Source organism: Magnolia sinica, chromosome 1 (assembly GCF_029962835.1).
Source record: "Magnolia sinica isolate HGM2019 chromosome 1, MsV1, whole genome shotgun sequence".
In the NCBI taxonomy this organism is placed as follows: domain Eukaryota; kingdom Viridiplantae; phylum Streptophyta; class Magnoliopsida; order Magnoliales; family Magnoliaceae; genus Magnolia; species Magnolia sinica.
In genome coordinates this window covers 64,959,894-65,031,982 of record NC_080573.1, presented here as the reverse complement: position 1 = coordinate 65,031,982, position 72,089 = coordinate 64,959,894, and the positions used below count along the sequence as shown (strand labels likewise).

The 72,089-nt window shown below is 40.8% G+C and overlaps 1 protein-coding gene across 1 annotated transcript; it reads right to left on the bottom strand.

The window, feature by feature from the left end:
• Positions 1-25,510: 25,510 nt before the first annotated feature.
• On the bottom strand, positions 25,511-58,732 carry LOC131246736 (receptor protein-tyrosine kinase CEPR1-like). The gene is made up of 4 exons (XM_058247113.1): positions 58,655-58,732; positions 58,484-58,570; positions 58,270-58,396; positions 25,511-25,827 (listed from the first exon to the last, which is right to left on the bottom strand). The coding sequence occupies exons 1-4, from the start codon at positions 58,730-58,732 to the stop codon at positions 25,511-25,513; spliced, it is 609 nt and encodes a 202-aa protein (XP_058103096.1).
• Positions 58,733-72,089: the final 13,357 nt, after the last annotated feature.

Genomic DNA, 72,089 nt, shown 5'->3' with positions numbered 1-72,089 from the left:
TGCACTGTCTAACTAAATTGCAATTACAATTCATATTTGTTGAGCCCATTCTAAAATTTAGAAGGCAAACACACACACACACACACACACACACACACACACACACACACAAAGAATAATAAAAAAAGACAATGAGAGAACAACATGGATCAAGAGATATTTGATATGGTTCATAACTGCATGACAGTGTGGAATATGTGTGGAAGTTCTAAATCATTCATTAGATGGGTCATGATGACATGTTTATGAGTTGTGTCATGGAGGTAGGTGTGTCTGACATCTTACATCTATTTTCGACACCTTACCTTCTTCTTCTTCTTTATTGGGATTAGCACATTTATCTATAAGTTGGCTATGATTGTTGTGGATTGGTTGGTTTAATCAAATATAGAAGTATTGATAAAATTTATGGACATCAAATGCCCTATCTTCGCTTAAAAACCTGCAGTTGGTATTGGATTATGACCCCACTAGATTTTTAAAGAACATCTTCCTAAAAAATACAACATCCAAGTCCATGCAAGTACAAAGATCAAACCATAGTTCTTCAAAAGCCATGATATTGGTGTCAAGACCATCATCTCATAAAGGCTTTATTCCCCTTATGAGATGAAATTATAGCATTCAAGGTATAGATTGATTGAGCAAAAGATGTTTGCTTTGATCTACAAAAGAAACAGAGTCTGATGTGAACTAGTGCAAGCATGTGAGTATTTATGCCTATGAATAGAACTCCACTGGGAAGGAAATACTTGACGCAACTAACTCCAATTACTGAAAAATAAAGAAAAAGGAATGACTTATGGAAAGGTTGGGCCACTCTTTCTATTATGATTACTGATACAAACTCACTACAAGGTGACCATCTTAGTCACCTATCACTAAGCTTAAACCCCTCTCTATAGATGTTAGTCATGTTGGAGCATATCCAAATGGTCAAGTACATCAATCCAAACAATTGATGGAGCATAGCTAACATTTAAACATAATAAATCCAAACAGTCTAGTACAGCCAATCCCAAACAGTCTAGTATATCAATCCAGACCATCAATATCATGGGCTTATTTTGCATGAAGTATAGCCAAAATTTATGCTGATCAGACGATCTAATTTGAAAGCTAAAACTAGATGTTTCTTAATTAGTGTGATTTTCTATGACATCTTGAATATTTTTGCCAACTTAAAGTTGGACGTTCTTAGGTAATGGGTCTATCATAACGCCTTATTAACTTAAGAGGGAGCGATCGAACCTAGCGATGTTAAAGGACCCTAGGACCAAGCCATCCGGTTAATCTAAACACTGAAGTCTTAGCCTAGGGTTCAGCTATAGAAGGAACCCCTCTTTGCTCTCATGAATCACATAGAAGCCCCAGGGGCTTCACCTAGGGCTATTTCTACTTCATTTATACCCCATTTCTAGTCCGTTATATCCTTTTCACTCTCAAGTCATCACCCCATTCTCTTCCCAAGCTCTCAAAACTCAATCCCTAAGTCTCAAATCGCCCTTTCAACTCATCTCCTTCAAAAATCTCACCTTCCACCACCTTATTCTTCAAATTTTTCTAAGTACTTTCATATTAGACACAAATCCTAAAGCTTAAAGGATGAAGAATTATAATTAAACTAAAATTTACTATAAATGGTAAAAATACAAATAAAATGAACTTTATACTATTAAACTGATGTAATATTGAGAAATAACTAGGTTATTTGGATAGATTAGCTTCTTCTACCCCAAAATCATATATTGCACATTGAATAACTCATTCCAGTTTACAAGATACAACAGTTTTAAATATCAAGTGGCAGAGCCACCACCAGACACCAAAGAGGATAGCGGCACACTGCCGCCCACTTTAGAGGAGTGTGGCAGAACCACCATTATAGCAGCGCACTGCTGGTGCACCATATTTCAGTAGACCACCGTTGGAATTCTCGACGTTTTTAGGTTGACTTCAAAAATTCATATCTCCCTTAATATAACTCTGATTGAGGTGATTCAAAAGTTAGATTGAAGCTTGATAAGTATAATTTCATATAAAAATAAATAGAAACTAAAATAAAAATTTAATATAGTTAAATCTAGGATGATGTGACAACTATCCAAAAAATATTAGTTTCAGACAACTGGTACTTCTAGAATTTTTAGAAATTTTCTAAAACAACAAATTTAATGAAATTTGGTAAAGATAAAGTAGAATTGATGATGAACTACTAAAAAAATAATTAAAATAATATACTAAACTAAAGTGCCAAAAAAATTATATGAAATAGAGTTATTGAAATTGAAAAATTTCTACAACTACATGTTGTTAATGGGCCACGCGTATCTTTTTCATCTTAGAATTTTAATACTTGGCGTCTTCTTAGAAATAGCTTCTAATCAGACTAGGAATCATCCTATATGATTAAATTTAAAATTTCTATTTTAGTATATTTTACTAAATCAGGTAGTTTCAAGTATAGTTGAATTAGGGTTCTCAATTTGGGTGATTACGACCGAATCATCATTCTCACTAGTTGCGAATAGTCTACAATATGAAATTAGCTAATCCAAATCCTAATAATTTCTCACAAGGAATCTCAATACCCAATTCATTCTAAAAAGGCCCTAATTGGCCTTAATTATCTAAACAAGCTCTAGACCACTTGTTAATGGGCCACTAAATCCGAGATTATAGAAAGACATGCGTCTTAGTGGGCGTGACGTCCATCGTGGGATATTAAACCGAGATCATGCCTCGAATCGCTCAACTTGGACTCATAAGGTGAGTACTTGGGTTGTGCGAATACCTTATATGAAAATCTGTAACTTAAGTGAAACTAGCCACTTTGTTCTTTTATGAAGTTGTAGCTTTTGGACCGTAGATTCATGGCCAAAGTCGGGATACTGACTAACGATATTTTTCCAAACATATCCATATAACTACGGCCCCGATCGACCATCGGTGACCGTTGAACAGACTTCTAATCATATCCGTCGATTGACGCATCCAAATTATGGGACGATTGTGTTTATGCATAAATCATCACTAGGGCCAACTATCCTATGGTGGGTGTCGACCCCTACACCCCGTAATGGACCCCAAAGAGTAGAAACACAATCCCCTAAGGCTAGTATAGTACGAACCCAACTCTTAAGGCCACTTGCACCAAATCTGGTGCTATAAATAGGTCATTTGGGGGCCTCATTTGCTCCCATACGAATTTGCAAAGCCAAGGAGAGAAAAGGGAGGAGAACAAGAGAGGAATGAGAAAGATGGTGGGGCCTAGTGTTAGATCACACCATCCAATCTCTGTGCTCACCGGATTCCAGATTTGTGCAAGATATCATCTTTATTCCTGATCTCATGTCTTCCATGGATGAAATCCAAAGATTTTGGGTTGGATTCTCCACTCACTTGCTAGGTAAGAGGTTTCCCTATATGTATTTCCATATTTTTCTTTCATTTCTTTCATTTTGAGCCATTAGGGTTAGAAACCCCCTTTTATTTCCGTAGATTCTTACAAACCCTAATGGCCCGTTTGGGAGCGTGGATTTGGAACCCCTGTATTCGGCACCCCTAGGATTGGAAACCCCCTGGATTGGCAATCTTCCCAGTGTTTTTGGCACCCTGGTGTGTGAATCAACTTTAATTCAAAAATACCAATGCATGGTACATTTCAGGGGTTTGAATTTAATTACTAAATCAACTTTAATATCCCTAATTAGTGAGATATATAATTTTTGACACTATGGTTGTGATAAGCCCGCTAAAATATATGCTTTGCCTGAAAATGATGAAATTCCAAGTCTCAGATGGACTGTAAGCACAAGATCATGTCTGAGTGACTAACCAACGATTTTTAATCGTTGATTAATATGGATAATGTTTAGACGTGCCAGACAATGTTTGGATGGTGCTGATTTACATGGACAATGTTTGGACGGTGCTGATCATCATTAGTGGGCCATATGCCTAATTGAATGATAGTGTACAGTGACATACATGTTAGACATGTAACTATTGAAATGATTTTAGGTGTAATCCAAGCTCTCATCGTGGATTTAGAAACCCCCTCCAATCCCCTCCAATCCATGGTGCCAAATGACCCCTAATATTAGGATTGAGTATATTAGGGCTTTAAGTCACAATTATCAATTGGAGTGGTCTATACTCTTGTGAGAGCCGTAATCGGGCCCCATTCCATTACGGTTTAGGTTGTGCGCCGATTTTGAGTCCCTATTCGTCAAACCGAGTTGATGGATCGATCAAATTAGTTAGTTAAGCCATAATTCATTGTTCAATATTTAATTATGAATAAATCCACATTATTAATGATAGTCTTATACTTTAATTTAGGTTTGAAGCATTTTCCCAAATTCCTGCCACTAGGGCTACATTTGAGTACTGGATTTTAACTCAAAGGTGAAGATCTACCCCCAAGCTTCTACTCAGCATTTTAGAATAATCAAATGCATTTATTTACTAATTGATTGATAACATGTTCAATGAAATGCTTGAATAATATGAAACTCTTAATATTATAAAATTCTTGGATGTTAAATGCTTAGAAATACTAGGATTATTGAATTGTATTGTAGTGGTGGACCGAGCTCTGCAAGTTATCTAAATACGTGGATAACCAGCTATAGGGAGGCTATCCCATGCTTATACGGCCGTCCGAAGTTGAACACGGATGATCGACAATAGTTGGAGCTGCACAGGATGCTTTGCACCCAATGTTGGTTCGCCCGATGTCCTCTGTAATCGTTCGCATCAGTCTAATGCAAGCTCGACCAATCTTGTGCTTGGTGATTGTATAACATTCAATAGAATCAGGGATACCACCGTTACCATTGATTTAGTCTACTCATAACCATACTGATACGATCCCAAGACTCATGAGCCAGGCATGGTGGTATGGGACACCATGTCCGAGCTGTCGGCCTACGCTTAGGTGACGAGCTTCCCCGTAGTGACCAGTGAGCAAGTAAGACTCATAAGCCAGGCATGGTGGTATGGAACATCGTGTCCGAGCTGTCGGCCTATGCTGGGGTGACGAGCCTCCCCATAGTGACTAGTGAACACTGATGGAGGTGATAGATCATAGTTTGAATAGCCCCTATCAAATTACCCGGTTGATGTTTGCATGCTAGAGTACCATTTGAACGACCCGGGCATGAATGAAATTGGGTGACGGGCCGTTTCCTTATGTGTTTTGGTTTTATGTGAAAAGCCGCACCTCGAAACTGAGTGATCATACTCGGTTTGGGTGACAACCCATATCGGGTTAATCCTCATACATTTAGGTATCATACCATACCTTTTGGAATTATTGATTTGTGAGAAAAATGGGTGAGACCTAAATTTAGATCAAGGGATACTGGTAAGGAGTCGCTACGTGCGGCAACGAACCATGTGATCCGGATAAGAACTCGTGATATGACTTGGTATCCTAGCTTCGCCAATATGTTAGATGAATTGAACGTAATAATTACTCGGCTAACAAGATCATTCACTGCATTGCATTAGTTTATAATGTGGCGAAACAGGCGTTGAAGTCACGTGTTGAAGAAGTGTTGTCATTTGCGAACCAAGTGGTTAGAGTCGTGTGTTGAGGGAGTGTTGAATGGTGAGAGCATGCATCATGTCATATCTTCATATGCACATTTAATAAGAGTATTTAGAAAATGTTTAATTTCTTATTTTATCATTACTTACGTTGATTGGGTTGATAACATGTGTAACTGCTTAGTATCTGTGCGTTAAATACAACATGTTTAAGTATATTACATATATGAATATGTATTTGTTATGAACCTGTTAATCCCTAAAATGTCCCAAGTAGCAATCTTGGGGATATTTCTTCACTATGTTGGTGTTTGACGTCTTCTATTTGACATATGTAGATAACTCAATAATAAGACCATTCGGTGGTGCACTCAGGGTGCCTAGTAGATCTCTAGCTTCTTCCTGCTTGGTAGTTGTTCTTTTATTCCTATTGCAATTATTGTGATTTGTATAATTCTCATTTGGGTGAACATCATATTTTAATCGTATCTTTACTATCGGCCCCATATTTATTTATTTTTATTATCTCTACCTCACTTTGGATCCCCTAATTTGAATTGCGCTACTCTGATTGCTCGTGTAAAATGAGTTAAAATATGAATGAGGCCACACGTGCATTTTTATTTGGTTAACACTTGAAAACTCGGGATCGGGGTCTCTGTACTCGAGTGCCGATTTTCGGGGCGTTACAAGATTGTATCAGAGTAGAGTAAGAGATAACTCGGACCTTGGGAATGAGAATTATACAAATTACAATGATTATCAAATGTTGGGACATTTAGAGTTTTGGACCTAGAATTGGTACTCCTAGATTTTTAAAAAATCAGGTAGTTTAGGAATTCCAATAAATTAATAACATGAACCAAAGGACCTCCATAGCTGGTATGGTCATGTGTGAAGTGCTCGATGCAGTTAAATTTAAGTTCGGGCAACTCAATTCCAATCAGACAACTTTTGATCCTAAGTGATAAAACAATTTCTTGTATTAGAAATGGTATGAAATCATCTAGCGTATGAGCGTAGACTTTAGATTACAACTATTAGATTACCGCTACTCCTAAGTTAAGACTAGGCTACTGGTTATACTGAGGAATGTAAAATACTGATTATGCTAAGTTAATTGAAAGATAAACTTAATTAGTTGGCTTAATTAGGTTGGAGTGAGACCCCATTCCTTTGTTGGATCTCCTTGATACTTATATGCTTCTTTAATAACTCTTAGGAAGGTTGTTTTAACTTAGAAACTATTCACGCTCAGAGAAAACTTATATATCCCTTAGATTAAATGTTAGGTCAAATCAACACACCCCTTAGAATTACCTTCTCAAGGATTTATTACAATCGGGAACATAGAGTAGAGAAACTATATATAAGCGAAGTATTCACAGTTTGAATCGAATTTTCAATCCTGCTAGTTACCAATGAACTCAATGCTCTAATCAAGCAGAAGATCGGGATCAACTAGGATTAAGAACTGATACGATGAATTTTCTGTCATGGATAGGCAGAAGATCTATGTATTCGGCTCAGACCTACTACACAACCTTGCTTCTGTGTTGGCCCGACCACTTACAACCAAAAGTTTATTACTTCGCCCTTGAGAAGTGTTAAGGATAGCCAATAGGAATTTTTTTTTGGGCCCAAGAAATTTCTCAAGTGGGTAATAGACAGTTAGGAATTAGGTCCCGAATCACAGACCATTCTTGTATACATATTGTGCTTATGAACTTAAAAAGATAGTTTGCCCGTTAACCTATTTTGTCCAAATTCCTTATGTACTAATAATGTATAGATTATCTTACAGTATTAAACTAGACATGATTAAAGAGGGTAAGTCGGGGCCATGGCAAAAGTTCTTCTTTTGTAGAATTAGGCATCTTGCCACAAACTCACACCCGTCCATGAAATCAATCACAACACCTATCATTTTTACCTCCTTTCTATAACCATAGGTACCAATGCCATAATACACAGCAACGATGAAAAGAAGACCAATGTATTTAGAGATCGCTTCCCATTTCATATCAAAGATAGGTCTCAAATTTCAACTCGTTTTGAAATACAAATTGATACACAAATTCTTGAGCCCTGAGAGTAGAAACAATTTTAAGGGGGGTAGAAAAGTTATGAACCCAGTCGGGTTAATTAGGTATACACGTCTACCCTCTCATAGGCATAGCGGAAGCTTGGTGGGCTAATAGTCTACTCGTACAGGATCGAAGGAAATTGATCCAGGTTATATGTAAGGTTAAGTCACCAAATAGGATCTGAATCTTCCTTAGAATGTCAATAATGAAGTCATTGAAGGAAAGCAATTAAGGTTCAAGTATTAGACCAATTCATATTTTAAAAAAATTGTATCACTGAAGAATAGGCCAAATAATGGGTAGGAGTTGAATTACAATAACTGAAGTCAGTGTATCCACAAACATGCTCGTTGAATATGAACCCAATAGAAGCCTTAGCCAATTTCGGGATGAAATTATTTTTTAAGGGGGGCATACTGTAATGTCTCGAATTTTTTTGCCAACTTGGAGTTGGATGTCCTTAAGCAATGGGTCTATCATAATGCCTTCTCGACTTAGGAGGGACCAATCGAACTTATTGACGTTAAAGGACCATTGGACCAAGCCATCCGGCTAATTTAAACATGTAACGCCCTGAAATTCGGGGGTCGAGCATAACTCAACTCCCGAGTACCAAAACATCACTTATGCAACATATTTAATGAAGGATGTATGTTGACTGTATTAGTGCATAAAACATGGAATAGATTTAGCCAAAACACAGATATGATTCAAGGATAAGTGAATAAAGCAAGCGGAAGACTTATAGTAAAATATGTGTACAAGTGTAAATCCTTGAAATACATATACAAGCCAGATTGTATGAAAGTGTTATTTAACAAAATTGTAAGTAACAAATTACATCATTTAAGTTCCCCAAAATAAACCTACAGATCCCGCGCATCAGACCAAGGCTCGGTAGAACCCGTCTGAAAACTGCATATAAGAGAAGGCAACCTCGTCATCATCCAGCTCCCGCTCTGCCTCAGAAGTCGCATCCACATCTGCAACATCAGAGCCTAAGATAGAGTCTGCTGGGTGTTTAACACCGCCCCGGAAACGTGGGAGTGAGTGATCAACTCAGTGGAACAATAAGGCACTGGTTAACATGTTATCAGTTCAATCAAACAGTAATGATAAAGCAGAACAATTAAATAAAACCTAAGAACTCTTGTTAATGCAAGGATGTATTCAATATGATGCGTGCCCTCACGCGTACACCCTCAGCGTCTTCATCTTACGTCACGCATGACATCGCCTCAAAGTGCGCCACATCTACAAAGCACATGCAAATGCGGTGCATGAATATGATTACCAAGTTGTTATTAGTCCATTTCACACAGCCAGATTGGGAAGCTAAGATACCTTCCTCATATCACCATCCAAACAGTGATCCATACTAGGGTCGTCAATCCTAGACATCTCATACGATCATATATTTGAGGTCGTAGCAAAGGGCTCGTCACCAATCAATGCACGCCTTTCATGCCCTTACTACTACAGATCGGTTCGTTACCTTCTTGCGGTATCCAGGTATGCTCGAGGTCACTACAAAGGGCTCGTCACCAATCAATGTAGGCCGACAGTACGAATATGGTGTCCCATACCACCATAATCGGCTCACGAGTTTAGTTGCTCACTGGTCACTACGGGGAGTCTCGTCACCCCAGCGTAGGCCGACAGCTCGACCACGGTGTCCCATACCACCATGTCCGGCTCATGAGTCTTAGCGGATCAAGTACCATAGTTAATAGGATGTCACTGGTGAGTTCGGTACCCTAGATTCAAACAGTAGCGTCCAATACATGGTGAACATACATCGGATAATCGGGTTACTTGACGAACTCGACTAGCACGAGCGCACGTTGAATTGAACGACATAGAGTGCGTAAACACTCCGCGTGGCCAAACCACTGCCGACGACTCTAATACGGCTCGGGTTCGTCTAATACGTCCTACGTGGCGAAAGCAATCTCAACCACGAATATAGGGTCAATTACCGATTTCCTGGACTAAGGCATAGTCCCAAACACATTACACTACTACAGGTACTCATGTGGAATGTAAAACAGTAATGGAACAACAACTCAAATCATGGTACATACTCATCTGAAGAATATCAACTTAACATAAATGTAAGCATAGGTAATGCTTGAATTTAAATAACATGGAATGTAACTTGCATAAAGGAAATCATGCGCATCAATAGGAGTATTGAGAATCACTTCTCAACGCCCACAATTAGTGTAATAAGTTACACTTTAGATCATTCATGCATTTCTACAAACACTTAGCATACATGGAACAATATACATGACGTATGTTGGAATACATGCACTTAGACAATTCCTTTTACCAAGGAGTCGTCATACATGCATCTAGCATACATACATGGCAAATAATCATGGCAAACATAAGTGCATATTTTATACGTATACGGTACTTTATAAATACACATAGAATACACAAATCTCAATATAACGCATGCATATCAGGAAAGTAATGTAAACGCAACATTTGGCATGTGAAATCTCATCCATAACAAGAATAAATCACTAACTGGCATTGAAAGCCTTGAAAACCATAACCTATACACTTAAAGTCCGCACCTTAAGCAAGGAAAGAACCACCGAACTGATTTAGATGAGTTGTCTTCGTCAACGGCGCTAGAATACCCTAAAACAAGGATAGAAATGAGATACAACAACTCCAAAACTAATCTAAGCTCTAACACAGGTTAGGGTTAGGTTAGCTTACCCCAAAAGGAACTCAGAACTGTCAGAAGAACGATTCAAAGTGAAGGTTCAAGATGAAGAAGAACAAGGAAGAAACCAAGATGATTCACCAACTTATCTCTCTCACTTTCTCTCTCTTTTCCACTCTCTTTCCAAGTTAGGGTTAGAGAAAATTCGTATGGAAAAGAGAGCTAGGGTTTAAGGACTATAAATAGGCCTATTCTTGATGAAAATAACTCTAGGGTCAAGGTATACTTAGGTTATAACCAAAGTAATCCTTTCTCGATCCAACGAAGCACTTCTGGTGGGCCTATAACCACGAAAGGTCGGACTTAAGCTCCTTGACCATGGATCTAGGTCAAGCTAAGTTTTCGTACCTACCGGCTCTTCAGATCAGCCGTGGCGGACCACACTCAATTCAACGGTCACTGAATCTCGATCAGGTCCACAAGCACTAGGATATGCCTGGGCCAACTATCTTGATCAGAGGGTGAAATTGGGTCAGAATCTAACGGTCAGATAGCTTAAAATCGTCGCGCAAGCGACACGACTCAGATTTCATAAAAAGCTTAATAAATTCCAACCGTTCTCACACTCTTCACTCTGAGCTCAATCAAATCGACCCAGAACATCACATGGACTTGATTTTCGAGGTGATGGTCAAGCGCAACTCGGTGACTGCAATAGCCTAAGATCATCGCCATCAGACTTTCGATGCGCGGTCCAGGTCCGATCCAGATCTTCCAAAAATTTCCTAGAACAACTGGATTTAGCGATAGATCCCAGGTTTCAGAGTAACGTAGCGCTAACTAATCTACAAGTTTAGAACCATGCAGATACAATTTAAAGTGATTGATGCGAATTTCACAAGCAATCGAGTATAGCGCTAATTACCCCAAAAACAACTACTTAAGGAAAGATTAACACAAAAATTCCAAGGTCGTTACAATCTACCCCCCTTAAAGAAAATTTCGTCCTCGAAATTTATACCTTCATATAAGCCTCAAGGATCAGAGGGTAGGTCTTTCTGACCTCAGCTTCAGATTCCCAAGTAGCCTCTTCCACACCATGATGCATCCATAGCACCTTCACAAGAGGGATAACCTTGTTACGCAATACCTGCTCCTTCCTATCCAGAATACGCGAAGGATCAGGAACGTACTTCTTCAGCATAAGTGGCATCCTCACTCAACTGCACTTGCTCCCAACTAATAATATGCGAAGGATCAGGAACGTACTTCTTCAGCATAGAAACATGAAATACGTTATGCACGCCCGCAAGAGGCGTGAACAAAGCAAGGCGGTATGCTACCGCTCCCACTCGATCCAGAACTTGAAATGGACCAACAAATCTCGGCGTCAGCTTTCCCTTCTTACCGAACCGTAGAACTCCCTTCATACGAGAGACCTTCAGAAACACATGGTCTCCCACTACAAACTCAAGCGGTCGACGCCTCGTATCAGTATAACTCTTCTGCCTGCTCTACGCTGTCAGAAGTCGACATCGAATGATGTCAACCTTCTCAGAAGTCACCTGCACCAACTCTGGGCCAAGCAAACTACGCTCACCAATTTCTGCCCAACAATGTGGTGCTCTGCAAGGGCGACCATACAACGCCTCATAGGGAGCCATGCCGATACTCGCCTGGAAACTATTATTATACGCGAACTCTGCATACTGAAGACAATCATCCCAACTGTCTTTGAAATCCAAAACACAAGCTCGCAACATATCTTCCAGGACTTGATTCATGCGCTCCGTCTGCCCATCTGTTTGCGGATGAAACGCGGTGCTGAACTTCAGTTTCACACCCATTGCTTCCTGGATACGAGTCCAGAAGATAGATGTAAAACGCGTATCTCTATCAGACACAATCTCCAGGGAAACTCCATGCAGACGCACTATCTCCTTGATATACAGCCTAGCCAACTCGTCTGCAGAGTAAGTGACTCTGATCGGTAAGAAATGTGCCGACTTCCTTAATCGATATACGATCACCCAAATAGAGTCAAATCCCTTCCTCGTCCTCGGCAACCTAGAAATAAAATCCATAGAGATGAAATCCCACTTCCATTCAGCTATGGGCATGGGCTGCAACAACCCAGGAGGTCGGCGATGCTCTGCCTTGACCTGCTGGCACGTGAGACAACGAGAAACAATTTCAGCAATCTGGACCTTCATATTGTCCCACCAATAAGACCTCTTCATATCCTGATACATCTTCGTGTTACCTGGATGCATCGCAAGTTTAGAACTATGGGCTAACTCGAGAACCTCACGTCTCAAGTCAGGGATGTCAGGAACACATAACCGGTCACGAAAACGTAGGCCCCCATCAGAACTAACACTCCAGTCGGAGTTCTCATCTGTACCAACCCGCTGCCTCATCTTCACAAAAAGCTCATCATCTGCCTGAGCTGTAACGATCCTCTCGTCGATAACGGGCTGTACACGAATGTGTGCGATAACCTCATACGGCTCAACCACCGTAAGCTTCTGCTCAAAATCACGCACGAACTCCAACATATCCCACTCTGCTATCATCAGCGGAGCCCCAAACTCTAAAGCCTTCTTGCGACTCAACGCATCTGCCACAAGGTTCGCCTTGCCCGGATGGTAAGAAACATCGAACTTGAAGTCCTTCAATGTTTCCATCTACCTGCGCTGCCTCATATTCAAATCACGCTGCGTGAAAATATACTTAAGGCTCTTGTGGTCGCAAAAGAGCTCGAACTCCTCACCATAGAGGTAATGTCTCCAAAGCTTTAATGCGAAGATGACAGCTGCCAATTCCAGGTCGTGCGTAGGGTAATTCTCTTCGTGTTTCCTCAACTGATGCGAAGCATAAGCAATCACCCTGTCCTTCTGCATAAGGACACAACCCAGACCAATGCGAGAGGCGTCAGTATATATAATATACTTAACCCCTTGCTCTGGCAATACTAGCACAGGGGCGGACGTCAACTTGTCCTTCAACTCCTGAAAAGCTAACTCCGCCTGCTCATTCCAAGCAAACTTCAAATCCTTCCGTGTCAGCTGCGACAACGGTCTGACAATCTTCGAGAAGTCCTGAATAAAGCGTTGATAGTAGCCTGCAAGACCCAGAAAACTCCTTACCTCAGATTCCAGTCCTGCACTGCAGCTACCTTGGCAAGGTCGACGGCTATTCCTTCCTTGGACACCACATGTCCCAGGAACTTGACTTCCTCTTTCCAGAAATCACACTTCTTGAACTGTGCGAAAAGCTGATGCTCCCTAAGAGTATCCAAAACTGCTCTTAAGTGCTCCTCGTGCTCTGCCCGGCTCGCCGAGTAAATCAAGATGTCATCGATAAAGACAATGACGAATCGAAACAGGAATGGCCGAAACACCCTGTTCATCAGATCCATGAACACGGCCGGTGCATTCGTCAGACCAAACGACATCACAAGGAACTCATAATGACCGGAGCTAGCGGTCTTCTGCACGTCCCCATCCTTGACGCGCAACTGATGATACCCTGACTGCAGATCAACCTTCGAGAAGTACCGTGCCCCCTTCAACTGATCAAACAGATCATCAATCCTGGGCAAAGGGTACTTATTCTTCATAGTTACCAGATTCAGCCTGCGATAATCAATACACAATCGCAAGGAACCATCCATCTTCTTCACAAACAAAACAGGTGCTCCCCAAGGAGACATACTGGGCCGAATAAAACCCAATTCCAGCAAACCATCTATCTGCTTCCTCAACTCCTCCATTTCACTCGGAGGCATACGATAGGTGGGTAAAGAAATGGGCGCCGCACCAGGCATAAGATCGATAACAAAATCAATCTCATGCTGAGGAGGTAATCCAGGAATCGACTCAAACACATCTTCAAACTCCTGAACTACCGGCGTACTAACCAACGCCGATTCGGCCGAACTCTCCAACAGAGAAGAATAAAAATCAATATGAAGAGGGTAACTGACCTGAACTGGGAAAGTAACAATCTCGCCCTCAGGTCCATAGATCGTCACTGATCTAGCTTCACAATCAATCTCAGCTCGCATCCTCGTGAGCCAATCCATACCCATAATAACATCGTAGTGATAAAGCGGTGCGACTAGCAAATCAACACGGATCGATCCACTTCCTAGATCGACCAAACAATCCATACAACACTTGCCCAAAGCAGAGGACATCCCCGTAGCGGTAGTAAGTGTCACTCCTTGCATAGGAACAGATCTCAAACCCAAACGCCTAACTGCCGCATAAGAAATAAGAGAAGTAGTGGACCCTGTATCCACTAGCATAGAAACGGGAATACCTTCAATATGCGCTGTCACCTCAAGGGACCTCGACACTAAGTCAGACATAAGCGCTTCAGCTGAAGGCACATGAACACGAGCCTACTACTGACGATTCAGCGGAGGAACCATGGGCCGCTGAGGTGGCCTGAAACCAGGAACTGCAGGTCTGAAGGATGGATGAGCTGGCGCTGATCGAAGAGGAGGAGGAGAAATAACCTGAGGCATCGGACGACTAACCCTCTACGGTGGAGTAAAACCACCTACTCGCATACGGGAGAAGCAAAAACGGTCCAAGTGCCCCACCTTCCCATAATAGGAACATCGAAGATCAGCTCTCATCTGCTGAGCGGGCAGCGCTGAACGCCTAGGAGGAGAATCAACTCGCGGCCTCTTGCCGAGGAAAGGTGCACCCTAAAAGTCCGGTCGCGGCCTAGGAACCATCGGTGCTCGCATGCGGGACGCTCTATCTCCGTCCTGCTCTGCTCGCAAGAACATGCTCACCAGCTCCGCATAAGAAGAAATGCTAGCACAGCAAATCTTCGATCGGATCTCAGGTCTCAGTCCCTCAGAGAAACGCCGCATCCTTATCGGCTGATCACCCAGTATCAAAGGAACATACCGCCCCAACTCAGTAAACTGGTTCTCATACTCCGTAACCGACAACCCTCCCTGGCGGAGGCGAAGGAACTCACTCTCCTTCTCATGTCGGTATGTCACCGGGAAATACTTCTCGTGGAAGCGCGCCTCAAACGCCTGCCACGACCACTCAAAGCCTTCCTCGGCAGTGCGAAGCACACTGTCCCACCACAGACTGGCCTCCTTCTCAAACATGAAGGTGGCAAGCTCAACATTTGGCATTTGAAATCTCATCCATAACAAGAATAAATCACTAACTGGCATTGAAAGCCTTGAAAACCATAACCTATACACTTAAAGTCCGCACCTTAAGCAAGGAAAGAACCACCAAACTGATTTAGATGAGTTGTCTTCGTCAACGGCGCTAGAATACCCTAAAACAAGGATAGAAATGAGATACAACAACTCCAAAACTAATCTAAGATCTAACACAGGTTAGGGTTAGGTTAACTTACCCCAAAAGGAACTCAGAACCGTCAGAAGAACGATTCAAAGTGAAGGTTCAAGATGAAGAAGAACAAGGAAGAAACCAAGATGATTCACCAACTTATCTCTCTCACTTTCTCTCTCTTTTCCACTCTCTTTCTAAGCTAGGGTTAGAGAAAATTCGTATGGAAAAGAGAGCTAGGGTTTAAGGACTATAAATAGGCCTATTCTTGATGAAAATAACCCCAGGGTCAAGGTATACTTAGGTTATAACCAAAGTAAGCCTTTCTCGATCCAACGAAGCACTTCTGGTGGGCCTATAACCACGAAAGGTTGGACTTAAGCTCCTTGACCATGGATCTAGGTCAAGCTGAGTTTTCGTACCGACCGGCTCTTCAGATCAGCCGTGGCGGACCACACTCAATTCAATGGTCACGGAATCTCGATCAGGTCCACAAGCACTAGGATATGCCTGGGCCAACTATCCTGATCAGAGGGTGAAATTGGGTCAGAATCCAACGGTCAGATAGCTTAAAATCGTCGCGCAAGCGACACGACTCAGATTTCATAAAAAGCTTAATAAATTCCAACCGTTCTCACACTCTTCACTCCGAGCTCAATCAAATCGACCCAGAACATCACATGGACTTGATTTTCAAGGTGATGGTCAAGCCCAACTCGGTGACCGCAACAGCCTAAGATCATCGCCATCGGACTTTCGACGCGCGGTCTAGGTCCGATCCAGATCTTCCAAAAATTCTCCAGAACAACTGGATTTAGCGATGGATCCCAGGTTTCAGAGTAACGTAGCGCTAACTAATCTACAAGTTTAGAACCATGCAGATACAATTTAAAGTGATTGATGCGAATTTCACAAGCAATCGAGTATAGCGCTAATTATCCCAAAAACAACTACTTAAGGAAAGATTAATATAAAAATTCCAAGGTCGTTACAAAACACTAAAGTCTTAGCTTAGGATTCAGCTATAAAAGAGACCCCTCTTTGCTCTCATGAATCACATAGAAGCCCCAGGGGCTTCACCTAAGGCCATTTCTACTTCATTTATACCCCATTTCTAGTCCATTATATCCTTTTCACTCTCAAGTCATCATCTCATTCTCTTCCCAAGCTCTCAAAACTCAATCCCTAAGTCTCAAATCCCCCTTTCAACCCATCTCCTTCAAAAATCTCACCTTCCACCACCTTAATCTTCAAATCTTTCTAATTACTTTTATATTAGACACAAATCCTAAAGCTCAAAGGATGAAGAACTATAATTAAACTAAAATTTGCTATAAATAGTAAAAATATAAATAAAATAGACTTTAGACCATTAAAATGATGGAATATTAGTAAATAACTAGGTTATTTGGATAGAGTAGCTTCTCCTACCCCAAAATCATATATTGCACGTCGAATAACTCATTCCAGTTTGCACGATACATCAGTTTCAAATATCAAGTGGCAAAGCCGCCAACAGACACCACAGAGGATGGCGGTGCCACTGCCAAATTGGCGCCGCACCGCCACTGGCTCTATAGGAGTGCATCAGAACCGCATTTATGGTGGCGCACCGCCGGTGCACCAGATTTTGGCGGATCACTTCTGGAATTCTCTACATTTTTAGGCCGACTTCAAAAAGTCATATCTCCCTTAATATAACTCTGATTCCAGTGATTCAAAAGCCAGATTGAAGCTTGATAAGTATATTTTCATATAAAAATAAATAAAAAATAAAATAAAATTTTTTATATAGTTAAATCTAGGATGATGTGACAACTATCCAAAAATTATTAGTTTCGGACAACTGGTACTTCTAGAATTTTTAGAAATTTTCTAGAATATAAAATTTAATAAAATTTGGTGGAGATAAAGTATAATTTATGATAAAATACTGAAAAAATAATTAAAATAATATATAGAATAAAACTGCCAAAAACATTATATGAAATAGAGTAATTGAAACTGAAAAGTTTCTACGACTACATGTTGTCAATGGGCTGCGCGTATCTTTTTCATCTTAGAATTTTATACTTGGTGTCTTCTTAGAAATTTCTTTTAATCATATTAAGAATCATCCTATGTGATTAAATTTAAATTTTCTATTCTAGTATATTTTACTAAATCGGGTAGTTTTAAGTATAGTTGAATTAGGGTTCTTGATTTGGGTGATTACGACCGAATCATCATTCTCACTAGTTACAAATAGTATACACTATGAAATTAGATAATCCAAATCCTAATCATTTCTCACAAGAAATATTGATACCTAATTCATTCCGGAAAGGCCCTGATTATCCAAACAAGCTCTAGACCACTTGTTAATGGGCCACTAAATCCAAGATCATAGAAAGACATTCGTCTTAGTGGGCTTGACGTTCATGGAGGGACATCAAATTGAGATCATGCCTCGAATTTCTCAACTTGGACTCACAAGGTGAGTGCTTGGGTTGTGCGAATACCTTATATGAAAATCTGTAACTTAAGTGAAACTAGCCACTTTGTTCTTTTATGAAGTTGTAGCTTTTGGACTGTAGATTCATGGCCAAAGTTGGGATACTGACTAATGATATTTCTCCAAACTTATCCCTATAACTACGGCCCCGATCGACCATCGGTGACCGTTGAATAGACTTCTAATCATATCTGTCGATCGACGCATCCAAATTATGGGACGATTGTGTTTATGCATAAATCATCACTAGGGCCAACTATCCTACGGTGGGTGTCGACCCCTACGCCCCGTAATGGACCCCAAAGAGTAGAAACACAATCCCCTAAGGCTAGTATAGTACGAACCCAACTCTTAAGGCCATTTACACCAAATCTGGTGCTATAAATAGGTCATTTGGGGGCTTCATTTGCTCCCATACGAATTTGCAAAGCCAAGGAGAGAAAAGGGAGGAGAACAAGAGAGGAATGAGAAAGATGGTGGGGCCCAGTGTTAGATCACACCATCCAATCTCTGTGCTCACCGGATTCCAGATTTGTGCAAGACACCATCTTTATTCCCGATCTCATGTCTTCCACGGATGAAATCCAAAGATTTTGGGTTGGATTCTCCACTCACTTGCTAAGTAAGAGGTTTCCTTATATGTCTTTCCATCATTTTCTTTCCTTTCTTTCATTTTGAGCCATTAGGGTTAGAAACCCCCTTTTGTTTCCATAGATTCTCGCAAACCCTAATGGCCCGTTTGGGAGCGTGGATTTGAAACCCCTGGATTCAGAACCCCTAGGATTGGAAACCCCCTGGATTGGCAATCTTCCCGGTGTGTTTGGCACCCTGGAGTGTGAATCAACTTTAATTCAAAAATACCAATGCATGGTACATTTATAGGGGTTTAAATTTAATTAATAAATTAACTTTAATATCTTAATTAGTGAGATATATAATTTTTGACACTATGGTTGTGATAGTCCCGCTGAAATATATGCTTTGCCTGAAAATGATGAAATTCCAAGTCTTGGATGGATCGTAAGCACAAGATCATGTCTGAGTGATTAACCAAGGATTTTTAATCATTGACTAATATGGACAATGTTTAGATGGTGCTGGACAATGTTTGGATGGTGCTGATTTACATGGACAATGTTTGGATGGTGCTGATCATCGTTAGTGAGCCATGTTCCCAATAGAATGATAGTATATAATGACATACATGTTACACATGTAACTATTGAAATGATTTTAGGCGTAATCCAAGCTCTCACCGTGGATTTGGAAACCCTCTCCAATCCCCTCCAGTCCACGATGCTAAATGACCCCTAATATTAGGATTGAGTATGTTGGGGCTTTAAGTCACAATTATCAATTGGAGCGGTCCATACTCTTACGAGAGCCGTAATCGGGCCCCATTCCATTACGGTTTAGGTTGTGTGCTGATTTCGAGTCCCTGTTCGTCAAACCGAGTTGATGGATCAATCAAATTGAGTTAGTTAAGCCATAATTCATTGTTTAATATTTAATTATGAATAAATCGACGTTATTAATGATAGTCTTATTCTTTAATTTAGGCTTGGAGCATTTTCGCAAATTCCCGATGCTAGGGCTGCATTCGAGTACTGGATTTTAACTCAAAGGTGAAGATCTACCCTTAAGCTTCTACTCGGCATTTTAGAATAATCAAATGCATGTATTTACTAATTGATTAATAACATGCTCATTAAAATGCTTGAATAACATGAAACTCTTAATATTATAAAATTCTTAGATGTTGAATGCTTAGAAATACTAGGATTATTGAATTGTATTATGGTGGTGGACCGAGCTCTACAAATGATCCAAATACGTGGATAGCCAGCTTTAGGGAGGCTATCCCATGCTTATACGGCCGATCGGAGTTGAACACGGACGATCGACAGTAGTTGGTGCAACACGGGATTCTTTGCACCCAATGTTGGTTTGCCCGAGGTCCTCTGTAGTCGTTTGCATCAGTCTAATGTAAGCTCGATCATTCTTGTGCTTGGCGACTGTCTAACATTCAATAGAATCAGGGATACCACCATTACCATTGATTTAGTCTACTCATAACCTTACTGATACGATCCTAAGACTCATGAGCCGGGCATGGTGGTATGGGACACCGTGTCTGAGCTGTCAGCCTACGCTGGGGTGGCGAACCTCCTTGTAGTGACCAGTGAGCAACTAAAACTCATGAGCTGGGCATGGTGGTATGGGACATCGTGTCCGAGCTGTCAGCCTATTCTGGGGTGGCGAGCTTCCCCATAGTGACTAGTGAGCACTGATAGAGGTGATAGACTATTGTTCAAATGGCCCCCGTCAAATTACCTGGCCAATGTTTGCGTGCTAGATCACCGTTCGAACGACCCGAGCATGAATGAATTGGGTGACGGGCCCTTTCCTTATGTGTTCTGGTTTTATGTGAAAAGCCCGCACCTTGGAACTGAGTAATCATACTCAGTTTAGGGGACGACCCATGCCAGGTTGATCCTCATACATTTAGGTATCATACTGTACCTGTGGAATTGTTGATTTATGAGAAAAATGGGTGACACCTAAATTTAGATCAAGGGACACTAGTAAGGAGTCGCTACGTGCGGCAACGAACCATGTGATCCGGATAAAGACTCGAGATATAACTCGGTATCCTAGCTTCACCAATATGTTGGATGAATTGAACTTAATAATTACTTAGCTAACATGATCATTCACCGCATCGCATTAGTTTAGAATGTGGCGAAACAGGCGTTGAAGTCGTGTGTTAAGGAAGTGTTGTCATTTGCTAACCAGGTGGTCGGAGTTGTGTGTTGAGGGAGTGTTGAATGGTGAGAGCATACAAATGTCATATCTTCATATGCACATTTAATAAGAGTATTTAGAAAATGTTTGATTTCTTGTTTTATCATTACTTACGTTGATTGGGTTGATAACACGTGTAACTGCTTAGTATCTGTGCGTTAAATACAACATGCTTAAGTATATTACATGTATGAATATGTATTTGTTGTGAACCTGTTAATCCCTAAAATGTCTTAAGTAATAATCTTGGAGATATTTCTTCACTATGTTAGCATTTGACACCTTCTATTCGACATATGCAGATAACTCAATAATAGGACCATTCAGTGGTGTGCTCGGGGCACCTAGTAGATCTCTAGCTTCTTCTTGCTTAGTAGTTGTTCTTTTATTCCTATTACAATTATTGTGATTTGTATAATTCTCATTTGGGCAAACACCATATTTTAATCGTATCTTTACTGTCGGCCCCATATTTATTTATTTTTGTTATCTCCACCTCGCTTTGGATCCCCTAATTTGAATTGCGCTACTCTGATTGCTCTGTGTAAAAGGAGTGAAAATATGAATGAGGCCACACGTGCATTTTTATTTGGTTAACACCTGGAAACTCGGGATCGAGGTCTCTGTACTCGAGTGCCGATTTTTGAGGCGTTACATTTTCAAGGTAGGCTCCATCCACAATGGGACCTCCAAATTGGAAGGTCTGGATTAGTGCCACATGTATGGTGGATGAGTCCCCACCATTTGGGAAGTTATAATGTACACACATCAGAGGGTAGCCCATGTTACATAAAGCATCAAAGTGTAGTACCTGTTTCACTCTTTGCAACACATCTATTGCAAGAATGGCTAAGTAGCCAGGAAGATGATGTTGGAACCGTGGATGTTGTCGAATCTCAGGAATTATCATTAGGTGTTCAAATCACTTACTCCAACAGACAAATGGCTAGGAAGGGTGCATTTTCCACTCTGATGACAAAGAAGGTAACAAGCATATAAAACAACTTGCATCTAAAAATACTGCATATATTAAAAGAACAAGCATTTTCCAATCATGTTTCTTTCTCAGCATGTTGCATATCTGCATAGAGAACATCAGCATCCTCCACAGATCTTTAACTGCATCTTAGCAACAGTACCCACAGATTTTGTAGTTTCAGTCCTAAAGAATTCAGTTTAGCAAGAGGAAGTGACAAAAAATAATGATGAAACCTTAGCATTCACAGCCAGAAGTAGCTGGCAAATATCACCACGAGGGATATTTGCATTAATTCAATACAACTCCAGTATTATTTCACCGCTCAAAACTAAAAGCTTGTAGTAAAAACAATATGAAAAATGCTTATGGAAACCAAATCAAATCCCCTATTCATACAACTAATGCATTAAAAAAAAATCCCCTGTTATACATGCAATTCTGCAATCCAAGAGTACTACAAATTGATGGTCACAATTTTTTCTCAAAGGAGAGGCAATATTATAGAGGGCTTCCCTATTCATTCTTGCTGCTACTGCAAAGACAAAGACAAAGATCTGTACCTATAACACCAAAAGAAGAAAAAGAAAATGGGGATTTTAGATTTTCTACAAATGAAATCGGATAGACGGAAGGACCTTATGTAACAGGGAAATAGAGATTGTTTAACAGGGAAATAGGGAAACGGAGGCGATTGTGTCCCACCAAAGGCCAAAGAAAATAGGGAAAAAGCTGGGGTTTCTATTGACCTTATGTAAAACAATGTCGAAAGGACCTTGATCTGAAAGAGGCCTGTTGTGGTTGATTGCAACAAATAACATCCCCTTCTTCCTACACGGATTTTTTGACGATTGTTCATTAGTAGCAGAGATTCAGCAAAATCTCCCAAAAATAGCACTAAAACCTAATGCTAGATCGTTCCGATCTATGAGATTCAACAAAATGTTGTGGTTATAGGTTTTTGTAGGGAGGAGAGAAGGGTTTTGGGAGATGAGGGTTTGAGAGCGTTGAGTGTTGGGAGAAGGGTTTGGGAAGAGTAGGGATTTAGTAGAAGGGGTGAGAGAGCGTGAGAGAAATGGGGGGAGATTTGTGTGCGGCTCTGTTTTGAGCGCGCGCCCAAATTTGGGCTTATGGACCATGGACGGTCCTCTCAGGGGCTCCGTGGGGCCCACCATGATATATTTGCTTTATCCATTCCGTCCATTAATTTTAATAAATTATTTTAGTTCATAATCTAAAACATAAAGTAGATTAATGGCCCAAGTAAACCACACCATAGGAAAGACATGTGATTTAATCTCCATGTTTCCTACCGTGTGGTCCACTTTAGCCTTTGATCTAGATGATTTTTGGTTTCATGCCCTATAATAATATTTCAAAATATATAGATGGCTTAGATAACACACATTTTTTTAGGCCCTATAGGGCCCCTTATACCACCGTTAATTATTAATGGTGTGGCACCTTTTTAGGCCCTATAGGGCCCCTTATCCACACCGTCCATCCATTTTAAGATATCATTTTAAATCATGAGCCAAAGAATGAGGTAGATAAAAATATTTAGTGGACCCCACCATAGAAAACAGTGGGGAGAGTGATTCCCACCGTTGAAACTATCTTTAGGCCCATCGTGATGTTTATTTGAAATCTAACCTATTCAAAAGTTAAAAAATACATGAAATAAGGGAAAACACAAATATCAACTTGATCTAAAACTTTTGTGGCCTTTAGAAGTTTTTAATGGTGGGCGTCACTGTCCCACTGTTTTCTGTGCTAGGGTCCACTAGAGCTTTAGATTTAACTCATTCTTTGGATGTTGCCCTAAAATGATCTCTCCAAATGGATGGAAGGTGTGGATACAAAACATACATCATGGTGGGGCCCAAAAAATGAGAGGTATATAAATCTCAGGTGGACTACACCACATGAAAACAATAGTGATTGGATATCCATCATTAAAATCCTCCTAAGGCCCACTGTACTATTTATTTGACATCCAATCTGTTTATTAGGTCATACATGCCTAAATGAAGGGAAAAACAAAAATCATCTCGATCCAAGACTTTTATGGCCCCCAAAATGTTTTTAATGGTTGACCTCATTCAACATTGTTTCCTGTAATGTGGTCCATTTTAGATTCGGATATACCTCATTTTTGGTCTCATGCCGTGAGATGATCTTTAAAAATAGATGGATGGCATGGATTAAACACACATCATGGTGGGGCCCACAGAGCACCAACCACTAACCATTGGATGGTGTCAGGGGGAGTAGCCAATCCGTTCCCCTTATTTGTGGTGTGGTCCATTTAATCTTTGGATATGATTCATTTTTTGGATAATTCTTTAAAATGATCTCAAAAAATGGATGAATGGTGTGGGTTGATCTCAAATTTTTGGTAAATCCAAAACTCAAGTGAACCATGCCACACGAAACAATGTGGAATAATGATTTTCACCATTGATACCTTCCTTGGGTCCACAGTAATGTTTATTTGCCATCCAACCTATTCATAATATTAAAAATATATGAATGAAGAGAGAACACAAACATCAGCTTGATCTAAAACTTCTATGGCCTCCAAGAAATTTTCAATGGTAGAGGTTCAATCACACTATTTCTTATGGCATGGTCCACTTGAGATTTGGATATGCTTCCTTTTTGTTCTTTAGACCTCAAATTATCTGTTAACATGGATGAACGGAGTGGATAAAATAAATAAATAACGGTGGTCCCCACAGAATTTACTCAGTATGCTAAGGGTAATGAGTAACTCACCTAAATGTAGTGGAGATGGGTTTCCTTAAAACATTCATAATCATATATTATGCCTGCCTAGATGTGATTCATATATCCAACCCACTCATTATGTGTGTCCCATTTGGATGAGGAGTCAGACCAAGTTTCAGCCGCATTCAAAACTCATGTGGGCCCCACCAAATGCTTTTATATTTTTTAGGATGTCTTCACATAGTTTTGGATGGTATGGCCCACCTGAGTTTCGTATACGGATGATTTTTGAGAAACTCATAACCTAAAGGGGACACAAAAAAACAAACAAAGAAAGAAAAACTCTTATAAACAAGTCTCTCAATACTAACTTGGCATATTTAGAGACAGTGTGCCAGCCTGGCATGTGTATCTTGGATCCAGGCCATTGGTCAAGTGGGTCCCTCCATGGATTTTCTTTTGCTGAAAAATCGAGCCGGTTGGATCATCAAATAGCCACACTTGTACATTCCAGATTGTCTGTCAATTTTTTATGTCTATTTCTTATGCATGCGTTATACTCCTGATGAGTGGACCACTCTTATTTTTAGACAGAATACATGATTTATGAAGGCCCACTTTTGAATAGCCTGGATCTTGTGCACACGTGCCATGCCAACACGTGTTTGTGCTAGTAGTATTTGCATCTCATGTTCTTACATTCCTTCTACACCCCTACCAAATCCTCTTTTAATCATAACTCTAATGGGTTTTAAGGCTTGATGATGTTTGATGAATCCTTGAGCTTATCTGACAGTTTGTAACCGTCGAACTGGCACAGATCTGCATCAATCAACAGCCATCGAACTAGCACGAATCTGCATCAATCAGCAGCTGGATGACTTCTTTCATGGTGGGGCGAAGAGCTGGGGCCGAACAAGTGCAACGGATGGCAATTCTCAGTGCTTGGATCATCTCGTCCCCGAATGAGCCTGATAATCGCTTGTCTAAGACATTGAAAACCCCTTCTTTGGTTGGGATCTTTTGCGAGACCCAAAATACGATGTTCATGTTCTCGTCGGATTCTGCATCGATGGGTTTTTTCTCAGTAATCAGCTCCATCAGTACTACTCCAAAGCTGTATACGTCGCATTTGATTGTCGCCTTAGATGAACAAGTGTATTCTGTTATTAGGAATATGATGACATCGATCGTTATTTAACTAGTGAAGGAAGATCATTTATGTTTTGAATCAATTTAGATAAATGAAATGGTAATAGAAATCCAATACAGCTGGGGAGAATGAATGAACTTCCTCCCATTAAGGTTTTGTTTGGATGTCCCTCGATGTATTTCCACTCAAATCAGGATTTCCAATGTTTAAGGTCCAATCTGCAATGCCAGCAATCACAATTTTATGCCAAGAAACAGTAGCCTGCCTGACAATTACCGTTCTGTTGGATCAACATGTGTTCTGTTCTGCCCAAATATCTGGTCTATTTATGATTTGGGTACATCCAAACACATCCTCTTGTAAAACTACACATGCTTTTCATGTGCATTAAGTTCAAATATAATCCAACCAAATCAAGATTCAATTCAAAGGGATTAATTAAAAAAAAATTCAGAAGTAAAGACAGAATTATGCAAACTGTGAAATGACAATGCAAACAAACATTCTATCCAAGATTACTGAAAATATTTAAGATTTTTGAGTAAACATCAATTTTAATTAAATCAGACCCAAAAATTAAAATTGAAATAGAATTACGTCAAAATTCCATTACTAGGTGTCAAGTATCCATAGGTTCCAACGATGATGTTAGTTGTGGATTAAAACACCAAAATCTGCAAGACCTTTGCAACTCTAAAATATTTAAATAGCTTTTACCGACGAAATTTAATTTCATCGGTAATAACATTGTACCAGATTTTTGCTGACGATTTATGTTCGTCGGGAAAAACACCTTTACTGACGAAAATGTAATTTTGCCGGTAATAACATTGTACCAGATTTTTGCCGACGATTTATGTCCGTTGGGAAAAACACTTTTTACCAACGAAATTAATTTCCATCGATAATAACATTGCATCAGATTTTTGCTAATGATTTCTGTCGATCGGGAAAAACACCTTTACTGACGAAATTAATTTCGTCGGTAATAAGATTCTATCAAATTTTATTTTTTATCAAAAAATTCAATATGACGATTTTTGCTGATGATTTATGTTCGTCGGTAAAAACACTTTTACCGATGAAATTAATTTCATCGGTAATAATATTTTAATAGATTTTTACCGATGGTTTATGTCCATCGGGAAAAAACTTTTACTGATGAAATTAATTTTCGTCGATAATAACATTATATCAGATTTTTGCCGATGATTTCTGTCCGTCGATAAAAACACTTTTACTGACGAAAATAATTTCGTCGGTAATAACATTATAGAAAATTTTTATTGACGGTTTACGTCCGTTAGAAAAAACATGTTTACCGACGAAAAGAATTTCGTCGGTAATAACATTGTATTAGATTTTTACTGACGATTTGTCTGTCGCTAAAAATGCTTTTACCTATGAAAACAATTTCATCGGTAATAACATTGTACTAGATTTTTGCCGATGATTTATGTCCATCGGTAAAAACCCTTTACCAATGAAAATAATTTCGTCGGTAGTAACATTGTAGCAGATTTTTGCCGACGGTTTATGTTCGTCGGGAAAAACACTTACCAATGAAAGTAGTTTTCATCGGTAATAAAATTTTTAAAAATTTCTTTTTAATCAAAAAATTCAAAACACTCGTTACCGATGAAAAATTTCATCAGGAAAAACATTTTTACCTACGATAAATAATTTCATCGGGGAAAGTCCTTTTTACCGACGAAATGAAAAATTTCATCGGGAAAAACACTATTACCTACGATAAATAATTTCATCGGTAATTTTGTTAGGAAAATTTCTTTTTACCGAGAAATAAATTTCGTTGGTAGAAGGCCAACTTCTTGTAGTGTTGGACTAACTAGAGCAGAGAGTAGAGGTGGTAAGAAGTTTTTCTTGGTAATTGTGGATGATTTTACCAGATTTACTTGGGTAGCATTCATGAAAGAAAAATCTGAAACTCTTGATGAAGTTAAAAGAATACTTAAGTGTATTTAAACTGAAAAAGAAATGAATATTACTAAGATTAAGTGATCATGGATCGGAGTTTTGAAATAGTAATTTTGAGAAGTTCTGTAGTGATCATGGTATATCGCATGTGTTTTCAGCTCCTAAGACACCTCAACAAAATGGGGTTGTTGAAAGGAAAAACAGAGTGTTTCAAGAAATGGGTAATGTAATGTTGAATAGCATGAAGTTACCTAAAAATTTATGGGCTAAAGCTATTAACACAGCGTGCTATATAATAAATCGTGTTTATATTAGAAAATTAAAAGATAAAACAGCTTATGAACTGCGGTTTAACAGGAAACCTACAGTCAAATACTTTCAAGTTTTTGGAAGTAAGTGCTACATTTTGTGAGACCACGAAAATTTAGGGAAGTTCGATACTAAGAGTGATGAAGGGATATTCCTAAGGTATGCTCTGAATAGTCGAGCATATCGTGTTCTTAACAAGAGACCTGGTGTCATTTAGGAGTCCATAAATGTGGTTATTGATGATCACCTTAATACGCTAATAGCTAGTTCAGAAGATGATGAAGTCAATATAATTGAAAAACCTAACTCCTCATCTTATCAAATTACTGCTGAACTACGATCAGTTAAAGACCATCCTGCTGATCAAATTCTAGGCAACCCTCTCACTAGTGTGCGTACTCGAAGACAATTGGAAAACATATGTAATTATGTGTGTTTTACTTCCCAAATTGAGCTGGCCAATGTAAAAGAGGCACTCACTGATGAAAATTGGATAATTGCCAGTATTCGGTTCCTATACCATTTGATAAACATATAATTGGAACCAAGTGGATTTTCAAAAATAAATCTGATGAGTTAGGGAACATAATAAAAAACAAGGCTAGACTAGTTGTCCAAGGGTACACTTAGATTGAAGGAGTTGATTATGATGAAACCTTTGCCCCAGTAGCTTGTCTTGAATCCATCAGATTATTCATATCCATAGTGTGCTTTAAAAAGTTTAAATTTTATCAAATGAATGTTAAAAGTGCATTCTTAAGTGGTGATCTACATAAAGAGGTCTACGTTGAACAACCTAAGGGTCTTGAGGACCTTAGACACTCTAATCATGTGTATCGCCTTAAAAAGGCAATTTATGGGTTGAAACAAGCTCCCAGGACATGGTATGAAAAATTGACTAAATTTTTACTAAGTCATAATTTTGTTATGGGAAGTGTTGATAAAACTCTTTTTGTTAAAAAAATATAATGAACACATACTAATAGTACAAATATACATGAATGATATTGTCTATGGTTCTACTTGCACTAACTTATCTATTAAGTTTGCAGAGCTGATGAAATCTAAATTCGAAATGAGTATGGTGGGAGAATTGAACTACTTTCTAGGGTTATAGGTTAAACATCATTTCTCAAACCAAGTACACCTTAAACCTGGTTAAGAGATTTGGATTCAAAAACGGTAAGAAATTCGATACTCCTATGAGTATGACTCTCAAGCACTCGAAGGATGAAACAGGTAAAAGTATAGATCCTCAGTTATATCATAGTATGATTGGTAGTTTACTATACTTAACTGTAAGTCGTCCTGATATAGCATTCAGCGTAGGTATCTATGCTAGATATCAATCAGATCCTAAGGAATCTCATCTTATTGCTATCAAGCGGATAATTAGATATGTCGCGGGTATAGCTAATCTAGGTCTCTAGTATCCTTATGATACTAATATTCAATTAGCTGGTTATACGAATGTTGATTGGGCTGGGAACATAGATGACAAAATCTACCAGTGGTGGATGCTTTTATGTTGGCAATTATTTGGTATCCTGGCACAACAAGAAACAAAGTTCAGTATCATTATCCACAGCTCGAAAATGCCTGTACCCAGTTGGTATGGATGAAACGGATGCTCCATGATTATGGTATTGTGCAAGATACAATGATTTTGTATTTCGATAACTCTAACACAATTAATATATCTAAGAATCCCATCCAACATTCCCGTACTAAGCACATTGACATTCATTATCACTATATCTGAGAATTAGTTGAGGATAAAGTTATTTCATTGGAATATATTCCAACGGAAAATCAACTTGCTGACGTGTTTACTAAACCACTTGACAGAAATCGATTTTCAAAATTGATATTGGAGATTGGTATGTGTACTTCTAATTGAGCTTATCGTTGTATATTTGCATGTTTTATTTGTTATATATTTGTGAAAATATTTAGTTGTAAAATAAATAAAATTTTTTAAATAAAATATGTATTTTTGGTTCCTGCACGACCGGTCGAGCACATACTCGAGCAATCATGGATTGACGGGTCGAGCAAATACTCGACCGGTTAAGTTGCGCGGTTGGAGGCCCTTTATGAGAGAGAAAAATCACTCTTTCACCATTTTCTCTTCTACCTCATCCGGCTCTTCTCCGACCCATTGAACCCACCTTCGATTAGTGTTTGGTAAGTGCTTCATTTTTGATTTCCTTAACATATTTGGGTTCTTGTTTGCATATCTTGCTACATGTTGGTGTCGATTTGAAGTTTTCTCTTGATTTACAAGGAATTTTATAGCTCAAAATCTGATTTTCTTCAAACCCTATCTTCCATTGTTGTTTTTCTTGCTTTAAATCTTGCAATGGAAGGTCGCTCGAAGAAGAAATCTACTCGAGCTTCCTCTTCTCATTCTACACCTATTAGGGTAAGAACCCTTCGATCACCCGAGGAAGACCCTTACTACGTGCGGGATTTTCGTACTCGAGAGATCATTGTTGAATGGACCGTCAATTCAAATCACTTAGCTCAGTTTTAACTTCTTCCAATCCTAGTTGGTGTAGTTTGGGAAAACATTTTGAATTGGGGCGGACCGGCATACCACTCCATTGTGTAGGGTATGTTTGCTTGTATGAGCGATGTATCACTTGAAAATTTGACTTTCTCAATTACGTTTAGAGAAGTCATTTTTCAAGTTGATCGGTACGTAATTTCAAGTTTGCTAGATGTAAATGCGAATGATGATGGTGTACACATACTAACTTTAGCCGATCAAATGAATGAAATAGAAAAATGTTTGGTAACTCGTAAATTATGTAACATGGACTCGGAATGGAGTGCTAGTAATGCGCTCTGAGACAATCAAATGTTGCCTAAATATAGGGTCCATAATCGCATTTTTATTTCAAATGTCTATCCTTGCTTTGGCAACAAAGCCGAACTTACTTCATTCATGATTCGTATTTTACATTCTGTTGTGTCTGGCATTCCCATCTATCTTCCATCTTTAATTTGCTACATTATTATTCAATTTCGTCTTCATCCGGGGCACGGATATATTCCTTTCACCTATTTGATGACCACCTTAGCCATTCATTGCAATATGGTCATGCCTCCGGGTGAAGCTTCTGTTTTGGTTCTTTCCTTTAATACCTCAATATAAACAAGATAAACCTGAAGCTCAATCCTGGCCAAAGGAATGAGGAAGCAGAGGAAGTTTGTGAAGAATATGCATTACCAACTAAGACCATGATGGAAGATATCTTTAATGAACTTGAATCCGATGATGTCGAAGCTGATCCTGATTATTAGCAACCTTCGCTCTTTGGAAGAGAAGGTGGATGCTTTGAAAATTTCTCAAGACAATCTGCATGAGAGTCACAAATCATCCATGCAATATATGCAAAAGTATTTTCATCGCATTATAAGAGGACTTTGTCAGATTGATCCATCTATTCCACCTCCTTCTTCTTCTAGATCATATTAGTGATCTTTTTATTTATCTTTTGGGCATGTATAACTTGGATTATCACTTTATATTTTGCTGGACTTGTATGACTTAATATTTTTGATGCTAATGTTTATGACGTTTATTATCCTTCTTTATAATGTTTTCACTCTACTTGCTTTAAATTTTCCTTTAAACTCTTATTCTACTGCTATTATCATAATCACAATTATGGTTGTTTATTGTTAATATCTTCCTTTGTCAAGTTGTGACAAAAAGGGGGAGAATTTTGTAGGCTTTGTGGTGATGGGAGAGTTTGATTGGTGTATGGTGTAGAGGAGTGTTTTTTTTTTTTTTTGGATATATGTGTATTTGTTAATATAGGTACTCTACAACAAGTCACCAAGCTCAAACTAAGGGGGAATAGATTGAGGGGGAGTTTCTTTTTTAAAAAGAGTGTGTTAAGCTATGAAGAGGAATTGTGAAATTTTGCATTATGTATGTATATGTTGATCTTTCAAGTTGATTTTGTCCCAAATTTGACAAAGGCGGAGATTGTAAGTGCTGTGTTATATTTGAAGTACCCTTAGTTGTCAAATTTCATTGTGACAAACCACTTTGGATTGATGAACCTGTGTAAGTGATGGAAAGTTCACCTTCGAGTGAAGTGATGGAAAGTTTACCTTCAAGTGAAGATGTGTTACATTCAAGTCATGAAGTATTGCTTCAAGTTCAAGTGCGGCTTCAAATTCAAGATCAAGTCAAAGTGCTTGCTTAAGTGTAAGTTCAAGACCTAGTTCATGTGCTACTTTAAGTCTTTATGTTAGCTCAAAGGCACTAGATGGACAAGATCAAGTTCAAGAATTTCAAAGTACAAAAGATCAAGTTTAAGATTTCAAGTGTACAAGATCATGCTTCAAGAACTTCAAGTACAAGATCAATTGGAAGCAACTGAAGTTACATGGTTCAAGGTTCAACTTTCAGGTATATATGACCCTAGAAAGACCTTAGGGTTAGGTCATTTATATTGCATATTCTATATAGGTTAATATGCTTATTATAGGCTTTGCTTCGACTAGCCTTAGCTTATGTTCGACTAGTCCCATGCTTAGTCAAGCAGTCCACTCGACTAGTCGAGGGAACCATTTTTCTGCCTATAAATAGAGGTCTTTTCTTAGTATTTTTCATTCCTTCCAAGCTAAATCAAGCCACCACTCTGAGAGAAAAGTCCCCGTGATTAATAAGCTATTTTTCGATAATTTTAGATTCTTTTATTGTTTTTTATTGTTTAATTTCTTGATCTCATTTTCAATCTTACTTTATAGAAGGGGAATTCTTATCTACCTTTTAAGATGTAAGAAATTCAACCAAGTAGCCCTGTTTTAAGCTTAATTAAAATTCATTTAGAACATAGAACCCTTTTATATGTGTGTTGGACATTGAACATCCTCATCTACAAGTGAAGTGGTTCTACCGGGCTACAACAAAGCAAAATCTACAGATAAGTATATTTTTATTTGCTTTATTGGTTTGTGAGATAAGCCAGAAAATCTCTGTTTTGGTTTTTGAGATAAGCCAGAAAATCTCTTGTGGTTTTTATTGAGATAAGCTAGAAAATCGAGCGCAGGGTTTTTAATTGTGAAAGCCCATTGAAAACACAGTTGTAAAGGTTTTAAGGTGAAAATGGAAAACCTTCTTTCATAGTGGAAGCCAATATCACATGGGTTGTGATTATTGGGAGTGGAGTAGGTATGACTTTTTACGAATAATTGGTGTACACACCGAACCACTATAATTCTTGGAGTTGTGGTGGATGTTGTATGTGATGTATGTGTGCTGAATGCTTGTATCTCTTTCATGTACATGTGGTGAACGTTGTAATAGTTAGATTCTTTTCTATTGCTTCTTACTTTAGTTTGAGTTTTTGATCCTTACCGAAGTTCAAGAAATCAGGTTGTCTTACCATAAACTTTGGTTTTTGGTGTAAGGTTATCCTTTGAACAACATTTGTATCAACTTCTCAATACTATTGCAATTGAGATTGCTATTTATTTCAACTATCTGTTTTTACATTCTGCATTTTATTTTTTATTTGGCATAGTCCTATTCATCCCCCCTCTAGGACTGAGAGCTCACCCTTTTTAAGCCTAACCTTAGGTTCAGCCAGTCGAACATGCCTAATCTGCCAGCTCAAATATGTTTAGTCAAGTTTCCAGCAATTCATTTCTTCAGAATTCAGGCAAATTGGGCTTATCGAACCCTATGATCGGCCAACCGAATTTTTGAAAGATCTTATCCAATGAAATTTGACGATTTGTTGGAATGCCATCATTGGAATTCGGCCAACTAAACTTAAAATCGGGCCAACTGAATTTTCAATTCCGTTGGCTATAAATAGAGGCCTTCTCTCATTCTTTTTCACAACTAAATTTAGTGAGAAATCTTCTATAAGAAAGAGAGAAATCCAGACCCTTCTTAAGTTATTAAGCAGTAATTCTATTCTTCTGTTTAAGGTTATTTTATTCTCTTTCTCAGGTTGCTTTAACTATTTTTAATAGAGTGATCTAAACTCTACTTGAGATCTAGAGAATAAAATTTGTAGCATTTAGGGTTTTTGTTTATTGAATACACAATAGATCCCTATATTCTTTTGGGTTGAACTCATACATGGATTCATCAATATCCCAAGAAGAAGATCATTGTAATCAGGCTACACTAACGTCTTCGCTCACCATTTGAAGATAAGTATTGTAATTATATTTATTTCATTTTGGGTTTTTCTAAAATAGCCTGAAAATCTCAACGGGTTTGTTTGTGGTGATTCCATGAAAATCACAAAGTGGGTTTTATTGTGGTAGCCCGTGAAAATTACAAGAACTGTATAAGGTTGTTAAGGTGACCCTGTGAAAACCTTGAATAGTGAAAGCCAAAATTACGAGGGTTTTAATTTTGAGAGTGGAGTAGGTGTGGGTTTAAGCACCGAACCACTATAATTCTTACTCTTTATATGCTTAATTAGCTTTGCTAAGTTTGATATTTTGTTTTCAAAGACGTCGTGAAATAAGGTTGTCCTGCCTAAATCTTTTAGGTGAAGGTTGTCCTACGAACTATTTGATATCAAGAATTCAACATTCTAATCTATTGATTATACTTATTTTATTATTCTGCATTATGTCGAAATATTTTGTATTGTCCTATTCACCCCCCTCTAGGACATCTATAACTTGTCCTTTCACACTTAATGTTAAAAACCTATCATCTTTGCTGTTGAGTGCATATCCAATGAATCATAACTCATAGTTCTATCTCCTATAATCTATTGATTATACTTGTTTTTGTAAGTGCTATAGTTTATATCCCTATCTGTTGTCAAATTTGTGGTGCCAAAATCACTGTTATGTTATATATAACTTGCATAAGTGAAGCTCTCTTAAGGATCAACATTCATAAACAAGCAAAGCTCACAAGACAAGACTCAAGCTGTAAGACTTCAAGAAGAGTACAAGGCAGTTTGTAAAGATCTCAAGACCCTTTCAAGATTGAGCTACATCAAGATTTCAAGATTGTTCTACATCAAGACTTCAAGGCTCATACTTCAAGGTCACTAGTTTCTAATGTTTCAATGTCCTTACTTCATGGTTGAAGTTTGACTGACCATAGGTTGACCTTAGAAGTAGGTCATTTCGGATACATAAATTGAATGTTTATTTTACATCAGTTTGGTCTGTTCTTCGACTAGTCCTAGGCCTTCTTCGACTAGTCCTAGAGTTGCTTTGACCAGTCTAAGAAATTCCTCGATCAGTCGTGAGTTTGTTACAAATTTCGGATAAAATCTGTTAGGCTTCGACTAGTCCAGGAATCTGTTCGACCAGACGTAGGAACAGTGTTGACTGCATCTTCGACCAGTTAAAAATCTTCGACTCGAAATCCAGCGATATGTTTCAGGTTCTTCGACCAGTCGAAGGAGACCTTCGACCAGTCGTAGGTGACCTACGAACAGTCGAAGGAGACCTTCGACCAGTCGCAGAACGGTCAAAGCATATTCCGCCAGATTTTTCAAATATCTGTTATTGCTTCGACTAGTCGAAGAGCTCCCTAGACCAGTCGAAGACGCGATCTGCTCACCTATAAATAGTGCACGAATCTCAGAAGAAATCATCGAATTAATTAATCCATTCAAGCCAATCTTCGTCGAACTTCTGAGAGATAATTCTGTGCTCCATCTAAGCTAAGTGTGCTTATTTAATATTCTCTTTCCTTAGCTTTATTTAATTGATTTTGTTTCTGCTATTCCAATCTAATTTGATAAGAGGAATTGTTATTCCCTTTCTTTGGAATCAAAATCAATTAAGGCAAGCCCTATTTGGTTTAATTTAAAATTTATTAGAATTAGAACCATTATAATTGAGTACTGGACATTGAACTTGGACATTTAATCATCTACTCTGATTTGGTTCTACCGGGTTGCTACAACGAAGGAGATAATCAGGTATTTTACATTTAATTGTAAATTCCTTTCTGTTTTGGTTTCTTTCAAGATTTGCCAGAAAAATCTTGTTGTATTGGTTTTCTAAGGAGAGCCAGGAAAACTCAGAAGTGGGGTTTTTTAATTGTGTAAGCCCACAGACAAAGACACAATTGTAAAGGTTTTGGGTGAACCTGAGAAAACCTATTTTGTTAGTGAACGCTAATATCTCCTGTGTGAGGATATTAGGAGTGGAGTAGCATTTTGTGTAGCTGTTGTTTAACAGTTGGTGAACACATAGGCGAACCACTATAATCCCTTGTGTTGTGGTTGAATGATTTATACTTTTAATCTTTAATTATTCTTTTGTGGAATGTATGTATGGTGGTGAATGTTGTAATCATTTAATTCAAGCATTGTGAGAATTTTGTAATAGTTTAGAATTTATTTTCTGCTATTCCTTTATCAGCTTGATATTTAATTTCTTTTGAAAGTTGTTCCAGCAAGGTTGCCCTGCCATTTTTATGGTGTATGGCTGTCCCTAGAACAATACATTTGTGATTACAATTTATTTCAATTCAGTTTGTATTTGTTTCTGTATTCCTCTTCGGTTTGAGATTTGATACAAAGATCTTTCTAGAAATAAGGTTGTCCTACCATAAACTCTGGTTTTTGGTGTAAGGTTGTTCTTAGAACAACATTTGTATCAACCTCTCAAGATCTGAATTTTGAGGCTGTTTTTACTTTCTTGCATTGTGATTTACTTTGGCTATCATATTCTTTTTAATTCCGCTGTTATAAGTTTTATTTGGCATTGTCCTATTCACCCCCCCTCTAGGACATATAGCTTGGCCTTTTCAAGTGGTATCAGAGCCTAATAGCTCTTTTTTATTCTTGGATTTAATTCCTGAGCTAACGATTTAAGCTATTTAAGATGTCAAATTTTGATAGCCTTTCAGTCACAAGGCCTCCACCCTTTGATGGCTCCAACTATGCCTATTGGAAAGCCAGAATGAGGATCTTCCTCAAATCAATGGATGAAAATGTGTGGCAAGCCACAGTGACTGAATGGAAACCTCCTATCATGGAAGTTACTGGGATTGATGGTTCAAAATCTATGAAAGACACACCATATTACCAATGGACCACTCTTTAGAAAAGTGAGAGTAGTGCAAATGCTAAAGCACTAAATACAATTACTTGCGCACTATCACCGGATGAGTTCAAAAGAATCATATCCTGTGATACTGCAATGCAAGCTTGGGATATATTAGAAATGGCACACAAGGGTACTACAATTGTCAAAAAATCTAAAGTCCAACTCCTCACAACCAGATTTGAAGAAATTCATATGGAGGAAAATGAAATGTTTATGGACTTTTACACTAGATTGAATGACATTGTAAACTCAATGTGGGGTCTTAGCGATAAAATCCCAGAAAGTAAAGTGTGTGCAAAAATATTATGCTCACTTCCTGAACGGTTCAATTCTAAAGTAACCGCGATCCAGGAACTTCGTGATACGGATAATATGAGGGTAGAAGAACTAGTTGGTTCACTACAAACCTACGAGTTAAACTTTAAAGCTCCTAAAGGTAAATCTATCGCACTAAAATCTTCTAAGTGTAATTCAGAAGAAAATTCTAATTCAGAAGATGATATGGCTCTTTTAGCTAAGAAATTTTACAAGATTTTCGAAAGTAAGAAAAGGGTTGATTTTCAAAAATCAAATGATAAAAAGATGTTTAGACCCAAATCTCGAAAAGCTTTGAAAGATAGTCAATGTTACAACTGTCAAGAATATGGGCACTTAGCAAATAGATGTCCTAAAAGGGACAAACCCAAGAAGAAGGGTATGTTGGCTACATGGGATGAATCATCTGATTCTGAAGGTTCTTCTGAATCAGAAGATTCTGAAACTGAGTCGGGCAATGAGGTTAAAGCTCTTATGACTCTAGCCAAATTCACATTTTCAGATAATGACTCAACAGGTGAAGAAAATCTGAGTAGTGAATGTGAAAATGAAAATGATCTTCAAGACGCTTACAATGCCCTATATAAGGAAAGTTGTAAAATTGTTGTCAAACTTAAACTTCAAAAAGAAAAGTTTTCTAAACTCAAAAATTGTTTTGAATCACTTGTATTAGAAAAATCATAAATTTCAGATTGTTTTGAAAAATCAAAATGCGATTTGGAATTCAAAAACTCACTAATTATTGATTTAAAATCTGAAATTGAGAAACTTAAAACTGAAGTATCTTCTCTTCTGAGTCTAAAGGACACATGAAAATATGCCCAAGGTGATCCAAAGTTAGAGAAAATTTTATCCGGATCAAGAAAATGTGGCGATCGATCCGGGTTGGGCTATGATAAAAATTTACCTCCTAAACAAAAGTATACTCCTCCTATGTTTGTTAAAGGAGAGTCCTCAAACTCAAAAGGGAAAAGTACTTATCAAGATTTTTCTAGAAATTCAAAAACTTTTCAAAAACCTAGAAGCAGCCATGTCAACTTTAATCAGAAACGAAATCCACTAGCTGAAAAGATAGTTGATTTACTCAAGGAGCTCTTAAAATCTAACTCTATAGGTCATTCCTACAAATATACACAAAAGAAGACCAACTATGTTCCTAAACCCAAAACAGTTATGAAATGGGTTCCTAAAGTTACTTGCTTGATTGCTCACACTGCTTTCAAAGCAACAAGTCATTCAAAGTGGTACCTAGACAGTGGATGCTCCAGGCATATGACAGGTGACAAAGCTTTATTCACGGATCTAAAAGATATGACTGATGGTTCAGTCACATTTGGTGATGGTAGCAACTGCAAGATTATAGGCCAAGGTACGATTCAACTTTTTAATCTTCCCGTGTTTAAAAATGTTTTATATGTTGAAGGCTTAAAACATAACTTAGTATATCTCAAATATGTGATAATAACCATAATGTTCGGTTTTCTAATTAAAGCTGTGAGATACTAAACAATAAGGGTTCTGTAATATTAACTGGACGTAGAACGTCTGAAAATTGCTATATTATTAGTGAATCCAGCTCATTTAATCAAACATGTTACATGGTCCATACAGACGAGACTGATTTATGGCACAAACGTCTTGGACATGTACATTATCGAAATTTATATAGATTGAGCAAACGAGAACTTGTAAGAGGTTTACCCAAACTTCAGAAATTAGATAAAATATGTGGTGAGTGCCAGATAGGCAAACAAACAAAGAACTCACACAAAAAGGTGAATTCAAATACCACATCAAGACCACTCGAACTTCTCCACATGGATCTGATAGGACCTACCAGAACAGAAAGTCATGGTGGGAAAAAGTATATCCTGGTAATAGTTGATGACTTTACCAGATTCACTTGGGTAGTCTTCTTAAGGGATAAATCTGAAACCCTTGAAGAAGTAAGAAAAGTTTTCAAAAGGATTCAAACTGAAAAATCTTCTCAAATCAGTAAAATTCGTAGTGATCATGGATCTGAATTTGAGAATAACAATTTTGAGAAGTTCTGTACCGACCAAGGAATATTACATGAATTCTCTGCTCCCAAAACTCCACAACAAAATGGAATTGTAGAAAGAAAGAATAGGGTGCTTCAAGAAATGGCTAATGTCATGTTGAATAGCATGAAGCTCTCTAAAAATCTTTGGGTTGAAGCAGTCAATACAGCTTGCTATATTATTAACCGAGTCTACACTAGCAAAGATAATAATAAAATGGCTTACGAATTGTGGTTCAATAAAAAGCCTACTATTAAATACTTTCGAGTTTTTGGCAGCAAGTGCTATATTTTACGTGATCGTGAAAATTTGGGAAAATTCGATACGAAGAGTGATGAAGGTATTTTTCTAGGATATTCTTTAAACAGTCGAGCTTATAGGGTTCTGAACAAAAGGACTGGTGTGATTCAAGAATCCATTAATGTTGTCATTGATAATCATTTAAACACGCCAATTTCTAATTCAGATAATGATGAAGTACTAATCATTAATAAACCCGATACTTCATCGAATCACACTGATTCTGAGTTGAGGACTGTTAAAGATCATCCAACCACACAAATTCTTGGAAACCCTCTCACCGGTGTTTGCACCCGTAGACAACTTGAGGATATATGTAATTATGTATGTTTTACATTCTAAATAGAACCATCTAACGTAAAAGAATCTCTTGCTGAAGAGAATTGGATTGTTGCGATGCAAGAAGAACTCAACCAATTCGTAAGAAATGATGTTTGGTATCTCGTACCAAGACCTAAAAATAAACACATCATTGGAACAAAATGGATTTTCAAAAATAAGTCTGACGAATGTGGAAATATAATTAGAAACAAGGCTAGACTAGTGGTACAAGGTTATACTCAAATTGAAGGGATTGATTTCGATGAAACTTTTGCACCAGTAGCACGTCTTGAATCTATCAGACTATTTATATCCATTGCATGTTTTAGAAAGATAAAGATCTATCAGATGGATGTGAAAAGTGCTTTTCTAAATGACGATTTACAAGAATAAGTCTATGTTGAACAGCCAATGGGTTTTGAAGATTCTAAAAATACTGATTATGTATATCGGCTTAAAAAGGCACTTTATGGATTAAAACAAGCACCTAGGGCATGGTATGAGAAACTAACGAAATTTCTTTGAAGTCATAATTTTCAAATGGGATCTGTTGATAAAACTCTGTTTGTTAAGAAACATAATGATCATATCTTAATGGTGCAGATTTATGTTGATGATATCATTTATGGATCAACTTGTACTGACTTGACTACTGAGTTTGCAGATTTGATGAAATCACAGTTCGAAATGAGCATGGTTGGGGAATTGACTTATTTCCTTGGATTGCAAGTAAAGCAACAACCTGAAGGAATATTCATTTCTCAATCTAAGTATGCTTTGAATATAATCAAGAGATTAGGATTTGAGAATGACAAGAATTTCGATACTCCTATGAGTACTACCCTGAAACTCTCAAAAGACTCTAATGGTAAAAATGTTGACTCAAAACTTTATCGGAGTATGATTGGTAGTTTGTTATATTTAACTGCTAGTAGACCTGATATTTCTCTAAGTGTTGGTATTTGCGCAAGATATTAATCTGATCCAAAATAATCTCACTTGATTGCTGTCAAGCGAATTATTAGATATGTCACAAGTACTGTAAATCTCGGTCTCTGGTATCCTCATGAAACTAATGTTCAATTAGCTGGGTACTCGGATGCTGACTGGGCTGGTAATCTAGATGATAGAAAATCAACCAGTGGTGGTTGTTTTTACATTGGAAATTGTCTAGTTTCCTGGTTTAGTAAGAAATAAAATTTTATATCACTTTCAACAGCTGAAGTTAAGACACTTTCAAGATTGAGCTACAGCTTGTTTGGATGCAACGAATGCTAAGTGATTATGGAATTAAACAGGATTCTATGTTATTAAATTGTGATAATTCCAGTGCGATAAATATTTCAAAAAATCCTATTCAGCATTCTCGTACTAAGCACATTGACATTAGATTTCATTATATAAGGGAATTAGTAGAAGAAAAAGTTATATCTCTAGAATATATTTCTACCGAAGATCAACGAGCTGACATTTTCACAAAACCTCTCGATAAAAGCAGGTTCAAAAAGATGAAATTTGATCTTGGCATGTGCATTTTAAAATGATAATTTATGCCTTCTTGTATTATAGTGTATATATTTGCTAGATTGAATTCTAATTTTTGTATAATTTGCAAGAAATATGAATTTTTTGGGCATTCTTCGACCTGTCGACCTACGACCGGTCGTAGATACCCACGACCAGTCGTAGAACTCGGGTTTCACTTATAATTGGGGATTTTTGCTTTCTTCCTCATTTCATCTTTCTTCTCCTTGGAGCCGAGCTTTGACTTGTCGAACCCATCTTTCATGTTCTTCAAGGTTAGTGTTTCAAATCCCGTTTTTCTTGCAGATTTGTGTCTAGATTGTTTCCTTTTCTAGCTTGAAGCTTTCTATTTTGGATTTCATTGAGATTTGGGGTTTGGATTTTAAAAAATCTGTTTTGAGTAAACCCACTTCTCAATCCTTTGCAACTTCTTAATTCCTTGAAATCCTTGTTGCAAATGGCTTCTAGAGGTAGAAAAACTACTTCCCGTGGTCCTTCTTCTTCCTCCAGATCGACCGCTATCTCTAAACGTCATCTTCTTGTTCCCAATGATGATCCATCATATGTTAGGGACATTAGATCACGTAATGTTATTGTTGAACATCCTGTTGATGTTAATCATATTGCACCTTTTGACATCCTTCCTATGCTTGAAGCTGTAGGTTGGGTTAACTTATTACATTGGGGTGGGCCTGCATACCGGTCCATTGCCCAATCCATGTTTACATGTATTAGTGCTTTTTCATAGGATAATTTAACTTTTAAAATATCTACTAGAGAAGGGCCTTTTGACGTTGATCGTCATTTAATTTCAGCCCTTATGGACATTCCTGTGAATGATGAGGGTATTTCGATCCATAACTTAACTGATAAACCCTCAATGTCTGAAAAACGCTTGCTCACTAGAGATTTGTGCAACATGGATGTTCAATGGACTCAAAAAGGGAATGCGCTTCCCGCAAGGTATTTGTTATTTAAATACAGAATTCTCCACAAAATCTTTGTGTCTAATCTGTATCCTCATTCAAGTAATAAATCTGATTTGACTTCGTTTATGGTTCGTGTTATCCATGCCATTTCCAATGGTACTCAGATTTGTTTACCATCCTTTATCTGTCATTTCATTCTTCAGTTTAGACTCCATCCTGGTCATAGTGACATTCCTTTTGCCTATTTAATGACTGCATTGGCTATACATATGTTAGTCGATATGCCGATTGATGAGGCACCAATCCATCATCTGATCTTCAATAATACTAATATCAATAAGATGAAGTTGTATCTACTTCCTGAACAAGGTGGTGGTGGTGGTGGTGGTTATGAAGAAGCTGGTGTTGACATTAATATGGATGACATTTTTGAGGAACTGGATTTTGACTAAACAAATGATCCAGATTTTGAACCATCTGATGTTGATGCTCGTCTGAGTGCATTAGAGGAGAAAGTTGAGAATATAAATGTAAAGATGGAAAACATGTCTGTTGCTCATGATTTACAATTCAAGTACATGCGCAAAAATCTTAGGCGATTGAACAAAGGCATGCACCAACTTGATCCCTCTATTCCTGCTCCGTCATCTGGTTCTGGTTCTGAGTAGTTTTTATGAGACTTCTGGTCTATAATAACTTTATACCTTAGCACTTGGTTGACTGATTTTGAGTTGGATACTATCTATGTTTTATGCTGGATATTTATTTTATGTGATGCTATGCTGAGTATCTCTATCATTGTTTTGCTATACTCTCTTACCTCCTCATGTTTACTCTCATATATTCCTTTATTTAGTTCTCCTTTGTCATATTGTGACAAAAAGGGGGAGAATGGTTTGTTCTTAACGATGTGATTGTGAGAGGAGTAGCATTGATTATGTTACTCAGGGGGAGTGGGGGAGTATGTTTGAGCTTGTTAAATGAAACTGGTTGAATGTTGAATATTGAATATTGATTTGCAGGTATTAACTAGTTGTTTTACTTTTTGTTTATCTTGATTATATGTTTTGTCACTAATTTGACAAAGGGGGAGATTGTAAGTGCTATAGTTTATATCCCTATCTGTTGTCAAATTTGTGGTGCCAAAATCACTGTTATGTTATATATAACTTGCATAAGTGAAGCTCTCTCAAGGATCAACATTCATAAACAAGCAAAGCTCACAAGACAAGACTTAAGCTACAAGACTTCAAGAAGAGTACAAGGCAGTTTGTAAAGATCTCAAGACCCTTTCAAGATTGAGCTACATCAAGATTTCAAGATTGATCTACATCAAGACTTCAAGGCTCATACTTCAAGGTCACTTGTTCCTAATGTTTCAATGTCCTTACTTCATGGTTGAGGTTTAACTGACCATAGGTTGACCTTAGAAGTAGGTTATTTCGGATACATAAATCGAATGTTTATTTTACATGAGTTTGGTCTGTTCTTCGACTAGTCCTAGGCCTTCTTCGACTAGTCCTAGAGTTGCTTCGACCAGTCTAAGAAATTCCTCGATCAGTCGTGAGTTTGTTACAAATTTCGGATAAAATCTGTTAGGCTTCGACTAGTCCAGGAATCTGTTCGACCAGTCGTAGGAACAGTGTCGACTGCATCTTCGACCAGTTGAAAATCTTTGACTCTAAATCCAGCGATATGTTTCAGGTTCTTCGACCAGTCGAAGGAGACCTTCGACCAGTCGTAGAACGGTCAAAGCACATCCCGCCGGATTTTTCAAATATCTGTTATTGCTTCGACTAGTCGAAGAGCTCCCTAGACCAGTCGAAGACGCGATCTACTCACCTATAAATAGTGCACGAATCTCAAAAGAAATCATCGAATTAATTAATCCATTCAAGCCAATCTTCGTCGAACTTCTGAGAGATAATTCTGTGCTCCATCTAAGCTAAGTGTGCTTATTTAATATTCTCTTTCCTTAGCTTTATTTAATTGATTTTGTTTCTGCTATTCCAATCTAATTTGATAAGAGGAATTGTTATTCTCTTTCTTTGGAATCAAAATCAATTAAGGCAAGCCCTATTTGGTTTAATTTAAAATCTATTAGAATTAGAACTATTATAATTGAGTACTGGACATTGAACTTGGATATTCAATCATCTACTCTGATTTGGTTCTACCGGGCTGCTGCAACGATGGAGATAATCAGGTATTTTACATTTAATTGTAAATTCCTTTCTGTTTTGGTTTCTTTCAAGATTTGCCAGAAAAATCTTGTTGTATTGGTTTTCTGAGGAGAGCCAGGAAAACTCAGAAGTGGGGTTTTTTAATTGTGTAAGCCCACAGACAAAGATACAATTGTAAAGGTTTTGGGTGAACCTGGGAAAACCTATTTTGTTAGTGAACGCTAATATCCCCTATGTGAGGATATTAGGAATGGAGTAGCATTTTGTGTAGCTGTTGTTTAACAGTTGGTGAACACACAGGCGAACCACTATAATCCCTTGTGTTGTGGTTGAATGATTTATACTTCTAATCTTTAATTATTCTTTTGTGGGATGTATGTATGGTGGGGAATGTTGTAATCATTTAATTCAAGCATTGTGAGAATTTTGTAATAGTTTAGAATTTATTTTCTGCTATTCCTTTATCTGCTTGATATTTAATTTCTTTTGAAAGTTGTTCCAGCAAGGTTGCCCTGCCATTTTTATGGTGTATGGCTGTCCCTAGAACAATACATTTGTGATTACAATTTATTTCAATTCAGTTTGTATTTGTTTCTGTATTCCTCTTCGGTTTGAGATTTGATATAAAGATCTTTCTAGAAATAAGGTTGTCCTACCATAAACTCTGGTTTTTGGTGTAAGGTTATCCTTAGAACAACATTTGTATCAACCTCTCAAGATCTGAATTTTGAGGCTGTTTTTACTTTCCTTCATTGTGATTTACTTTGGCTATCATATTCTTTTTAATTCTGCTGTTATAAGTTTTATTTGGCATTGTCCTATTCACCCCCCCTCTAGGACATATAGCTTGGCCTTTTCAGTTTTATTATTCCGCATTATGTCGAAATATTTTGTATTGTCCTATTCACCCCCCTCTAGGACATCTATAGCTTGTCTTTTCACACTTAAGGTTAAAAACCTATCATCTTTACTGTTGAGTGCATATCCAATGAATCATAACTCATAGTTCTATCTCCTATAATCTATTGATTATACTTGTTTTATTATTCTGCATTATGTCGAAATATTTTGTATTGTCCTATTCACCCCCCTCTAGGACATCTATAGCTTGTCCTTTCACACTTAAGGTTAAAAACTTATCATCTTTGTTGTTGAGTGCATATCCAACGAATCATAACTCATAGTTCTATCTCCTAACTTAGTATGTTTTGGATCTACTAGTTTAACAATAACTAGATAGCCTCATGCCTAAGATAATTTAAGTTAGGAATCCAACCTCTCCACAACTCATAAGGCAACTTGTCACTTTTGCTCAAAGGAACCCTATTAAGGATATAGGTAGTTGTTAGAATTGCTTCACCCCACAAGCTATTAGGTGTAACGCCCTGAAATTCGGGGGTCGAGCATAACTCAGCTCCCGAGTTCCAAAACATCACTTATGTAACATATTTAATGATGAATGTATGTTGACTGTATTAGTGCATAAAATATGGAATAGATTAGGCCAAAACACAGATATGATTCAGGGATAAGTGAATAAAGCAAGCGGAAGACTTATAGTAAAATGTGTACAAGTGTAAAACCCTGAATTTCATATACAAGCCGGATCGTGTGAAAGTGTTATTTAACAAAATTTAAGTATCAAATACATCATTTCAGTTCCCAAAATATAATCCCAGAGATCCCGCGTAACAGACCGAAGCTCGCTAGAACCCGTCTGAAAACTGCATATAGGAGAAAGCAGCCTCGTCGTCATCCAGCTCCCGCTCTGCCTCAGACGTCGCATCCACATTTGCAACATCAGGGCCTAAGACAGAGTCTGGTGGGTGTGAAACACCGCCCCAGAAACGTGGGAGTGAGTGATCAACTCAGTGGAACAATAAGGCACTGGTTAACATGTTATCAGTTCAATCAAACAGTAATGATAAAGCAGGATAAGTAATTAAATCCTAAGTACTCTTGTTAATGCAAGTATGAATGCAATATGATGCGTGCCCTCACGCGTACACCCTCAGCGTCTTCATCTTACGTTACGCATGACATCGCCTCAAAGTGCGCCACATCTACAAAGCACATGCAAATGCGGTGCATGGATATGATTACCAAGTTGTTATTAGTCCGTTTCACACAACAGGATTGGGAAGCTAAGATACCTTCCTCATATCACCATCCAAACAGTGATCCATACTAGGGTCGTCAATCCTAGATATCTCATACGATCATATAGTTGAGGTCGTAGCAAAGGGCTCGTCACCAATCAATGCACGCCTTTCATGCCTTTACTACCACAGATCGGCTCGTCACCTCCTTGCGGCATCCAGGTATGCTCGAGGTCACTACAAAGGGCTCGTCACCAATCAATGTAGGCCGACAGCACGAATATGGTGTCCCATACCACCATAATCGGCTCACGAGTTTAGTTGCTCACTGGTCACTACGGGGAGGCTCGTCACCCCAGCGTAGGCCGACAGCTCGACCACGGTGTCCCATACCACCATGTCCGGCTCATGAGTCTTAGCGGATCAGGTACCATGGTTATTAGGATTTCACTGGTAAGTTCGATACCCTAGATTCAAGCAGTAGCGTCCATACATGGTTAACATACATCGGACAATCGGGTTATTTGACGAACTCGACTAACACGAGCGCACGTTGAGTTGAACGACATAGAGTGCGCAAACACTCCGCGTGGCCAAACCACTGCCGACAACTCTAGTACGACTCGGGTTCGTCTAATACGTCCTACGTGGCGAAAGCAATCTCAACCACGATTCATAGGGTCAATTACCGATTTCCTGGACTAAGGCATAGTCCCAAACATCCTACACTATGACAGATATTCATATGGAATGTAAAACAGTAATGGATCAACAACTCAAATCATGTTACATACACATCTGAAGAATATCAACTTAACATAAATGTAAGCATAGGAGATGCTTGAATTTAAATAACTTGAAAGGTAACTGCATAAAGGAAAACATGCGCATCAATAGGAGTATTGAGAATCACTTCTCAACGCCCACAATTAGTGTAATCAGTTACACTTAGATCATTCATGCATTTCTACAAACACTTAGCATACAAGGAACAACATACATGACGTATGTTGGAATACATGCACTTAGACAATTCCCTTTACCAAGGAGTTGTCATACATGCATCTAGCACACATACATGACAAATAATCATGGCAAACACAAGTGCATATTTTATATGTATACGGTACTTTATAAATACATTTAGAATACACAAATCTCAATATAGCACATGCATGTCAGGAAAGCAATGTAAACACAACATTTGACATGTGAAATCTCATCCATAACAAGAATAAATCACTAACTGGGATTGAAAGCCTTGAAAACCATAACCTATACACTTAAAGTCCGCACCTTAAGCGAAGAAAGAACCGCCGAGCTGATTTAGACGAGTTGTCTTTGTCAACGGCGCTAGAATACCCTAAAATAAGGATAGAAATGAGATACAACAACACCAAGTCTAATCTAAGCTCTAACACAGGTTAGGGTTAGGTTAACTTACCCCAAAAGAACTCAGAATCGTCAGAGGAACGATTCAAAGTAAAGGTTCAAAGGTGAAGAAGAACAAGGAAGAATCAAGATGATTCACCGACCAATCTCTCTCACTAACTCTCTCTTTTCCACTCTCTTTCCAAGCTAGGGTTAGAGAAAATTCGTATGGAAATGAGAGCTAGGGTTTAAGGTCTATATATAGGCCTTAAAATGATGGAAATAACCCCAGGGTCAAGGTATACTTAGGTTATAACCAAAGCAAGCCTTTCTCGATCCAACGAAGCACTTCTGGTGGGCCTATAACCACGAAAGGTCGGACTTAAGCTCATTGACCATGGATCTAGGTCAAGCAGAGTTTTCGTACCGACCGGCTCTTCAGATCAGCCGTGGCGGACCATACTCAATTCAATGGTCACGGAAACTCGATCAGGTCCACAAGCACTAGGATATGCCTGGGCCAACTATCCTGATCAGAGGGTGAAATTGGGTCAGAATCCAACGGTCAGAATGCTTAAAATCGTCGCGCAAGCGACACGACTCAGATTTCAATAAAAGCTTAATAAGTTCCAACCGTTCTCACACTCTTCACTCCGAGCTCAACCAAATCAACCCAGAACATCAGATCGACTTGATTTTCAAGGTGAAGATCAAGCCCAACTCGGTGACCGCAACAGCCTAAGATCATCGCCATCGGACTTTCGACGCGCGGTCTAGGTCCGATCCAGATCTTCCAAAAATTTCCCAGAACAACTGGATTTAGCGATGGATCCCAGATTTCAGAGTAACGTAGCGCTCACTAATCTACACGTTTAGAGCCATGCAGATACAATTTAAAGTGATTGATGCGAATTTCACAAACAATCGAGTAAAGCGCTAATTACCCCAAAACAACTACTTAAGGAAAGATTAGCACAGAAAAATTCCAAGGTCGTTACATTAGGTGATCCAGAAGAACTAAGCATAGCATTCACTAGGTCTATTAACATCCTATTTTTCCTCTTAGCAACTCCATTTTGCTGAGGAGTGTTAGGAGTAGTAAATTGATGAATAATCCCATGGGACTCACAAAATTCATTGAATGCCAAAGAGGTGTACTATCCTTTGTCACTCCAAAGGCATTTGATTTTGTGAGTAAGCTAATTTTTTGACTCAACCTTGTATGCTCTAAAATTATCTAAGGCTTCATCCTTGGACCTAATGAGATACACATAACAAAACATAGAGTTGTCATCTATGAAGGTAATAAAATACATTTACCTCCTCTAGTTTGGTTTATTTATTTATTATTTATTTTTTTAAGCCATAAATATTAAAATAGATCAGGCCTAAGATTTCAGAATCTCCATTGACAGATTAAAAGGGTTTCCTAATTAATTTTTTCATACTATAACATAAGAAAACTTGACAGTTAATTTAGAAATTAGGTTTAACGCACTTATCCTCTTTACATATTTAGGATTGATGTAACACAATCTACCATGCCAAGCATTCACATTATGTATATTAATAAAGTAAGTAATAGAAGAAGAAGCTTTATTCAAGTCAACATATGGTTTATACATGCCATCTAGTTTATAAGCTTTCCCTATAAACATTTCGTTATTGAAAAAAACAACTTGCATGCATTCAGTAACGGCCTTAATTCTAGCCTTATCCAGCAAGTGATGAGATATCAAATTCTTCCTAAGTTTTGGGACACGCAATACATCTTTAAGGATCAGTTCTCACTCAAAAGTGAACTTGAGAGTCACATTCGTTTTTTCAGTGACTTTAAAAATTTCTGTGTTAGCCATATGAATAATGTGGTGATGTTGGGACAGTTCATACGTGTTAAACCATGATCTGTGTGACCCAACACGTCCTGTAGCTATTGAATTAAGAGACCAACATTCTTTCACATCAACAACATATGTCTCTATGATCATAACCACCAATCATTCTTCTTCATCAGCTTTATCTGCTTCTGCTATATTAGCTTGAACTGTTGCCACGCCCCAAACTCGGAGGGCTCACAAAATTCCCGATCGCCGAATCCGGTGCCAACAACCTCCGTAGTGTCCCATTCTCGACTCCTAGCACCCATATACCAGGTTTCGATCCTGGGATCCTACAAGGAGGATTTCTATACATAAGTCTATTTTATAATCACCAAACCTAAGATCATTACCCACCAATAATAACCACAGGAACATCATTACAAAATCCACTAAGAATAAAAACTTTCACAATACAAGGCGCATAAGAAAAATACAATGGCTAATAATGAGAACTCCAAAAGAAAGCTCCACTACACGCACCCACTCCTGCACTGCTACTGCTTAGCATCACCTGCACGCATCAATCGTGCATAAGCTTATAGAAAGCTTAGAGGGTGGTGTAACTGTGTGCAGGACAAGTGCCAAGTATGCAATATTAGAGTATACGGAATATGCTGGCAAGACCATGAAAACTATCAGCCGTAATAAGGCTAAGTAATATAAGGCAGGAGTGCCATTAGCCATACCAAGGATATGCTATACCAAGCATGAATGCTAAACCGCCATACCAAGGTAATGCGATGAGAGGCTTACATAGCCGAATGCCATATGCAAGGTGTAATGTAGTCATGCCAGTGCTCATATCCAATCCACATATCAGTAAAATTCCTCTCATAGAAATCACCGAGGTCATATACACTTCACACTGATTGTCGCCTCCCTAGTTGCGCAGCCCAGTGAGCATAAGAGACCTCACAACCCGCCTATTCAGTAGTCAGCCAATCTACCTGGCACATCCTCAGGCGGGTAAGGCCACACCCCTTTCTAACTGACCATGACACAGTGGGAGACACGACCTCATGGTATAGGCACCGACGCTCATATTTTCACTTGGTCTAGAGGTTGGAGCATCTCCTTATACCAAAAAGGTTTTGGGACTTTCACCCAAGGACATCTTACGTGCCCACAGTGCTAGAACTAACATTTTCGGTGTCCAAATTTAGCCACCCACAATGTGACTGTGGAGGCTACGACCCTGATGTCACTAGGGTGTATAATACCCGTGCCATGCAAATATGAGATGCATGAATCATACCAATCAAACATTTATCAGTCCTGCGCATCCAACACTCATGTGGGGAAACTCCATCACTCTAGGATTCCCATAAAACAGTTGGCCCAACTGCATAAAACAGTCTGCCCAATGGCATATATCATGATTAATTACTCCTCAATCCAAGCATACATATGATGCACATGGGAATGAATCATGAAGATGAACCACGCATGACATGCGGTGATGATGTGCTCTTCTCTAAGCAAGGTTGGGTCTAGGTACTTAGACTATTATACAAGTTAAGGTAAATGCACAACCACTAGTAGGTGCCCAACTATTTGGGTTAGCCCACTAGGATTAGGTAAATAATACTATGGGCGTAATAAATGAGAATGGGCCTGGGCCTATATGGGTACGCAATGTGGACATTTAACCACCATTGTCCCCTATAAGGTGGCCCAATAAAGAAACTAGCTAAAACAAGGCCCAAGGCCCAGATACAACTATCAAAACTAAATGGACAACAATACATGTCATTATATATCTCATGATGGGCCCCAAGGAATGGCCCAAAGCCTACATACATCCATATGGGCCAATGGGGCAACCATGGCCCAAGGCATACATCGACATGGGCCAATAGGGCAACCATGGCCCAAGTCTTAATGGCCACCGAATCCATGCATTATGATGGGCCTAATAGGCAGCCCATATGCCCAAAATACATAGCCAATGGTCACTCCAATATTCATCAACATAGCCTTACAAATCATCCCCAAAACTGGATAATATATATGGGCAACAAGGATCCATTCTTACACTTCAAATCTGGCTTACAGCCAGCCCATAGGGTCCATTATACAAAGCGGGCAGCCCATACATCAATCTGGGCTCAAGATTGGGCATCTAGCCCATCTAGGCCTATTTGTACATCCCAAAAATCTGAACTATTTGGTCCTCAATAATTAACCAAAGGTGGGCCTTACAAGGCATACAAGGAGTCTGATAATTTAAGAAAATCATGAACAAGGTGGGCATGGAAAGCACCTTCCATCTGGTGGGCCACCCAACTTCAAAATACCCAATTACAAGCAGAATTTTTGAAGGCATTACTGGACATTCAGCCCACCTAGCTTCCTAGGCCTACTGGAGTCTAGTAAATCATAAATCTGAGTAAAATAGAATTATCAAGGTGGCCCATAAATGTGAAAGTGGGTCCCACTAGATGGAATGTGGAGATACAACACAAAATACAAGGTAGGATCACTAGGGGCGTCTCATGGGCCTGGATGGCTGGCCCCTAAAGAGTGCTTAAGGTGGGCCCCAATAGGGACGTCCCACCAGGGGGGGCCAGTCCAAGTGGGCCACACCGAGATGGAAGGACGACAGGATGAAGAACACCATCATGGTGGGCCTAAAAGCTGGGGACGGCCAGCCCCTGCTGGACGTCAGCACAGCTGGAACGTCCAGTAAGGCTACTGGCCCAGCAATGATAACCCCCAAATGGGGTGGTCTGGATGGCCCATATGCACATGAAGTGGGTCCCAGCAAGGTGGGCCACAAGAAGGGTAAGTTAGGGACTATTAATACATGTTTTATCAGTTAGCAAAAATGGACAACAAGGTTGAATTAAAATTCTACTACAGAAACTATGTGTAAGGCCTGTATCCTAGTCCGTACTGTTCCGTCGACTCCCGCAATCATTCCCGTTGAATTTCGGCAATTCGCGACATATAATCGACGTTTGCACACAACCCTAAGTCATATCCCATAGATCTGAGTCGGCTCAACCTAAGACTTGTATCATTGTAACCGTACCGTCGCTGCTGTTCCAACGCTGCATCTTGCATACCGATCCGATACCCTGGCCAGGAGATGTGGGCCCGTGTTCAGTTTGAGGAAAACACCGTGCGTTTGCAATCCCAAGAGAATCTGTACATCATGTCTCATCAATCAATCAATCAATCACCTCATGTCAAGTACAAGAGCAACCCCAAAGTCAACTCTCTCCCTCTCTCTCTTACACACCCATACATGTCAAGTACATCTATCAACTCACATCTATCAATCACACTCGTCACCTCTCTCTTACAACCACCCTCTCTCTGTCTTTCTCTTCACAATTTTCAAGCAAAAAAAGAGTGAATGTCCAAGCAATTCCAAGAGAGAAAGTGTGTTGTGTGTGGCCCACTCCCATGCCAAGATCCATCATCCTAGCCCTTTATTTCTCATCATCTTCCATTAATGAGGGACATAAGGAGATCGACGTTCCATCGGACCAAGAAGATTGAATGGTGGGTGTTTTATAGGCCTAGATTTAATGCTTTAGTGATGGGCCAAGTGAGGCCTACTGATTGATGGTATCGATCTCACTTTAGACCTTAGGTGTGGCTGATGGCCCACCTTGATCCTCATGATCATTCCATGATGGGGCCATTTTCCATGGACCCCATCATGATGTTTATTTTTATTGCATGAATATGGTCATCTAGACCTTGCATTTTGGTGGAGAAAGGATCTTCGCCATTGATTTTGATCAGTGGGCCCACATATAATGGGACTCACTTGATTTATGTTGTGATGTATGGAAGGGAGGGTCCATAGTGTCGGGGTCCCTCCATCACACGTATCTCTCTCTCTCTATCTGTCTCTCTCTCTCCCTCTCTCCCTCTCTCTTTCATTATTTTTAGTGTGATGACGTGGCCGTATGGCCCACCCGGATGAACCCTATCTTGATGTATGTCTTATCCACACCACCCAGTCTCTTGGTGGCCCACCTAGACAGCATGTCTATAGGTGGGGCCCACCTTAAATATATGTGTTGTGCCCAAACCGTCCAGCATCAAGGGACGCTGGACGTGAACTGGAAATAAAAATATTAGCTTGATTCAACAAGCTTTGGGGAGGGCCACTCGTGTAGGCCTCACCTTGATGTATGTCTTTAATCCATGCCGTCCATCTTATTTCCCAAGTCATTTTAGGCGTTGAGCCAAAAAATGAAGCTAATCTGATTATCAAGGAGGCCATACTATAGAAAATTGTGATTTTTATCGTTTAAGGCTATTAGGACCCACCTTGATGTTTCTACACGCTAAAACATACTAAATATTGAGCTCATTTAGACTGTCTTGAGCCATAGAATCTAATGGTTGGGTTGGATTTTTCGGATGTGAGTCTTACCTAGGAAAAACCATGAAAAAACCAAAAAAAAGGGAAAATAGCATGCAGTAGGCACTGCTGCTCATGTCTAGAGGATGCTGTAGCAGCGTCCTGTGCTGCTGCATGGACGGTGGGCAGGAACTGTGGGTCCTAGCTGTGGGCCCCACCATGATGTGTGTGGAACATCAACGCCGTGCATTTGATGACTCCTTTAGGGTAGCAGCCCCCCTCCAAAAATTAGCCGTACTTGGAACTCAGGTGGCTCACATAGTAGGAAACAATGAGGGATTAAACGTCTACCATTGGAACCCTTTCTAGGTCATAGAAGTTTGGGATCATTATGAAATTTATTTTTCCTCTTCAATCGGGGTCTGTGTGACCTTACCAACAGATTGGATGGTAGATAAACGTTATGGTGGACCCCACGTGGGACCCATTGATGTATGTATTATATTTCACAATGTCCAGATGGCTGGACGGTGGGCCGTACCATGATGTATGTGTTTTATTCCACCGCCCAGATGGCTACACGGTGGGCCACATTGTGATGTATATGTTGTATCCAACCGTCTATCCATTTCATCTGGTGGGCCACATGTGTGGACCCCACCATAAGGTGTGTGCTTTATCTATGACGTCGATCTAAATGGGCCACCATGATGCATGTGTTGCATCCAAACCGTCCAACCCTTTGGCAAGCTCGTCTTATAGCTTAAGACTAAAAATAAGATAGATCTAGGATCAGGTGGACCACATTACAGAAAAGTAGTGGGTTTGAACGTCCACCATTAAAACCCTTGGCCTACAGGGTTTGGACCAATATGAGTTTGTTTTTCCTCTAAATCCAGGTCTTTGTGACCTTATGAATAGGCTGGATGGAAAATAAACCCTATGATGGGGCCCACTAGAATTTAACCGTGGAAATCATCATCACCACGGTAAAATATGGTACGGTCCAGTTGATCTTTTGATAGGGTTCATTTTTATATAATACTTTATATGGATCTCTAAAAATAGATGAGTTGGACTCGACCCATTTGAATTGGCCCATTCAACTCGGCCCATTCGACTTGGCCCATTCGACTTAGCCCATTTGATTCGACCTACTGATTCAACCCATTTGATTAGGCCCGATATGATATATGAGGCCCGTTGTTGAGGCCCACCTTGATGTGATGTATGATGCTGTTGTTGAGGCCCACCTTGATATATATGAGGCCCAGATGATGCGGCCCATTTAATGTATCTGAGTCCATGGGTTGAGGCCTAATGGGATGTATACAAGTCCATTGCAATGTGTGATTCTACCATGGTTTATGTAATGATGATTATAGCGGGCTATGCCTTGGGAGCAATGATGGTTTGATGTCCACATTGTAAGAATAATGTTAGTTAAATGTCTACATTATAACTCTCCCTAGGGCCCATTGATAGACCCATACTTGTTATGTGTAGGCCATCTAGGCCCATCCTCGTTGGAAGGATAGTTCATCTCCATATAACATGCTTAGTATAGCTCCATGATTCATGCCCATATGCATCATATGTATGCTTGATATGAGGAATGTTTGATCATAGAATAAGCTATTGGGTTGCGACATTTATGGGACTCCTTATGAGACGGAGTACCCCACATGATCGTGCGGTTCGCGCAGGATTGTTGCATGATTGGTCGGTGTGACTCATGCATCTCGCATGTGTGACATGATTATTGTATGCCTTAGCGACATCAGGGTCGTAGCCTCCACAGGCACATCGTGGATGGCTGGATTAGATACCGAAAATATTAGTTCTAGCATTGTGGACACGTAGGATGTCCTTGGGTGAAAGTCCTAAAACCTTTTTGGTATCATGAGATGCTCCAATGTCTAGACCGAGTGGATATATGAGGGCCCGAGTGTCGAATACTAGTAGGCCACATCTCCCACTATGTCGTGGTCGTTTGGAAGGGGGTGTGGCCTTATCCACCCATGTGAGGGGGTTGTAAGCTAGGCTGAGTTTGACCAGCTCACAAATGGGTCTGCTATCGATGAGCTGGGTAGGTATTGGCAGACTACTGGTCGGGCGAATAGTGTGGTCTCTTCCACTCACTAGGCTGTGTGGCTAAGGAGGTGGCAGTCAGTGTGGAGTATACTAGACCCTGGTGATATCCCAGAGAGGAACTGTACTGATATATGTACTTGATGAGGACTGACATGCTTGTATTGCATATCCCATATGACATTTGGTTACGTAGGCCTCGCATTGCATCGCTGATAGTATTCATGTCTTGCATCACATAGCCATGGTACGTCTAATAGTATTCATGGACTTACCAGCATCTTTTCACATTACTCTGATATTGCATACTTGGCACTTGCCTTATGCACACACTTACACCACCCTCTAAGCTTTTGTAAGCTTATGCACGACCATTGCGTGTAGGTGGCGTTAGATTGCAGCAGAGCTGAGGCAGGAGTGCGTATCAAATTATTTTAGAGCTTTTTGATCACTTTGTATTTCCCTTTCTGCATTGTACTTAAAGTTTTTGATATAGTGGATATGTGGTGATGTTGTTTTGTGACTTGGTTATGCATGTGGTTATGCTCCATTACAAAAAAAATTCGTATTGAAAATCCTCCTTGTAAGATCCTAAGATTGAAATCTAGCATATAAGTGCTAGGAGCCGAGAGTGGGGCATTATGGAGGCTGTCGGCGCAGGATTCAGCGATCAAAAATTTTGTGAGCCCGTTTTCTGAGTTTGGGGCGTGACAGAAGTTGGTATCAGAGCATAACTTGGGAATACTTGAGGATCACATCACATATTTACTATGAACTTAGAATGAATAGGTCCTGAGTCTGAATGAGTTAGCAATTTTCTGACGTAGACCCTTAATGTTTATGCCTTCGAGAATTCTCAAGGCTGATAGGTCCTTGTTCCTCCTTGTAGGACATGCCACCTAGGAGAGCAATCTGAGCGACTCCCGCTCCCTCGTGTGAGCTTGGCGCAGCCCCGTCAGCACCCGTGACTGCAGAGCAGCTTCAACAGATGCTGAAGACGATGGTCGCTATCTTTTAGGGGCAGGGCGGGTGGCCCATTGTTACGCCAGCCCAGGCAGAGCAGGAGTGCGTGAGCGCCCTTCTCAGAGACTTCCGACGACACGATCCTAAGTACTTCCAGGGCATGCTAGACCCTACTGTAATAGAGATATGACGCTCCGAGTTGGAGAAGATTTTTGACACTATGAGATGTGCGACCTAGTAGCGGGTCCTGTTAGCTGCATTTCTTCTCCGGAGTGAGGCTCAACACTGGTGGGTATCAGTCACCTGAGTGGCAGCGGTTGATTTTGAGTGGACCTGGGAGGACTTTGTAGATAGGTTCGACCGGAAGTTTTTTTCTTAAGCACATTCAACAGTAACGTGCATTAGCGTTCGAGACCTTGGTCCAGTGAGACATGACTGTGTCCAAGTATGAGGCACATTTCATCGAGCTATCGAGGTTCATGATGTACCTTGTTGATGATGAGGGGCGGAAGGTCCATCGTTTTGAGAACGGCTTGCGTCCTACCCTCAGGAGCCATGTGATCGGACACATACTTCCGACATTTGAGTAGATTGTGCAGAGGGCTCAGGTCTACAAGGCAGATTGGGCCAGTTTGCAGAGGCATGTGACCGAGAGGAGATCGGAAGAGGAAGGTGCCCTCTAGTAGCTCCCATCAGCAGTAGCATCGTCCACAGCAGCAACGCACGACCCGCTCAGCATTTTGAGCACCAGCGGCACCCCCAACACCACCTCCGGGACCTTTTTAGGTACTTACTTTGGGTGCGGTAGGACAGGACATCGTAGGCACGAGTGTCCTCATCCACAGCAACAGCAGCTGAGGGCACCGTATTAGCCTCCGCGATAGCCCCCATAGCAGCAGCAGCGACTACAACACCAGCCTCCTGTACCTCCCCCACACCAGCAGAGGTAGTAGATCAGGTTGCCACAGTGGCAGCATTAGCAGTAGAGTCCTTAGAGGGGACCTACACCTCCCCATTAAGCCTAGGGAAGATTTTATGCCGCTCATCAGGACCCTCAGTCATCAGGAGGGATCGTGGAGGGTACTCTCCTTGTTTCTGCATGCATTGCACATGTATTGTTTGATTCTGGTGTGTTGCATTCCTTTGTGGCTGATGATTTCTGCCAATCGACTGGTTTACCGATGGAGTCTGCCCTTGAGGGTTTGTCAGTATCGACGCCCTTAGAGAAGACTGTAGTGTTAGGCCGCTTTTGCACATCTTGCCCCATTCTGATTGGGGATATTTTTTTACCTACTGATCTGTTCGTATTGCCGATGTCCGAGTTTGATGTCATCCTGGGCATGGATTGGCTTGCAGAGTAACACGCCATATTGTACTGCTTCGTGAGGACAGTCACGTTCTGTATACCCGACGTGCTAAAATTCCAGTTTGTTGCCGAGCCCAGAGGAGTGCAGCTTTCCTGCCTGTTGTCATGTGTCATTGAGGAGTCAGCTACTTTGAGTATCGACCAGCTGCCGGTCGTTTGTGGTTTTCTTAATGTGTTTCAGGAGATTCTGGGGTTACAACCTTATCGGCACATTGAGTTCTAGATTGATCTCATGCCCGGTACCGCGCCTATTTCGAAGGCCCCGTATCGTATGGCACTGTTGGAGTTGCGGGAACTTCAAAAGCAATTGGACAAGTTGTGCGATCTAGGCTTTATCTGTTCGAGCAGTTCACCGTGGGGACCGCCAGTACTCTTCGTGAAGAAGAAGGATGGCTCGTCGAGGCTTTGAGTAGACTACCGCAAGCTCAACAAGGTCACGATCAAGAACAAGTACCCGCTCTCAAGGATTGATGATTTGTTTGATCAGCTGCAGGAGGCACAGTTCTTTTCGAAGATAGACTTACGGTTCGGTTATCATCAATGCAACGCCCTGAAATTCGGGGGTCGAGCATAACTCAGCTCCCGAGTTTCAAAACATCACTTATGCAACATATTGAATGATGAATGTATGTTGTTTGTATGAGTGCATAAAACATGGAATAGATTAAGCCAAACTGCAAACATAATTCAGGGATGAGTGAAGAATGCAAGCGGAAGACTTAAAGAAATATATGTGTACATGTGCAAATCCCTGAAATACATATACATACCAGGTCATACTTACAAGTGTTTGTAACGCCCTGAAATTCGGGGGTCGAGCATAACTCAGCTCCCGAGTTCCAAAACATCACTTATGCAACATAATTAATGAATGATGTATGTTGACTGTATTAGCACATAAACATGGGATAGATTAAGCCAAAACGCAGATATGATTCAGGGATAAGTGAATAAAGCAAGCGGAAGACTTATAGTAAAATATGTGTACAAGTGTAAGTCCCTGAATTACATATACAACCAGATCGTGTAAAAGTGTTATTTATCAAAATTATAAGTACAAGTTACATCATTTTAGATCCCAAAATAGTAATCCCATAGGTCCCGCGCAACTGACCGAGGCTCGCTAGAACCCGTCAGAAAACTGCATATAGGAGAAGGCAGCCTCGTCTTCATCCGGCTCGCTCGCCTCGACGCGTCGCATCCACATCTCGCAACATCGGGGCCTAAGGATGCAGTCCGGTGGGTGTGAAACACCGCCCGAAACATGGGAGTGAGTGATCAACTCTGGAACAATAAGGCACTGGTTAACATGTTATCAGTTCAATCAAACAGTAATGATAAAGCAGGACAATTAAATAAATCCTAAGTACTCTTGTTAATGCAGGTATGAATGCAATATGATGCGTGCCCTCACGCGCTTCATCTTACGTTACGCATGACATCGCCTCAAAGTGCGCCACATCTACAAAGCACATGCAAATGCGGTGCATGGATATGATTACCAAGTTGTTATTAGTCCAATTCATACAGCAGGATTGGGAAGCTAAGATACCTTCCTCATATCACCATCCAACAGTGATCCATACTAGGGTCGTCAATCCTAGACATCTCATACCATCATATAGTTGAGGTCGTAGCAAAGGGCTCGTCACCAATCAATGCACGCCTTTCATGCCCTTACTACCACAGATCGGCTCGTCACCTCCTTGCGGTATCCAGGTATGCTCGAGGTCACTACAAAGGGCTCGTCACCAATCAATGTAGGCCGACAAAAACGAATATAGTGTCCCTTACCACCATAATCGGCTCACGAGTTTTGTTTCTCACGGGTCACTACGGTGCGGCTCGTCACCCCAGCGTAGGCCGACAGCTCGACCACGGTGTCCCATACCACCATGTCCTGCTCATGAGTTTTAGCGGATCAGGTACCATGGTTATTAGGATTTCACTGGTAAGTTCGGTACCCTAGATTCAAGCAGTAGCGTCCATACATGGTTAACATACATCGGACAATCGGGTTAGTTGACGAACTCGACTAGCACGAGCGCACGTTGAATTGAACGACATAGAGTGCGCAAACACTCCGCGTGGCCAAACCACCGCCGCCAACTCTAATACGGCTCCGGTTCGTCTAATGCGTCTCACGTGGCGAAAGCAATCTCAACCACGACCAAAGGGTCAATTACCGATTTCTGGACTAAGGCATAGTCCCAAACATCCTACACTACGACAAATATTCATATGGAATGTAAAACAATAATGGAACAACCACTCAAATCATGGTGCATACACATCTAAGAATATCAATTTAACATAAATGTAAGCATAGGAATGCTTGAATTTAAATAACTTGGAATGTAAATGCATAAGGAAATCATGCGCATCCATAGAAGTATTGAGAATCACTTCTCAACGCCCGCATTTAGTGTAATCAGAGTTACACGTAGGTCATTCATGCATCTCTACAAACACTTAGCATCCATGGAACAACATACATGACGCATGTTGAAATACATGCACTTAGACAATTCCTTCTTCCAAGGAGTTGTCATACATGCATCTAGCATACATACATGACCAAAAATCATGGCAAACATAAAGGTGCGTATTTTATACGTATACGGTACTTTATAAATACACTTAGAATACACAAATCTCAACATAGCACATGCATATCAAGAAAGCAATGTAAACATAACATTTGACATGTGAAATCTCATCCATAACAAGAATAAATCACTATCCGGGATTGAAAGCCTTGAAAACCATAACCTATACACTTAAAGTCCGCACCTTAAGCGAGGAAAGAATAGCCGAACTGATTTAGACGAGTTGTCTTCGTCACAACGGCGCAAGAATACCCTAAAATAAGGATAGAAATGAGATACAACAACACCAAGTCTAATCTAAGCTCTAACACAAATTAGGGTTAGTTTAACTTAACTCAGAATCGCCAAAGGAACGATCCAAAGTGAAGATTCAAAGGTGAAGAAGAACAAGGAAGAATCAAGGTGATTCACCAATCAATCTCTCTCACTTCCTCTCTCTTTTCCACTCTCTCTCCAAGCTAGGGTTAGAGAAATTCGTATGGAAATGAGAGCTAGGTTTAAGGACTATATATAGGCCTTAAAATGATGGAAATAACCCCAATGGTCAAGGTATACTTAGGTTATAACCAAAGTACGCCTTTCTCGATCCAACGAAGCACTTCGGTGGGCCTATAACCACGAAAGGTCGGACTTAAGCTCACCGACCATGGATCTAGGTCAGCCTGAGTTCGTATCGACCGGCTCTACAGATCACCGTGGCGACCACACTCAATTCAGCGGTCACGGAAACTCGATCAGTCCACAAGCACTAGGATATGCCAGGGCCAACCATCCTGATCAGAGGGTGACATTGGGTCAGAATCCAACGGTCAGAATGCTTAAAATCGGCGCGCTAGCGACACGACTCAGATTTCATAATAAGGGTTTTAGATTCCATCCGTTCTCACACTCTTCTCTCCGAACTCTACCAACTCGACCTAGAAATCAGATCGACTTGATTTTGAGGTGAAGACCAAGCCCAACTCGGTGACCGCAATACCTAAGATCATCGCCATCGGACTTTCGACGCGCGGTCTAGTTCCGATCCAGATCTCAAAAATTCCCCAGAACAACCGGATTTAGCGATGGATCCCATTTCCGAGTAACGTAGCGCTCACTAATCGTTTAGAGCCATGCAGATACAATTTAAAGTGATTGATGCGAATTTCACAAGCAATCAAGTAAAGCGCTAATTACCCCAAAAACAACTACTTAAGGAAAGATTAGCACAAAAATTCCAAGGTCGTTACAATCTACCCCCCTAAAAGAAAATTTCGTCCTCGAAATTCATACCTTCGTATAAGCCTCAAGGATCAGAGGGTAGGTCTTCCTGACCTCAGCTTCAGATTCCCAAGTAGCCTCTTCTACGCCAAGATGCGACCATAACACCTTCACGAGAGGGATAACCTTGCTACGCAGTACCTGCTCCTTTCTATCCAGAATACGTGTTGGTTGCAGTACATAAGTGGCATCCTCACTTAACTGCACTTGCTCCCAACTGATAATATGCGAAGGATCAGGAACGTACTTCTTCAGCATAGAGATATGAAATACGTTATGCACGCCCGCAAGAGGTGTGGGCAAAGCAAGGCGGTAAGCTACTGCTCCCACTCGATCCAGAACTTGAAATGGACCAATAAATCTCGGCGTCAGCTTCCCCTTCTTACCGAACCGCAAAACTCCCTTCATAGGAGAGACCTTCAGAAAAACATGATCTCCCACTACGAACTCAAGCGGTCGACGCCTCGTATCAGCATAACTCTTCTGGCTCTGTGCTGCTAGAAGTCGACGTCGAATGATGTCAACCTTCTCTCAAGTCACCTGCACAACTTCGGGCCAAGCAAACTACGCTCACCAATTTCAGCCCAACAATGTGGTGCTCGCACGGCGACCATACAACGCCTCGAAGGGAGCCATGCCGATACTCGCTTTGAAACTATTATTATACGCGAACTCGGCATACACTGAAGACAATCATCCCAACCGTCTTTGAAATCCAAAACACAAGCTCGCAACATATCCTCCAGACTTGATTCACGCGCTCCGTCGCCCATCTGCTTATGCGGATGAAACGCGGTCTTGAACTTCGCCACACCCATCGCTTCCGGATACGAGTCGGAAGATAGATGTAAAACGCGTGTCTCTATCAGACACAATCTCCGGGAACTCCATGCAGACACACTATCTCCTTGATATACAACCTAGCCAACTCGTCTGCAGAGTAAGTGACTCGATCGGTAAGAAATGCGCCGACTTCGTTAATCGATCGACGATCACCCAAATAGAGTCAAATCCCTTTCTCGTCGTCGGCAACCCAGAAATAAAATCCATAGAGATGAAATCCCACTTCCATTCAGCTATGGGCATGGGCTGCAACAGCCCAGAGGTCGGCGATGCTCTGCCTTGACCTGCTGGCACGTGAGACAACGAGAAACAAATTCAGCAATCTGGACCTTCATATTGTCCCACCAATAAGACCTCTTCATATCCCGATACATCTTCGTGCTACTGGATGCATCGCAAGCTTAGAACTATGGGCTAACTCGAGAACCTCACGCCTCAAGTCAGGGATGTCGGGAACACATAACCGGCCACGAAAACGTAGGCCCCCATCGGAACTAACACTCCACGGAGTTCTCATCTGTACCAACCCGCCGCCTCATCTTCACCAAAAGCTCATCATCGGCCTGAGCTGCAACGATCCTGGTCATCATAAGTGGCCGTACACGAATGTGTGCGATAACCTCATACGGCTCAACCACCGTAAGCTTCGCTCAAAATCGCGCATGAACTCCAACATCTCCCACTCGGCTATCATCAGCTGAGCCGCAAACTCCAAAGCCTTCTTGCGACTCAACGCATCCGCCACAAGGTTTGCCTTACCAGGATGGTAAGAAACATCGAACTTGAAGTCCTTCAATGTTTCCATCCATCTGCGCTGCTCATATTCAAATCACGCCGCGTGAAAATATACTTAAGGCTCTTGTGGTCGCAAAAGAGCTCGAACTCCTCACCATAAAGGTAATGTCTCCAAAGCTTTAATGCGAAGATGACATCTGCTTCCATGTCGTGCGTAGGGTAATTCTCTTCGTGTTTCCTTAATCGACGCGAAGCATAAGCAATCACCCCGTCCTTCTGCATAAGGACACAACCTGGACCAACGCGAGAGGCGTCAGGATATATAATATACTTAACCCCTTGCTCGGCAATACTACAGAGGCGGACGTCAACTTGTCCTTCACTTCCTGAAAAGCAACTCCGCCCGCTCACTCCAAGCAAACTTCAAATCCTTCCGTGTCACCTACGACAACGATCTGTGACAATCTTCGAGAAGTCCCGAATAAAGCGTCGATAATATCCTGCAAGGCCAAGAAAACTCCTCACCTCAGTAACTGAACCAGGCTGCTTCCAGTCTGCACTGCAGCTACCTTGGCAAGGTCGACGGCTATACCTTCCTTGGACACCACATGTCCCAGGAACTTGACTTCCTCTTTCCAGAAATCACACTTCTTGAACTGTGCGAAAAGCCGATGCTCCCTAAGAGTACCCAAAACCGCTCTTAAGTGCTCCTCGTGCTCTGCCCGGCTCGCCGAATAAATCAAGATGTCATCGATAAAGACAATGATGAATCGGAACAAGAATGGCCGAAACACCCTGTTCATCAGATTCATGAACACAGCCGGTGTGTTCGTAAGACCGAACGACATCACAAGGAACTCATAATGACCGGAGCTAGTCCTGAAAGCGGTCTTCTGCACGCCCCCATCCTTGACGCGATGATACCCTGACCGCAGATCAACCTTCGAAAAGTACCGTGCCCCCTTCAACCGATCAAACAGATCATCAATCCCGGGCAAGGGGTACTTATTCTTCACGATTACCAGAAGTTCAACTGCGATAATCAATACACAATCGCAAGGAACCATCCTTCTTCTTCACAAAGCAGTGCTCCCCAAGGAGACACACTGGGCCGAATAAAACCCAATTCTAGCAAACCATCTATCTGCTTCCTCAACTCCTCCATTTCACTCGGAGGCATCCGATAGGTGGGTAAAGAAATGGGCGCCGCACTAGGCATAAGATCGATAGCAAAATCAATCTCACGCTGAGGAGGTAATCCAGGAATCGACTCAAACACATCTTCAAACTCCTGAACTACCGGCGTACTAACCAACGCCTACTCGGCCGAACTCTCCAACAGAGAAGAATAAAAATTAATACGAATAGGGTAATTGACCTGAACCGGGAAAGTAACAGTCTCGCCCTCAGGTCCATGGATCGTCACTGATCTCGCTTCACAATCAATCTCAGCCCGCATCCTCGTGAGCCAATCCATACCCATAATAACATCGTAGTGATAAAGCGGTGCGACTAGCAAATCAACACGGATCGATCCACTTCCCAGAGATCGACCAAACAATCCATACAACGCTTGCCCAAGGCAGAGGACATCCCCGTAGCGGTAGTAAGCGTCACTCCAGTTGCATAGGAACAGATCTCAAACCCAAACGCCTAATTGCCGCATAAGAAATAAGAGAAGTAGTGGACCGTGTATCCATACAGAAACGGGAATACCTTCTATATGCGCGTCACCTCAAAGGACCTCGGCACCAAGTCAGACATAGTTGAAAGCGCATGAACACGAGCCTGCCGACGATTCGGCGGAGGAACCATGGGCCGCCGAGGTGGCCTGAAACCAGAAGGTGTGAAGGATGGATGAGCTGGCGCCGATCGAAGAGGAGGAGGAGAAATAACCGAGGCATCGGACGGCTAACCCTCTGCGGTGGAGTAAAACCACCGGCCCGCATACGGAAAAGCAGAAACGGTCCAAGTGCCCAACCTTTCCACAATAAGAACATCTCAGATCAGCTCTCATCTGAGCGGGCGACGCCGAACGCCTAGGAGGAGAATCAACACGCGGCCTCTTGCCAAGGAAAGGTGCACCGTGAAAGTCGGTCTCGGCCTAGGAGGCATCGGTGCTCGCATGCGGACGCCTATCTCCGTCCCGCTCGCCGCAGAGGACATGCTCACTAGCTCCGCATATGAAGAAATGCTGCCACAGCAAATCTTCGATCGGATCTCGGGTCTCAGCCCTCAGAAAAACGCCGCATCCTCATCGGCCGATCACCCAGATCAAAGGAACATACCGCCCCAACTCAGGAAACCGGTTCTCATACTCCGTAACCGACCACCCTCCCGCTGAGGCGAAGGAACTCACTCTCCTTCTCATGTCGGTGCGTAACCGGAAATACTTCTCGTGGAAGCGCGCCTCAAACGCCCGCCACGACCACACGAAGTCCTCTTCGACGCGAAGCACACTGTCCCACCACAAACCGGCCTCCTTCTCAAACATGAAGGTGGCAAGCTCAACTTGCTCGACCTCAGCAGTGCAACGGTCTGAGCATCTTAGAGATGCGGTCAATCCAATACTCGGCCTCCTGGGGTATGAGAACCCGCAAAGTAGGAGGTCTCAAGCGCTGGAATCGCTCGAATGTGCCGCTAACACTGCACGGCACTCCTGATGGAGGCATAGGTGAAACAGTTGGAGTCTCTATCGACTGAGCAAAGATGCCACCATGGAGGAGAGGAACTCCTGCCGCCGCTGCCGCCGCCGCGAAATCGCCGCCAGATCAACAACATCATCTCGCTCAAACCTATCAACAGTGAAGCGTAAGAAGGTGCATGGCTCGGCCCAGGAACCGAGGGTGTGAATGGAGGAGCCATAGGTGTCGACCCAACACCAACACGAGATGGACCCGCCTGCGGATCCGAATGGCTATCGCTCAAGGGAGGAACCCCTCAAGCGACTCAATCAGAGAGAAACGGGCCCAAGTCTTCGAACCCTTAGGAGGCATCCCTACATTAAATCAAAGGATGCAACCCAGATTCTAAGTCACATAATCCATCCACACAACAACAACACAACAGCACAACACCAAAACAAACCACATGCATTCCATTAACCAAAATCGTCGCAATACAAGTAGTGCAACAAAATACATGAATCACGACTAGGAAAGCATGAAAACAACAACATCTAACACTACAAACAACCACAACTACTACAACCACTAACAGCTACCACACTACAACAACTCCAGCTACAAGCCAACAACGGCTACACACAGAAAGAAACACCAAACAAAGCAAAGACGGCCACGACGATGCTACTCGTCGGAGTCAGGAGACGGAGGCGGAGCACCCTTATCCTGCAAGCAACACAGGATAGACTTCAAAGTCCGGGACATCTTCTTGAACTTGTGCTTAACCAAGCCTCGAAGATCCACCATCTCTTGGTGTAAAGCAGCTTGCCCTTCTTCAAGCCGTGTAAGACGGGCATCTCTGGCAACCTGCTCTGCGCCCTGCTCTGGCACCACAAGAGGAGAGCGATCACTCGAATCCTGTGCCCCAATCTCTTCCTCGTCTTGCTCTGCTTCTTCCTCAGACTCCGCACCACCTTCAGCATAACTCTCATCATCACTCTCAGACCCGGCCTCACCCTCAGAGGCAAGCCGACCAGAACCAACCTCCATCAGCTTAAGGGTCCTCAAGTTGAGATGACGAACAGGGACCGGTTTCTCAGCTCCAAGCCTATAGCCAAACTCATGTGCAATCTTGCAAATGAGGCGGCCAAAGGGAAGAGACTCGGTCCGTCTACTCGAACGAGCGATGAGAATAATCTGACGCAGGACGTACGTCGGCACACACAACTTCGCATCCTGCCCCACCTGATATAGAAAATCTACCATCAGGCGCGTACACTCACTGCGGTTGCTCCACCTGGGATACACATTGAACGTAAAGATGTGGTGAAGCAAACGGAAGTCGTCCGTCATGTGAGAAGCCAAAAGACTCTTATTCGGCTGCCATTCGACCAGACGACCACACAAGGATCGGGTGCGACGATCCCTCTCGCGCACACTGTCCACATTCTTCTCGCTGGCATGCACTTCCCCAAGTGGCACCTTCAAGAGTCGGGATATCAAAGCAACATTGACAATTCCAACTCGACCGCTACCACAGGGAATCTTGAACTGCAGAGGATCCAGCGAAGGCTCCAGAATGTTGGCATAGAAGGCCCGAACAGTGCTAGCATTCGCGCGATACTCGCCGTCGAACAAGGGACCCCAACCAGCCCCTTCTAGGCGCTCCAACAAAAAGAACTCACCAAAGAGCCGCGGATCAACATGAGCCTCAAAAAGGACTCTACGCCCCTCATAGACTCCATGCGACAATTCCGCCAACAAGGTCCTACTAACAGGAGCTCGAGGATCGAGGTCCCGCGGCGTCTGGAACTCGCGCGTGGCGGACGTGCTAGCGGCGGCACCTCTCGGCCTCCGTGCACGGGTTGGGCGGCTCGACCCGGCTTCATCCACGGGCGCTCTCTTCTTCCCCATCAAGGAAAGAAGGGAAGAAATGGAAAAGATGGCCGTCACAATCTCAAAGAGGGCCATGAGAAATGAGAGAAAGAGAGAAATAGGAAGATGGTGAAGCTTCCACACAACTATGAGCCAAAAAGGGAATGAAAGGGCTCAAATGAGAGGGAAAAATGGAGAAATCAGCAATGGAATAGAAGATTTGAGAATGGGGTGATGGGTTTGCACGAAAATGGAAGGAAGATGAAGATTTGGGAGAGATTGAGAGAGTTTGGAGAGGTTGTTGAAGAAAAGGAGAGCTTGGAAGAGGGTTTTGTAAAGGAAATAGGTAAAAGGAGTGGTTTTAAAGTGAAACCCGTGGAGGGGTGGGCCACACAAGCCTCATGGACGATCGGCCCGCGTCGGCCCGCCCGGCCTGGCCGACCGGCGATCCCTCGCCGAACCGGCGATGGCATCGCCGGTCTCTGGACATATCGGCGATGCCTCGCCGATTTGGCGAGGTCCTCCTGGTCCTCCTGGGTCCAAAGGATGTGCTTCCCCCCGGGGTCCCACGGAAAATGCCCCGATTGGCCCCTTGTGTAATTTGAAGTTTATCGGGTCATTCTGACAGAAATCTGATACAAACAGCGATTTCTGGAAGGTTTAAAAATGAATAATGGGAGGGTAGACCATCTACACTCATTAATAGAGGGTCTAGAACAGGTTTCGGGTCGCTGTGTGTGATCAGGTAAGGGTACAGACTCGATCTCGGCAAAGGTTTTCAGGAAACTTTCGCCGATAGAAACTACGGAGCACAAACACAAAGCGATGATAGACCCGCACCCAATTACACTATAGTGGTGACAACGTGCGGTGTGTGACCATAACCCAGGTCCGGTTTAATCCAGATCATGCTCTGATACCAACTTGTAACGCCCTGAAATTCGGGGGTCGAGCATAACTCAGCTCCCGAGTTCCAAAACATCACTTATGCAACATAATTAATGAATGATGTATGTTGACTGTATTAGCACATAAACATGGGATAGATTAAGCCAAAACGCAGATATGATTCAGGGATAAGTGAATAAAGCAAGCGGAAGACTTATAGTAAAATATGTGTACAAGTGTAAGTCCCTGAATTACATATACAACCAGATCGTGTAAAAGTGTTATTTATCAAAATTATAAGTACAAGTTACATCATTTTAGATCCCAAAATAGTAATCCCATAGGTCCCGCGCAACTGACCGAGGCTCGCTAGAACCCGTCAGAAAACTGCATATAGGAGAAGGCAGCCTCGTCGTCATCCAGCTCCCGCTCTGCCTCAGACGTCGCATCCACTTCTGCAACATCAGGGCCTAAGATGTAGTCCGGTGGGTGTGAAACACCGCCCTAAACATGGGAGTGAGTGATCAACTCGGTGGAACAATAAGGCACTGGTTAACTGTTATCGGTTCAATCAAACAGTAATGATAAAGCGGGACAATTAAATAAATCCTAAGTACTCTTGTTAATGCAAGGATGAATGCAATATGATGCGTGCCCTCCCGCGTACACCCTCATCGTCTTCATCTTACGTTACGCATGACATCGCCTCAAAGTGCGCCACATCTACAAAGCACATGCAAATGCGGTGCATGGATATGATTACCAAGTTGTTATTAGTCCAATTCATACAGCAGGATTGGGAAGCTAAGATACCTTCCTCATATCACCATCCAAACACTGATCCATACAAGCGTCGTCAATCCTAGACATCTCATACGATCATATAGTTGAGGTCGTAGCAAAGGGCTCGCCACCAATCAATGCACGCCTTTCATGCCCTTACTACCACAGATCGGCTCGTCACCTCCTTGCGGTATCCGGGTATGCTCGAGGTCACTACAAAGGGCTCGTCACCAATCAATGTAGGCCGACAACAGACGAATATAGTGTCCCATACCACCATAATCGGCTCACGAGTTTAGTTGCTCACTGGTCACTACGGGGAGGCTCGTCACCCCAGCGTAGGCCGACGGCTCGACCACGGTGTCCCATACCACCATGTCCGGCTCATGAGTCTTAGCGGATCGTACCATGGTTATTAGGATTTCACTGGTAAGTTCGGTACCCTAGATTCAAGCAGTAGCGTCCATACATGGTTAACATACACTGGACAATCGGGTTAGTTGACGAACTCGACTAGCACGAGCGCACGTTGAATTGAACGACATAGAGTGCGCAAACACTCAGCGTGGCCAAACCACTGCCGCCAACTCTAATACGACTCGGGTTCGTCTAATGCGTCTCACGTGGCGAAAGCAATCTCAACCACGACCAAAGGGTCAATTACCGATTTCCTGGACTAAGGCATAGTCCCAAACATCCTACACTACGACAAATATTCATATGGAATGTAAAACAGTAATGGAACAACCACTCAAATCATGGTGCATACACATCAAGAATATCAATTTAACATAAATGTAAGCATAGGAATGCTTGAATTTAAATAACTTGGAATGTAAATGCATAAGGGAAATCATGCGCATCCATAGAAGTATTGAGAATCACTTCTCAACGCCCGCATTTAGTGTAATCAGTCAGTTACACGTAGGTCATTCATGCATCTCTACAAACACTTAGCATCCATGGAACAACATACATGACGCATGTTGAAATACATGCACTTAGACAATTCCTTCTTCCAAGGAGTTGTCATACATGCATCTAGCATACATACATGACCAAAAATCATGGCAAACATAGGTGCGTATTTTATACGTATACGGTACTTTATAAATACACTTAGAATACACAAATCTCAACATAGCACATGCATATCAAGAAAGCAATGTAAACATAACATTTGACATGTGAAATCTCATCCATAACAAGAATAAATCACTATCTGGGATTGAAAGCCTTGAAAACCATAACCTATACACTTAAAGTCCGCACCTTAAGCGAGGAAAGAATAGCCGAACTGATTTAGACGAGTTGTCTTCTTCAACGGCGCAAGAATACCCTAAAATAAGGATAGAAATGAGATACAACAACACCAAGTCTAATCTAAGCTCTAACACAGGTTAGTGTTAGGTTAACTTACCCTAAACGAACTCAGAATCGCCAAAGGAACGATCCAAAGTGAAGATTCAAAGGTGAAGAAGAACAAGGAAGAATCAAGGTGATTCACCAATCAATCTCTCTCACTTCCTCTCTCTTTTCCACTCTCTCTCCAAGCTAGGGTTAGAGAAATTCGTATGGAAATGAGAGCTAGGGTTTAAGGACTATATATAGGCCTTAAAATGATGGAAATA

Coding starts and splice junctions, on each gene's coding strand:
- LOC131246736 (XM_058247113.1), bottom strand. CDS start 58,732: ATGTGCAAAAGCGGCCTAACACTACAGTCTTCTCTAAGGGCGTCGATA. Junction 58,571..58,654: donor CTCAAGGGCAGACTCCATCG/GTAAACCAGTCG, acceptor CAATGCATGCAG/AAACAAGGAGAGTACCCTCC. Junction 58,397..58,483: donor TCCCTAGGCTTAATGGGGAG/GTGTAGGTCCCC, acceptor GGGGAGGTACAG/GAGGCTGGTGTTGTAGTCGC.